Genomic DNA, 60,948 nt, shown 5'->3' with positions numbered 1-60,948 from the left:
GACCCGGCTGGTGTGGGCTCCTCGGGAGAAGCTCCGGCGCCTGGCGGGGAACTGACGGGCGCGCTCCCTACGCGGCGGCGGCGGCGGCGGCGGGGAAGCGATGCGCCGCGGTTGATCTGGCCATCCGGGCATTTGCCGCCGCCTTCCCCGCTCCCCTCAGAGAGCGAGCCCCCCGCTTCCCGCTGCCGGCCGCCCTTCCTCCCCCTCCCCCGCCGAGCCCTCTCCATCCGGGTAACCCTGTTTCTTCGCCCTCCTCATCCGGGTAACCTGCGGGGCCCCCTTGGCCCTCGCCGTCCCCGGCGCGCGGCCCTCCGCCTCCCCTCACGCGCTCCTCTCTCCCGGGCGCCGCTTTCTCCTCCCCGCCCGGACCCTTGACCTGTCCGAGCCCCCCGCCCGCCCCCTCGCACCTTCCTCCCCGCCGGTCTCCGGGCCCTTCCCGCCCTCGCCATGACTATCCTGCCCAAGAAGAAGGCCTGCCCGGCCGCGGGGGACGGCGATAGGGACCAGCCTGGCTCCCGAGGGGGCGGCCCGGGGGGTCCCGGCGGCCCCGGCGGCGTGGGAGGCCCGGACCCGCGAGGCTGCTCGGGCTCCGACTCGCACCCGCGAGGCCCCGGCGGAGGCGTCGGGGGAGGCGTGGGCCCCGGCGACCCGCACTCGGGGCGCGGCGGCGCGCGTCCCCGGGCCTCGCCGCCGCCTCCGCCGCCCCGCTGGGGGCTGCCCCCCGCCGGGTCCCCCCCGCCGCCCAACCCGGGCGTCGGAGCCGGCGGCGACGGGCCCGGCCTCGGGCTGCTGGACCCCGGAGTGGCCGAGGCGCGGGGCGGGGTCGGGGGCGGCTGCTGCTCCGGCCCCGGGTACAGCAAGAGGCGGCGGCGCGGAGGGTCCGGCGGCGGGCTGGGAGCCGCGGGGCCCGGGGGAGCGGGAGGCAACAGCCCCGAGCAGGATGAGGCCGGCGCCGGCTACAACAGTGAGGACGAGTACGAGACCGCGGCGGCCCGCATCGAGAGCATGGACCCGGCCACCGTGGAGCAGGTACCTCGTGGGGGTGGGGAGCGGACGGCGGGGTCCTTAACCCTGTCGGAGGCCTATGGAGCCCGCGCGCTTTTAGGGGGGGGGCGTGCTTGCTGCTTGACACCTTCGTTTCATGCTGGGCTGCACGCTTCCCTCTTGCCCCACAGCCGGAGGAGTCCGGCCACCGGGAGTGCATGGTTTAATTGTTTAATTTACCTCGCGTGATGCACGCGTTTTGCGCCCTCCCACTGAAATATGTCTTAGCTATATAATGGGTACACAGCAAAGCGTAGTACAACTGGCCATGCTGCTCCCAGGGTGGTTCGCAGTTGAGGGTTCCTGCAGGATCACTTGGGCTAGATTTGTTTGAAGTTATCCCTAGGAGCAGATGAAAGCAGAATCTGAAAGGCTCCCATTGAAAAGAGGGGAGCTGTCTCTCCAGTAATGTTTGGTTTCTGGTATCCTTTGTAAAAAAGAAGAAGTGTGCAGATTCACTGTGTTGGCAGGAATGTGACATATTAAATTGTGAGGCCTCCCGCAGAAGAAAGCAGAATCCCTTTTATGTGGCGTTATTGGTGCCTAGCTGTTTAATAGAGAAAAGATCGCCCTTTGGTTGAAAAAGGGGGGAGGCTTGCTCTGGCAATTGTAAGATTTTTAACTATTACTGAAGGGTGGGACAATGTCATGGAGCCAGGTGGGAGAAATAAAGGGAATGGGTGTGAGGGGAAATATTTTGCTTATCTGTACCGATTGATGCAGAAGGGTTTCGGCATCATTTGAAAAGAAAATGACATAGCACATCAGCCCCACATAGAATATGAAGTTACCTTAGGGGACAAGAGAGAGATGGGGATCTCTCTTTGAGGAAAGGTTACAGGAAATCTTTCAGTTCAATGCTGTGAGTTAAAACAGGAACCCTTGTTTTATAGTTGTAGGTAGAAACACTGGAATGAATACTGGGTCTGGATATGGTATGGAATACAAAAGGGAACCAAAGAATTATTCTCTGTTGGGTTACATTGCCTTTTAGCTTGTAGATGTGACACCTGAGGTCATCTTTGAGAAGGAAGGATTGATGAGGCCTTTGTGTGTATAGAAATGGCATCTTCCATCCTGTGACTCCAGACAACCTTTTGATACTAAAAATGGAAGTATTACATTCAGAAAGGGGTGGGATCTTTGCTCGAGAGAAACTTGTCTCTGTAAAGAAATTGGATTTGCTTAGCTCCAAAGTGATAGAGTAGGTGTGGAGAGGGTCCAATTTAGAAGACAACAAAAGTAGTGGCATGAGGGGTTGGTGGGTCTCTATGCTTGATTACAGTTTTGTTTGTAAAGACATTTGGGAGATGAATAGCTATGGGGAGAAGAGTCTGTTTTGAGAACTGGCAGGCTGAGGAAATATGTGTGCTGGAAGAAATAAGGTTTTCTGCAAGAGTGGCATGCAGATACATGAAACTGACTTGTATTAAGTCAGCCCATCCAGCCCAGTATTGTTTCCTTGGACTGGCAGTGGTTCTCTAGGGTCTTGAGCACAGGACTGACTTCTGGACTTCCTACAGAGAACCTTTATTTGGAAAGTTGGAGACTGGATTTGGTGCATGATCACAGAGGTTTGAGCACCCACCCACCCCCATGTAGGTCTGTGGCTATTTCATGCAGGTAGGTTCCTAGATCACTCCTAGTTTGGTCTCACTATTACGTATGGCTTAGGACATTGTTGTCTGCAGCAAACTGTCATTTATTGATGGCTAATATTGGGTGTTCTGATCCTGTTAGTAAACTATTATAGGAAAGGGAACCTCTTGGTCTACTCAGAAGCAGATTGTCCTTTATATTAAGCTACTGCTGTATCCCACAAGGACATGATCCCAAGCTTGCAGGGAGGGAGGGAAGAAGGAAAATATTTCAGATGACTTTAAGAGCAGCTGAAAACAAGTGAATTCTCTCTCAGGCCCCCTGCAGAAAAATGCTTTTGTAAGCTAGCTTGAGATAGTTACTGCTGGGGTGGCTAACCTGTGATCCTTCCAGATGCTGCTGAACTACAGCTCCCATCTTTCCTGACCTCTGACCTTGCTTATGGGATTTGGAATCCAACATCAGGAGGGCCACAGGCTCCCCCCCCCCCGGCAGTTCTTCAGCAAACCTCTTCAAGTTTTCTTATCTTCAGAAAACACTTTCTACATCTATATATTGGCCACAAAAACCATGTGTGCTGCAGAGGATTCTGGGACATACTCTAGATTGCCTTTTCAGTGTCTTCTAAACATTTTGACCTGGCAGTCCAGTCTAGAAGTGGACGTTGAGTCTGCAATTAACGTGGCAAATGATCGTAGGCAGACTTGGAATAGCTAGCTAGCTAGCACCACCATCCTGGTTTTGGGGGGTGGGGAGTGATGTAAAATCCAGATGTCAAATGGTTGAAACAGAATTCTTGATGGTTTGGAATTTAGCTTAAGATTCTGCCAGATGCAGCAATAAAGTGAGTGAAAAACCATTTCCCACTGCTATAGAGGAAAAAGGAATGCAGCTGTTTTAAATTGCAGCATGATGGATTTGGCCTGAATACTGGGCAGTGGGGAAAATCTTATATTTAAGAATAGGGCAGCTAAGCAAATTGCTTCGGAAAGCTACAGCATTTTGTGTTCTGAAAAAGAAGCCAGATTATGTTTGTTTTATTGGTAAATGTTTATGTTGCATACCCAAATGCTCAGAGCAAGTAATTTCTATAAAAAATGTCAAATCGAAAGCTATTACAAATATTTACAGAAAATCTATCTATATGATTCAGTTAAATAATGACAAGGGCCAGCTTGGCACCTCACACCAGCTGCTTTATGTTGACAACCCCAACCTAGTTATCATATTTCCTTATGATGCATGCCCATGACTAGGATGTCAGCAACAACTGTGAGTAGTGTAGAAATGTGCAGTGTTGGGTGGGGCAGGGGCAAAATGGTTTCAGGACAGACCTATCAAATAGCAAGTCTGAGGTGGAATCACATGGGGGTGTGTCTCTTAATGACCTCATGGTGTGCACTGCCTCATTTGAAGTGTTGTGTCTGAGGCTACTTCAGTGGGTTAGAAAGCTAAGTTTTGTGACAATTGATCTGTGGTGGTAGACCCACACATCAAATGATAAATGGGCATACGTGAGTAATTCACCCTTGCTCTGGAAAACACTTTCATTCTAACTCTCCAGGGAAAGGAGTTCTATGCTACAGAACAGCCGCTGTGAGTGCTTTTGGCAGTGCTTTTGCTGTATCGATTAGGCATTGCTCCTAACATTTCCCCCAGTGGGTCGGCTAGCAGTTGTGATGGGACACATGAGAGGAGATAATTTCAGAGGGAGGCCTGCATCACACATAGTTCTTGAGGCCATATACTGCAATTAGTTCCTAGATACAGTGGTGCCTCGCAAGACAAAATTAATCCGTTCCGTGAGGCTCTTCGTACAGCGGTTTTTTCGTCTTGCGAAGCAAGCCCATTGACAGCTTAGTGGATTAGCGCTATTAGCGGTTTAGCAGCTTTTAGCGATCAGCTGTTAAGCGGCTTATCAACGGATCAGCTGATAAGCGGCTTAGGAAAAGGGGGGGAAAGGGGGGAAAACCCGCAGGAACTCGCAAGACATTTTCGTCTTGCGAAGCAAGCCCATAGGGAAATTCGTTTTGCGAAGCGCCTCCAAAATGGAAAACCCTTTCGTCTAGCGGGTTTTCCGTCTTGCAAGGCGTTCATCTTGCGGGGCACCACTGTACACTGTTTTTGCAACCTGCCCAAGCTCAGCAGACAGCATCTTCCAGTCCCTCCTCCAACCTTGGGAATTGCAGTTGTCCTATCAGCTACCCCTCAAGTCTGTGGCTGCTGTTGCTGAATACCAAGTTGGCTCTGAATATGACCTCTCATGATCTGCTTATGGATGAGGAGGCCAATCTGCTCTGTATCACTGAGAGCCTGGGTGGGTGAGTTGGTCTCACCCAGCTGTGCCCATCTGGATACTCTGTGCAGTATCAGGGCAAACTTAAGGGTCAGGGAGTTGCTGTAGAAATTCATTCTCTCTGTTTCTGTCCAGTTGGGGGAGGGATCTAGAGTGTGTGTTCCCAGCATTGAGCAATTGTGACAGATGAGGGATTCTGCTAGTTTACTGCCTGCCTTGCTGCACTCCAGTCTCCCTGACAGAGCTAGTGGCAGTGGCAGTGTTGAGAACTCCCAGACTATTGGTTCTGGGGGACATCAACATCCATGCCAAGGCAACTCTGGGGTGACTTAGGACTTCATGGCTGCCATGAGAACCATGGGGCTGTCTAAAAATGCCATCGGCCCAACGCATGTGGCCTGCCACACTCTGGACCTTGTTTTCTCAACTAGGAAGGAAGATGGTGATCTGAAAGTAGGAGATATTGACATCAGTCCCTTGTCATGGTCAAATCACTTCCTGTTGAGATTTAGGCTTTGATCATCTTTTCTGCTCTACAGAGATGTGGTACTTACTAGGATGGTTTGCTCTTAGAGACTGATGGATAGAATGGGTTTCCAAACAGCTGTGGGAGATTTTCCAGCTGATATGACTGGTGGTCCCATTGAAGTCCTGGCCGACCTCTGGAACAGCCAAATGGCTGGCCATTGACATGATCACCTCTGAGTGCCTTGCCTGTTTGGCTCCCTGGTATACTCTAGCTTAGGGCAAGGAAACAATCTCGGAGGCTGCTCAAATACAAATGGAGGAAATGAATGCAGTCCAACACTGTTGAGGGCTCACCATCAAGCCTACCTAGTAGCACTGAAGGCAACCTTCCTTGAAGGCATACATCTGAATCCATTGCTGTTGCTTGAGTCTCAGGTGGCCTCAGTGGTGTGTAATGTCTTCTATCAGCTTCGGTTGATGGCCCAGCTGTGCCCCTATCTGGACAGGAGTAGCCTAACTTCTGTTGTCTATGCTCTGGTAACCTCTAGGTTAAATTACTGCATTGTGTTATATGTGTAGCTGCAGCCAAATGGCCCACCGGGGCAAGGTCTGATCCTGGCCTGACTAATGGACTGCCAATTAGTTTCTGGGCCCAATTGAAAGTGTTGGTTTTGACCAGGCATAGGCAAACTCCGGCCCTCCAGATGTTTTGAGACTACAATTCCCATAATCCCTGACCACTGGTACTGTTAGCTAGGGAAGATGGGTATCGTAGTTCCAAAACATCTGGAGGACCGGAGTTTGCCTATGCCTGGTTTTGACCTATAGAGCCTTAAACATCTCAGGACACTTAATTGCTGCAGTACTTAGTCAGATTCCATCTTAACATGGTGCACCACTTTGTAGAAAGAAGTGTTTGCCCTCACCTAGTTGTCCCAACTATCTTGCTCTTGCATGTCCAGCAAAGATGTTCACACCTACAGGTTCAGGGAGTTTCTTTTTCTCTACAGTGTGACTTGTGTGCAAGGTTCTGAAGGTCAGCTTGTGCATGTGCACTAACACACCAAGCTGTCATAGTACGTGACTGTCGTGTGGTGAGCGCACAATAGCTGTGGATAAAGAGTTATTTGAATGCTATGTTGTTGAGGAGGAGGGTGCGAAAGATGGTTAAAGAGTGGGGTTTGGTCTGTGTGTCATAGTCACTTGAAAATAATTCCCTGCTTGGTGAATCCTAGCCTCCAAATGCAAGCCTATATGAGAAGTTTGCATGATTGGGGGACAGCCAGAGCTCAGTGGTAGAGCTTCTTCTTTGCATGCAGAAGGTTCCAGGTTCAATCCACAGATAACTTGTCTTCTAGATATAAAGTCCTTGAGTATAGTAGATAATTAAGTGCGGTAGCTGAACGCATTTGTTTTATGAGCCAGTTGGTGCTTTCTAGCATGTACATTTATTTAGTTATGAGATGTGAATTAACCTACCTCCTCCCAGATTTGCACTTTGCCTCTCCCAATCTCTCCCCCCCCCCCCCGCACCTAGGAGAAAGAGTTCAGCTTGACAATACCTCCTCCAGGCTACACAGAAGGGAAGGGAAGGGAGTATGAGCTTGGGAGGAGGTTAGGCTCATTCATACCATACAAAACCATGGTTTGGCACAATGTGTGAATGTAGTCTCTCTCTCTCTCTCTCTCTCTCTCTCTGTGTGTGTGTGTGTGTGTGTTATGTGTTTACTATCACCATGCAATATATGTTAGTGGGTTTTATAATTGTTTCTTCCTACATGAAAATACTTTCTGTGTGGGGAATATGTGACATGAAGATGGTCAGATTCTGTCACGTCTCCAAGACAAATAAAGTTCCATGGTAATCACTGAATTCCTCTCATTGCTCCAATGTTCTGAATTCAGGGCCAAAGTAGGCATAAGGCTCGTGATTTTGCCTTGGGTGTTTTTTGTTTCGTTGGTGTTTTTTTTTCAAATAACTGGTGTAGAAGCTTGCTTCTTTTTTTGACAAATAGCAGAAAGGTGTAGCCCAGTTCTTCTGACTGGAACTGTGGCAGCCAGAAAAACTTAAAGCCTTCCCTTCCCTATGCCATTCCTGATCTGGGTTGGCCCCCTCGGCCAGCTATGTTTTTTAAAAAGAAATATATAGGTCAAACAACATGGCAAAACATTGTCCCTAGTCCATTAATGTAATAGGATGCACTTTAAAGTGCTGTATAGAAGAGTGCACATAGGAAATTTGAACTTGCTTGGGCGGTATCTGGACAGAAATGGCAACAATTGAAATGAATGGGAGACTGGCAAGGTGTTAGCTTTGTTCTGAGAATTCATTCTGAGACTGTGGTTGCTGAGTTTTGCCAGTGTTCCACATAATTGTGAAAGGCAGTTGTATATCCTTAAAACATGGAGTAGGCACATGCCTGGGAACTATAACTGGATATGCAAAGACTCTGAAGTTGAGGACTTGTTGGTCAGGTTTATTAGTGTGTTGAAGCGATGTGGGACTGTTGTTCATCAGAGGAAGTGGGTGATTAATAGACACACTTCCAAAACACGGCAGGTAGCTGAAGTGAATCATCCATAGGTGAGGGCTGAGAGCTCAGGAGTCTGAAATACTCTAGGCATTCATTCCTAAATAGTCTCAGCAGAAAATCAAATTCTCTACCCATTTTAACTGTGAACTCATGCAAAGGAAAAGGTGGGGTGAGGAGAGCTTTTTTAAAAGAATAGCAAACATAATTTAGCCAGAGTGAAAAACAACCACTGGAAGGAAGGACAGAAAATGAGAGTTTGTTTTGTTCAGAAAAGCTTTTATGGAAGAGCTTTTGGGGCCGCATATGATGTTCATATTATTTCTGTTAGTCAATGAAAGAAGTGTGTTCCACCTGCTTAGTAAGAAATAGGGAGCAGCTGTTGCCTGATTCTGTAAATATGCCTTACATAGATCGTGGGGGCGGGAGGAGTACACATGCACTGTGTGGTGTGAATGAGCAGGTGCTATTGTGAAATTCAGAATGGAGAAGTCTAAAATAGTCCCTGTACTGGAAAATTTGGGGTTGTGTCTCTTTTTCTGCATAGTTCAACATATTTATTATTACTGTGCTGCTAGATTTTGGTGGTAGAATGCTTTTCAGGTCTCTAAGATATATACTTGTCTAAATATTTCCAAGTTGCAAGAAGTTCATCATTCAGTTGTCTGTGTACACTAGCAGTTGTCTGCAAAAGTTTTGTGAAGGTCATTGTTGTCCTAAACTGGGGAAGAGGTTGTGGTCTGGATTACCAAGGTCAGAATATCTTCTACAATCCTAAGAATCTGAACTTTCACTGGAAGGAAAAAACAACTCATTCAGCCCTCATAGTTGTGAAGACAGAGATTTAGTTTCTGTTAAATGAAGTTTATTTTTCTTTTCTTTGTTTTTTTTAAAGTATGTCTTAGTTCCTGTAATTGAGGTAATTAAATTTGAAAATTTTCAGCGATTTTCATGCTCACATAATGAGCATGCTGTGTGCAACCTGTTGAGCTGCATCTTTCATTACCCTGTCTGAAAGTAGCAACATTTCTCTGTGCAGCTGTTGTGAAATAGCCTATACGTTTGTCAGAACTCTGAGATAGTTTATGTATTTATTCAATTTTTAAGCCCTCATAAATGATCTCAGGGTAGTTTGCATGTGTGTATTTTTAAAACCATTTAAAATAACATTAAAATGTTCTGCTTATGGCTCAACCCAGTTTTCTAGGCAGTAACATAGGTTGTAAACAGTGTTAGAAACTTAGATATATAATCTAGGCACCAAATGGCTCCTTAAACCAGGGTTACAGTCACCAGAACGTCTAGTTGCCATTTTGGGACCAGATGGTTTGAAAGTTGTATTTTTCAATGCAACTTTTTGGTTCCTGATATTTGTTCTGCTTGGCAGATAAAATATCACGAATAGAATTCTAAAGGATGTGCTGTTAGGGTGTGAAAACAGGCAAGAGCCAAGGATCCCCAGACATGCCCCTCCACATGGAGACATCAGGCGCCATCCTAGCGCCGACTTCTTCACTTGGTCACAAGTGACCGATAGCAAGGTACAAAATGCACCTGGCGCCTGACAAATTTGGAACACTTGGTTATAAAAGTGTCATTGTGAAAATTTCCAGCGTGGTGGTTGGTACGAAAAATGAGCTAAAGCAGTTGTAGCCCCACTCCCAAAGATACAAAAGTGTATTATGGGTACTGGGACAATCTAGGCAGCTTTCTATTTATGCAAGACAATGTTGCCCTGAAAGATATTTTATGAATCATTTAATAAATCTGCTCACTATGATTTGCACTGTATAGGTTGTTGGGGTGTGTGGAGTTGGGAGAGGGGGTTAGACCTGGACTGCTAGTGCAGCAGTTAATAGAATAAGCTATGAGCTTGGACATTTTAGTTCAAAATTAGTCTCATCCATAACGTCACAAGCAGTCTCAGTCAAAATACTGTCTCCAGACTCCATTGTAATAAGGAGGTGAAAATGCTTGCCTGCTTTACATTACCTGTCTGTGAAATTCATGGGGAGTTTGTTCCGTTTGATGCTCTTTTTGTTCCCTTGCTCTTTGATTTTCTGCATACCGTCAAGTTGATCCAGATGACCAAGTACCGGTATATTGTCTGCCCTGTACAAAATGTTTGGAAAGAGCATCACACAGCACATGTTCCTTGTCTTTTTCCAGAACCCCAGATACCACAGATCTAATGGTTCTCCTCACACCAGTTATTCAATTTATGTATAGAAAATGTGATAATAGGGACAAGGAAGGCTGAGCTTTGCTAAGAAGGGGAACTATGGAAGAACAACTTGGCAGCCTATGGGCATGCATGTCCACTTGTTGCCAGAAGATGGCAGCACAATCATTTGAGCCAGAAAACACAAGTGTATTTTTCTTTGGAAGTTCTGACAAGTTCTGAGCTGCTCTTGTGTAAGTTGTTGAAGGAGATTAGTATTAAGCCTTCTAAGATTCAGTGGTCCTTCTCCTGAGCCAGCCCATTGAAATAAGTAGTTCTTGCCCAGCATTCTTGGGAGTATTGGTTGTAATGCGGAATTCTAGATTTACCCTCCTGGCTAAATGCAGCTGCTTGTCTGCTGTTTACATACATACAGTCAGATCCGACCTAATAGAATGCCAAAAAAGAGAGAAGCTAGTTCTGAAAAGAGTGTTTTTAATATTTATTACAGCTCAACACATCTTGGGGCATAGGTTCTTCCTTCATAAAACTTACAACTTTCATACTGTAAGGCCAAGTCTGTAAAGCTTTGTAGTGAGGAATTAAATATCTTTAATCTTGATTCAGTAATGAAGCAGTTTGCACAAATACTGCTTCCTGTCTGGCACTGTGAGGAAGACCCTCCTTGGGTTTTTACATGGATTTTTTATTAATTTTCAAAGCAAACAGTAACAAAACTGGGATGAGATATTAAAATAATGTATTTTCCTTACTCTTGTAGTCGATGCATTTTTGGTGAAGAGCACTGAGATTGGATCATAGGTGTGTGGGGCATCTTGAGTATGGAAATGTGGAAGGGGCATTTGTGTAACCAAACATGATATTGTAATGCTCATCTTAAAACACACAGCATTTGCACATGTTGTAGACATATTGCCAAATGTATATTTCTCAGGATGAGAGCTAGATGAGAGCCTTGTGCCAAATGAGCTTGCAGAAGTTGCTGAGACTTCTCCTATGACTGTGTTGTGGGCATGGAAGTCCAGTACCATCCCGCATTAAAACTGCCATGGTTGGATCACTGTTGGGATCCCATAAGCCCAGGGACTATAATAATGGCCACCTCTTTGCATGGATCAGCCTCTAGGGGGCACAGTGGAGCCATGCATGGGAGTAACCCTTTCTATTCCAGTTGTGTTTGGGTTGCCATATGGGGAACTGGAGAAAGAGTAGGTTATGTCACCCTTTCTGGTTTGGGGGATGGGGTTGCCGTCTAACTTGCTGACATCTGCCCCTCCTGTCACCAGCAGGAACACAGGTTCGAGAAGGCGCTGAGAGAGAAGAAAGGGTTCATCATAAAACAGATGAAGGAAGATGGGGCCTGCTTGTTCCGGGCTGTGGGTAAGTCCTGCCTGCTGACGGGTCTTCCTTTTAGAGATTGGACAGCAGGCGGCACTAGAGCTGAAACAAATCCCCGTCCTCAAAAGTTCTCCTCCTGCAAATGTTAAGATTGCATATTTGCAGAATATTGGGTATAGTATTTTACATCTGACACCAGATACCAGTATTTAGATTTGATCGTTGACTTTGGTGTAATATTTAGTACTTGCTGACTAATATTGGGTTGCCTGCGGTGGGAGGACAAATCCTGGCGCCCAGTAGGCATAAGATGATCAGGCATGGGGACCCACTGGCACCTTCATTGCTGAAGATGGCAGGAAGCAGACGTCTCCGCCTCCCAAGGATGCTTCCATTTCTTTGACCTGGTTGCTGCTTCCCTTTACACTCCTTTTCCCTGCTTCATTTCCCCCCCCCCCATCTCAGTTTACAGTGTTTTCAGGCTGAGCAGGCAGTAGTCTACTAGCCAGAGGCAGGAAGTGGAACTGGGACCCAAGAATGCACCAGTGAGGGCAGAGTTAATGGTGTCTTTATAATATTTTTTCCTTGCCTGCTCCTTTTTGTGCTGTCTCATGAGTACTGGGCAAAGAGGAGAAAGGAGCTCTCTTATCACTGCATGCATAGCACATCATAGGGCGTTGCCCATTAGTGAAAATAAAAAGTAGGGTTGTAGCAAGCTAAGTTACAGTCAGAGTTGACCCATTGGGGCATCCACCATTACGCAAGCAGACTTCCACTTGCACAGTGGGGCATTTCCCCTGATGTGCTTGCAGAATCTGTCCCAACCCCTTAGAGCTGATTTTGTGGGTGAGCATAGGACCCGGGGCAGGGGGAGTTTGCTGGAAGCTCTTAGCCCTAGTGGTTCTGCTTGTGCATCAACAGCATTCAATTCACTCCATTAAAATTTATGGTCTTGATTAATTTTACATCCACTGATTTCAGTGGGTTTACTCTTGAGTATGACTTAGTTGGATGCAACCTGTTGTAATGGTTATAAGGTACAAAACTGAATATATTACAGAAGCAGTAGTCCCAGTGCCTTTTGAGTTGAAGCTCGCTCTTTATCAGCAAAATAATAATAATAATAATTTTGGAAGCAAGTAAGCTGAAATAGAGTATCAAAAATTCACCTGTTAAAGCAACCTTTCCCAAGTTGGTGCCCTCCAGATGTTTGGATTGCACCTCCCACCATCCTTGGGAGTAGGGCTGGGTGATACCTGGTTTTCAACACTGTGGTATATCACCCGCTAAAAATTGTAATATATCAATATATCACAATGTTTGAATTAAGGATGGAGCTATGTAGAGGCATTAGCTGGCTTCATTGTTTGTCCCACATTGTGATTTTCCCACGATTTGTAATATATTGCCAGGTCAAAAATTATGAAACTGATACCATGATAGAGACTTCAAACTGGTTTTGGACAATATATCGATATATAACCCAGCCCTACTTGACAGTTAGCCACAGCATCTAGAAGGAACCTGGTTGGGGAAGGCTCATTTAAAACATGACCCCTCGGTCTACGTCTCCACTTGAGAGCTTTCCCGTTCCCTCTGATCCTGCCTATCTGATTGTTCTACCTCTCTCTCAAACTCAGTATGTTCAAAACTAAGCTTCTCAACTTTCTTCCCAGGCTATCCTCTCATTGATTGTTCTTTATCCCTTGATCCTGTTGATTTGGCAAGAAGCATTAGCTTACTCCATGTACATTTGCTACCCCATATTCAATCTGTCATCCAACCTTATCAGTTTTGCCGGGGCTGCATTGTGAAAATTATACTTCTCAATCTCCATCCTCTTGACTAAAGCTCTAGTTCATTCTCCGGTCATCTTCCTTATTGGCGCTTGCAACTTTCCTCTCTCTAGCCTTCCTGTGTCTTAGCTTATTCCTCTTGCCTCTGTCCAGATTTCTGCTGCCAAAATAATTCACCACTCTTGTTGGACAATATGCTCTTTTCCATAACCTCTTGTCTCCCACAATTGCCTGAAGGCCTCCTTTCAGCAAAGCTACTCCTTTCCCTTTTGTTGGTCCTTGTGTCTGGAACACCATCACAAAATACCTTCCTCTTGCACGTCTCTCCTGAAAGTCCACCTTTTCTGTAAAGCAATTCATTCAAACCTTTAGAGTGGGGTTCACCTAATGAGCCCCATCAGCAAAGCCCTGAACAAAGACTTCTGTTTGTGCAATGGGGCTTTCCTCCCTCTTCTCCCTCCTCACCCCCTAAAATTGGCTTGTGGGGGGTGTCAGGAGTACCCCCAGAACAGTGTGAGTTCAGAGGAGAGGGGAAGTGTCCCATTTGGCAAGCTGCAATCCTTACACAGATGGAATGTTTGCAAGAGAGCATTGAATTCTACCCTTAATCCTCACCCCCTTCAGAAACTAACCCTAAGTACATGCAACTGCATTATAGGCCATATTTTTTTGAACCCAAAATTAAGAAATCAATATTTTAAACGTCAAACAGAACAACTTTGGTATTTTCTTAAATATTCAAAGCACTGGTTTATTTAGTACAGTGGAACCTCAGGTTGCGAATGTGATACGTGCGGGAGGCATGTTTGCAACCCGCAGCATTCGCAACCCGCAGTGCTGCGTCTTAGTGCTTCTGCGTGAGCGCCGAAACCCAGAAGTAACCCGTTCCGCTACTTCCAGATTCGTCGCGGTGCACAACCCGAAATTGCATAACCTGAAGCATCTGTAACCCAAGGTACCACTGTACCGTATATTTAAACATCAGTGGCAGTCAGGGAAGTTGGGCAAAGTTGTTGAGGTGGTTTTTTTTCAGTGATCGCAAGCTCCCCCCCCCCCCCCCGATCCGCCACCACCAAGCCCAGGCCGTCTGGGCCACTCGCGCCAGAACCCATCCCGAGCCATCCATGTCAGAACCTGAGCCCAGGATGCCCTAACCCCTGTGCATTAATCATCCCTGTATAAGACGAGCCCCAATTTTCGACTAAAAAATAGCATAAACATTGTCTTATACATGGAAAAATATGGTACATTCTCCTGCTAACAGCTTTGTTCTTGTCATCTTTCTTTTTGGTCTCTCCATCCCTCCACTAGAAATGTAAACAATAAGTTCATCCAGGCAGCAGTGTGTGTTCTGTGTTACTCTATAAATGGTCATATACCCAGATAGTGTGTTGTTTACAAAAAGAGGATTATTGAATCTCCTATTCTTAAGACAAATCCGAAATGGTTTCTGAAGCAACCCTCTTGGAATTCATAGCACAGCTCTTGTAGAAATTTGAAATTTCTATTCTGGGGACTCCTCTTTGGTGGAGAGGAAACACTTCAGTGTCTTCCCCGCAGCTGACATGCACTTTCGAGAAATGACGCTGACCCAGCCTCTCTTACAAGAAGTAGACTCCAGAAGACATTTCCTGCTAGATAGCAGTGGTGAGGGCTCTGACCACTTTGCAGCTCATGGATCTGAGTTTTCTCAGTAAAACCTCATCTGTACCTAGAAGAGATGGTGCCTGTCACCATGAATAGCAAGGAGAAATATGTCAAGTAATTGGAGCCCTGCTCCTTACATTTTTTCCAAAAATATATAGCATCATTAGTGTATTTATGGTTTATGGAACATAATAATAATAACAATAAGATGTTCATAACCTCTGGAGGGCATCATGTTGGGGAAGAAGACGGCTTTATAGGGAGTGCGATCCCAAAGCTGGGGAGCAATTAGCAAGAATATTTCACTCCATGCCACCCTCCTAATTGTATTGTGTACGAAGTGGCTCTCCGGCCCAACCAGCATAGCCTGTGTGCAGTGATTGTGGGAGTTGTAGTCCAAAAACATCTGGAGGGCTGCAGGTTAGCCACCCCCAGGCTAGAAAATTCAGATTTAACAGATGCTGCTGCAACAGGTGCTCAGGAGCACTTGTCAGTTGTCATGTCCCACACCAGTTGCACCCTTCAGGCAGCTGACATACGTTTGTATATTATAGCCGTAGTGTTGGAAGGGGGTCAGCTGGCCATTAATTCAGTGCTGTGCCGCAAAACAGGACCAGGGCACCCATTCACCCACTTACTCTCTACTATCAAGCCATTGGTTTGGTTAGCATTGGCAGTGTTGCCTACTCTTGTCAGTCAGCTCCCAGAGTCTCAAGCTGAGGTCTTCCTGCTACCTGACTTCCTTTATAATTGGAGATGCCACAGGTTGAACCTGGAACTTTTTCATTCAGAACATGCACTCTGCCCTAGTGTTATGGATTATCCCCCAAAAGAGACAGGCTGCAAAACAAAAACCCCAAACAACTCCAGGTGATTTGTGCAAGTAAGACAAGCTGGGTATTGCAAAAGAAGGGTCAACATCCCCCCCCCCCAGCTATTACCAGTGTGACAGGGAGGGGAAGCTAATTCCTACTTGGTCTTAAGGGAAGTCATACTTCAAACATTAATAATACCCATTTACTGGGTGCGCTGTGGATACTATAGCACTACTTCATTCCCCATAAGTTTGTCCTACTGTGCTAGGGGATGTGGGTGGCACTGTGGTCTAAACCACTGAGCTCTTGAGCTTGCCGATCGTAAGGGTGGCAGCTAAAATCTGTGCAACGGGGTGAGCTCCTGTTGCTCTATTCCAGCACCTGCTAACCTAGCAGTCTGAAAGCATACCAGTGCGAGTAGATAAGTAGGTACTGCTGTGTCGGGAAGGTAAACAGTGTTTATGTGCACTCTGGCTCACAGTGCTCCAGAAGTGGTTTAGTCATGCTGGCCACAAGACCCGGAAAAGCCGCCTGCGGACAAACGCCGACTCCCTTGGCCAGAAAGTGGAGATGAGCGCCACACCCAGTATTTGAATTTGACTGGACTTAACCATCCAGGGGTCCTTTCCCTTTTTACGCACTATGCTGCCGTAATGTGTAAAACAGGAATGAAAAGCCTATGGCCCTCCAGAACATTCCCACACAGATCTTGTGGGACTCCCAACTCCCATTGTCACCAACTGACAAGGCCAGTGATTAGGAATGATGGGAGGAGGGTGCACTGTCCGAACCTCCATCTTCCCTACAATTCCAGACCCAAACAGAAAACATCCAGGACTGGTTGTACAGGTCATGACCACATATTCATTACCCAGCCAGCACTGGAGAACACAGTGGGAACATTAAGGTCCTATGTAATGGACCCCTCCCACATTGACTACAGCACTGCAGATCAACTTGTGAAACCTCCTCTGCTACTCACATGAGGTCTAAAGGGAGCTTGTCTCATCTTGAAACTGATACATTATTTTTTAAAAAAATGTATTCTGTTGATTTTCAAATTGAAAACGAGGCATTCTTAACATTTGTGAAGGTCAAAACAAAATAAAAAAATTCCTTCCAGTAGCACCTTAAAGACCAACTAAGTTAGTTCTTGGTATGAGCTTTCGTGTGCATGCACACTTCTTCAGATACGTATCTGAAGAAGTGTGCATGCACACGAAAGCTCATACCAAGAACTAACTTAGTTGGTCTTTAAGGTGCTACTGGAAGGAATTTTTTTATTTTGTTTTGACTATGGCAGACCAACACGGCTACCTATCTGTATTTGTGAAGGTGGAAGCAAAGACATTTCAAGAAACAAAAAGGGTCATAGCTGCCCATCTCACAATGAAGTAGGGAGTCCAGATGGGAAAGATTTGCATCCAAAAAGGATTCCTAGGGAGCTTGCTGAATAGGGGCTGGATTGAATTTTGAGAGAACCCCCAGAACTGCATGAAGGTGGAGGAGAGGGGATATCCTTTCATCAGGCAAGCATAAATGCTTGTACTGACAGAGTGGTCTCCTTAGCACTACTTTGAATTCTTCCCTTACAAGTCTTCCTGTTAGAGATGAAATAGTTTACATTTGTGCATTCAGGTTTTCAGTTGCTGCTGCTGTTTTGTAAATTAAAACTTACAGATGTTTGCAGTTCTTCCTTTCACAATGTCTTCCTGCACCTTAAGTGGGATGTGGTGTCTCAGCACAGCCGTTCTGGTGGAAATATAAAGCATCTTTTCCTCCAGAAACAGCTAAACTTGCAGTAAATTATTATCTTTGGACCAAAAGTTCGGGAGTCCAGAAAACCATCCGAGTTTGGTCACTGAAGTAAATCATGCTATTGTGGGTATTGTTGCTGAATGTGCTTGTATTGTTCTGGTATCTCTTGTGCTGCCTGTATAGCCTTTAGGGGGGGTGAAGGTTTGGACGGCACATCCCTTCCATACCCCACCACACTTGTGCTTTCATGGCAAGTAGCTTTTGAAAAAGGCAGGAGTTTTAAAAGAAGCTTGTGAATGGAACATGAGGGATTAGGGAATTGTCAGGAATAGCACAGACCATTTTGTGTGAGCCTAAGGAGCTCTAACTTTTAAACTCCTGACCAGTTTGTTTCTACTTCAGACTTTCTTCTAATTTTCTTTCTAAGTAGGTAGTTATGCTCAGCTATGCCCTGCAGGGGTCAGCATAAGTTTTGCGGTTTACCTTCCACCTCCAGCTGCTGATAGAGATAAGACACCCCATTTCTTTGGCACAGAAACCTTGTGTTAACACACCCAGCTTTACTGACTCAGCAGGCCACAGCTCTTGGAGAAAACATGACTCTGCAAATTGTCCTGTGACACAGCATTTTTAAGAGAAGTAGAGCTGTGTGATAAATGGCCTGGAGCTGGCTTGAAGTCCACTGACTTTTGACAGTATTGTATGTGTGCATTGAGTGAGTGTTGGTGGTGGGAGAGCTGTGCAAAATAATGCGGTATAATGACAAAAAGAATGTATAGACACCCATAAATCCCATTTAGCATCCACTTTAAAGGTGTAAATGAGCTTGGTGTTTGCCATGATTCATCACACTAAGTTTGTAGTGAAGCTAGTGGGGTTTTGCTACAGTTGATTTAACAATATCCATAGAATCACAGCGCTGGAATAGATCTGAAAGTAATCAAGTCCGATGTCTTCACCAAAGCAGATTAATCCATGTGTGCCGATACTGCTGCATATTACTTCCCATCCCATCTGCCACATGTTTTAAATTGTTTTTAATGCTGTATTTTAGATTTTTGTATCCTGCCCTAGGGCCTTCTGGTAAAGGACAGGTAATAAATATGATGGTGATTATTATTTACACACAACCCCATCACATCTGGATGAAGCAGAGCCCATGCCAGAACATAGAACATCATAAAAACCTTGGTACATCATACTGAAGAAGGCCCTCTAATCCAGCATGCTGTTAACACAGTGACCAACAAGATGCCACTGGGAAGTCCACAAACCAGACATGAGCACAATAAGACCCTTTTGGCTTGTGCTGTTCAGCAACCTTCAAGTGCCTTCCCAATAAGGACATAGGAATGTTGATATATCAAGAAAGTAATTTATTTTTCTTCCTTCTTCACACAATTCATAATTTTACAAAGCCTTTGGTCATTCATTGACTTTTGTACTGTAAACTTAAATAGCTCTTAAGCCTTTTTTCAAAAGGAAAGTTTTGCCACTGCCTTTCACTCAATGATTTTAGTTGTCATTTTCTGTAACCTCTTTGGCCTAGTGATGTCTTCCTGTAAGTGGTGTAACCAGAGGATTGCAGTGTGTCAAATGAGAGCATATAATAGGATTAATTTTTTTATAATAACTTGGCACTTGTTGTTTAACCTTCCCATCTTTTTTGTAATAATTTTCAATAGTAATCTTCCTTTTTCATTGATCTTACATACAGTGCTAATGTTAAGCAAGTTTTCCACCATGACCCAAATTTTTTCCTGGATAGTTACAGCATCATAATGATAAATCGTTCAGATCCCAAACATGGGGAGTTGTTGTGCTCTGGCCATAAACCAATTTAGGATGGGGGGCAGGGTGTGTGAGGGACCTGCCATCTACTTTTCTTACTAAAAGATCAGGCTTTCTTCCACCTGGTCATGTGCGAGTAGTTCTCTCTTTCTTCAGCCATTCTTGCTGTCCTTCCTTCTACTTGGTTTGATTTGAATGAATGAATGAATTTGTGAGTCAAAGTGACCAATACTGGATGCTATTGCAAATCCCAGTGTGCTGCATAAACTATAATTAAATATTACTTTATATTTACCAAGGAAACTTTGCCTAGTGTACCTGAGAATTGTGTTTGCTGCTATATGCAGCTATCCCACTGCTTCAGCTCTTCCTTGTCTTATGAATTACAAAGGTCCTGTAATATCTGTCTTCCTCCTTTTTTGGTCCCCAGATAAAATACTTGCCCTTAGTCCCTTGAGTCTGGCGCCTTGCACTTGCTCCTACTGAACTTTGTTTCCTTATTTGTAGTGCTTGAGGTCATCCTGTTCATTCTACATAATTTCCAAATCTGTATTTGCATCAGTAATGCTTCCTTGTTTACCTCTTCTTGTTTCTGAAGGTTACTACGAAAGACTGAATAAAGAATGGTCTGCTTTGCATGCAATTCTGAGCTTAAATTATGACTTAGTGTAAATAAGCAAATATGATGGTGCACAGTGAGAAAAGCATTGCCACTTCACTTCTCCACTGCTCCTTCTGTGCTACTGTGAACTAAGCCATGGCTTCGATTTAGTATTGCCTCTGAACCTGGGCTCATGGGTTGCCTCATTCCAAACAAGCTGTGGGTGGGATTCATGAAAGTTGTTGCATGCACAGAACAAGATCTGCCTGAGCAATGGGACTTCTCCCCCATACAGTGGTACCTCTGGATGCGAACAGGATCTGTTCCAGAGCCCCGTTCTCATCCTGAAGCGAATGCAACCCGCGTCTGCGCGGGTCGCGATTCGCCGCTTCCACGCATGCGCCTGACATCATTTTGACCGTCTGCGCATGCGTGATCAGTGAAACCCGGAAGTAACGCACTCTGTTACTTCTGGGTCACCGCAGCGCGCAACCGGAAATACTCATCCCGAAGCTACTTCAACCCGAGGTATGACTGTACCCCCTAAAACTATTCAGTGTGTTTGGTAGACCCCCTAGAACAGGTTTAGGGGGCATGGAGGAGGATAGGAGGGAAATCTAATAGTGCAAGTGGACCTCATTCTCTCCAAACATACCCCATGAGCTGAAGCCCAGGTTTGTTCTTATTATCCTAGTCTTATTATCCTAGTGGTTTGTTTGGGAAAGATAAGCCATACACCCATATTGGACTGTGGCTTGGCTCCTGGTAACTCAGTAGCAGCAGAGAAAGAGCCAGGTGGTTGTGAATGTACCAGTACATTCACACAGTCACTCGTTCACATTAAGCTTAGCACTAGGCAGCTATTCCTCACTGTACAAGTTTCACCTTGGGGATGAAAATCCATGCTGACTTGTTGGACTTGACTGTTTCGCGCCAATACAGTTTGCACAAAGATGGCACCCTGTACCCTGTTAACTGTATGGGGATAGCTGTATTCTTGGTCCTGCAGTTCTGTCAATGGATCATGCAAGGATGGAATGTAATATATTGGATGAGACTTCAGCCTGCAAAGAACCTGCAATTTTCATTTATTTATTTGTAAGGAAGCTTTTTGTATCTTGTGTAGTACCTCAGCCCACAAAATTAGTATTGTAAACTCCACAAAAAATAGTATTGTATTGGACTCCACATAATTAGTATTGTAAAACAACAGCCTTTCATGGTCCCCTGTCCCACCTTAGTATGGTGTGTGGTTGGATATTCACAGTGCTAAGGACAGGAGGGTTCAGAATTCTCGGAAGCCTCTGAGTCCATTGTGTTTTCTGCCCCCACCAGATAAGTGTTATCTGTTTTGTGTTGCTAGCCACTATATCTTGGAGTCTGTACTCTTGCCAATGCCCATACTCTCCGATCTGGTTCCCCTCAACTTTGCTTTTCCCCTCACACTTGGCCTCCCCACTATGTCCCATGTGTTATGAATTAACCTGGATGTGGAGTTTAGGACTTTGTTCTGAGAAAACCCCGGTGGATAGCTTAGGTCAGTGTGTTTGCTACTTCTCCCCTTTCTTATCTGTCCACTCTGCTCATCTGGGCAGAGCCTGTTTACTCCTCATGTGCTCTGTACTGTTCATGTGCAACGTATCATCAGCATACACTAACAAAGATTCTGGATTCTGACGCAGTAGTTGGCTTTCTGAGAATCTTGGGACTCAGCTACATTCGTAAAGATAAAGCGCTTGATATGCATTATAACACTGACACCAGATGGCACTGTGGAGTCCCATTTATCACCAATGGGATTTCCCTGTATGAAGTTGACAACACATTTAACTGAGTTGCTTCTTTGATCTGTCTAGATTGGGCCTTGGTTTTATTTTCTGGCATGCTTCGTCTTTAGGCATTCAGCAAAATCTTGGAATATGTACTTACCAGTGTCTGCTTGAAAACCCAAATGGGTTTTTGACACTGCTTCAGAACTGGGGACTTCTGTGCTCCTATAACCATTTTGCACATCACATTTTTTTGAGGTGTATATCTGTATGTCTTGTGAAACTTCTGATTTATAAGCAGAATCAAAATATAAGGATAGATGAAATGCAAATCTGTACATGTCTACCTGAGCACAATGAGACTCTTCTCATGTAAGAGTGCAGAGGATTGCGCCCTAAGTTGTTTTAAGTGTACTCTTTAGAGTATGACGATCACAGTGGCATGGCTGAAAACAATTTATCATACCAGCACTATAATTGGGGAGTCATGATGCGCTGCAGTTCATTGTTATTGCACACACACATAGATACAGTGCTTTTTAAGGAAAATAAGGTGCCAGTACTCACCATGCATAGAGTTGTTACAGTAAGTACCATACTTTTAATATTTGTGGGACAAAAGGTGCCAATAATGAGTACCCCTGAGTTCCCCCAGAAAAAAAAAATGAGTGGTTTATAAATACTGAGTGGAATACACAAAATACTGAGTGGTTTATAAATGTTCTTTTTTTAAAAAAAATAGTTTTGGCTCCATGCAATGTGTGGAATGGTCCCAAGATGGATCCCTGAGCCCCATACTTCCTACAATCTCTTCTCATTCTTATTTATTTTATTAAGCAAATAATATCCTGCTTAAAGAGTCCTCAGAGCATCTCACAATATAACAAGAGAGGCTTCTACATTTGGCATTCAGGTCTCCTTTAGGATGGACAATTGGAAAGCCAGCACCACCAATGTTATGCTAGAGGTATTCTTGATGCTCCAACTGGAAACAAGTAACAGGATGGGACATGCCGTCATATTCTTGCATCCATCCATTGCTGCGGTACAAAGTGTTCTCATTTAACTTGACTGTTTCCATTGACAGTTTTGCCATCACTTCCACCCTTCTCTTGCGCTCGTCTTTTTTTCCTGTCAAAAAGGAACATCCAACCAGAGGCAAAGTCTTCACAACAGGCTCTGTGGTTTCTCTTGTCCTTTCTTTGGAAATGAGATTAAATGAAAAGAGGAAGTTGATGTGCTGGCACAGAACCGAGAGCTAGGGAGATCTAGGTTCTAGTGTGATTTAAGAGAGTGATCTCTGAAGCCTCACCCCTGTTGTGGATTCACTATGGCCATTTATTTAGGGTATTTATATGCCACTTTTCAAGCAGACCCCCCCCCAGCAGTTTTCATAAGATTACGCCAGTAAGCTTTGGGTGGTATGCCATGCTTGCCCTATTCATTGAAGTTAATGGACATAAGTTTATTTATTTCAGTGGGTCTACTCTAAGTAGGACTTGGCTGACTACAACTTACTGTATTGGTTTTTTGGTTATTTTAAGTTGCAGTAAAATGGGGGGGGGGACATAATGTTTCTTTAGACAAAGCTGTAATCATAAGATGGTTCTATAGAAGCCCTGGGGTGAGATAGGAGGGAGGTGAGTCCCACTGGGAGGTGAACAGCAGGCCATTTCCTTCCCTTCTACAGTGGTACCTTGGGTTACATACGCTTCAGGTTACAGACGCTTCAGGTTACAGACTCTGCTAACCCAGAAATAGTTTCTCGGGTTAAGAACTTTGCTTCAGGATGAGAACAGAAATTGTGCAGCGGCGGCGCAGCAGCAGCAGGAGGCCCCATTAGCTAAAGTGGTGCTTCTGGTTAAGAACAGTTTCAGGTTAAGAACGGACCTCTGGAACGAATTAAGTACAGTGGTACCTTGGGTTAAGTACTTAATTCGTTCCGGAGGTCTGTTCTTAGCAGATGAGATATGTATTAGTTACATATTCCTCATGGGGGGGTGTTTTCCAAACAAAAATGCAAGCCAACATTGCCAATGTACCCAAAACCATAACTCAGCTGCTTAGTCAATTCAACGGTCTGCACAACTTTAAAAGGTTGATTCCAGAGCATCTATGTGTGCTTTGGAGTTGGTTATTTGTTGTTGTTACTTATTACATTTGCTATTTGCTTTATCTTGTCCAAGCCAAAGTGACTTGCACTGCTGAGCTCAGTGTAAGCAAGCAGAGGATCAAGCTACACAGCACTAGCTGTAAATAATGATAGTCAAAGTAGCACCAACACCTCACTGTTAGTAAAAGCCCACCTGTATCTTTACCCAAATTCTTGTAGTGGGGCGAAAGACCACCTGTTCACATTACGCTGTGCCCATTGGGGAGTGTGATTGCCCCCCAGTCTTAGTTGCAACTTAGCCCATTGCCTACCAGAATGTTCTGCCCCACCCTTCCAGAGTTGCTCAGGGTGACTAACAGCAGGTTCAGTTAAACAGGTAGAATTACTTAGAGATAGTTTTTTTTTTAATATTAAGAAGTTTATAAATGCTTTTATAAATGCCCTTTATAAGAGGCTAATGCCACTTTGCACTTGAGCGTGGGAAATACCACTGGGAATTCCACTTTCAAAGAACTGGGTTTTTTAAAAAGTTACCTAGAGTTTCAGTTTCTATCAAAATATGTGCAGATTTCTCCCTTTCCTTCAGTGTGGCGCCATGCTAACGTTTCATGACTGGGTCTGAGGACCTCCGTACTCGGTTGGGTGACTCACTTTGTTTTTCAAAAGGAGAGAGTCTCAAGAAGGTGTTAGTTTCTAAATGCTGGGGGAAACCAGTTGTAAGGTGAAAGCTGGTAGGGAAATGAGGGGGAAGGAGGATACCTGTAGCTACTCAGCCCAACTCATGCATGACACTGCTCTACTGAAGATCTCAACAGAGCCCTTGTCACTTTAAAACTTGCTGTCTGGGGCTGGTAGTCAACTACATTTTTACTCAGAGTAGACCGAATAAATTAATAAACATGGCTGAGTTAGGTCCATTAATTTCAGTAGGTTTAAAAAGGTAAAGGGACCCCTGACCATTAGGTCCAGTCGTGACCGACTCTGGGGTTGCAGCGCTCATCTCGCTTTATTGGCCAAGGGAGCCAGCGTACAGCTTCCAGGTCATGTGGCCAGCATAACTAAGCCACTTCTAGCGAACCAGAGCAGCGCACAGAAACGCCGTTTACCTTCCCACCGGAGTGGTACCTATTTATCTACTTGCACTTTGATGTGCTTTCGAACTGCCAAGTTGGCAGGAGTTCAGTAGGTTTACTCTGAGTAAAAATATTGGCTATAACTCAACATGCCCACCCCATTTCCCACCCCATCTTCTGTGGTGGATAGGAGTCTCCCAGAGCATGGAACTACTTTTCTCTTACACACATACGACCTCTGGCCTCTTGTCCTGGAAATGGGCCTGAAGCCATTACAGTAGCAGAAGAGATCATGGGCACAATCTATGATTTTCCTTTGATTTCTTTTTTCAAAGGCCGCTCTTCAGTTTCCTTGTCATGATTCGGTTTCGTTTACTCTCTCTGGAATGGGCCTTTCTCCTCAGCTGTAGGAGGAACAGAAACATGGCTGTGTTTAAGAATACACACGAACAAAGGAAAACATGCAACAGGAGCTGCCAGAACTGGTGGGTGGAGCAGGGGTGCAAGTGGAAAGCATGATGGATTTTTTTTTAATCAATGACTTTTTGACAAAAACAGGAAATCCTTACTGCTGAGTATTAACTTCTGACAAACTCCTTGCAAACTCAGGTTTTCAGTGTAAGATACGTGTAGAACTCTCAGACTTCTGCATTTGTCCAACTTGGTGGGTTTTTAGCACAGAATTCAAGAGCCAGGATGCAAAGAAGTGTTCAGTGAGTTCTGTGTGTCCAAGGCAGTTTAAATTTGTGTTTTTCGAAACAAAGTGAAACCGCCCCCTCTCCAATAAGGCAAACCACTTTTGAAATGTGTTGGGTCTCTGAGAAGCAGATTGTGGTATATAGCATGGGAGTTAGCTGACGAGGGGGGAAAAAAGGTGTAACAAAAAAATCCCAATGGGCATTACCAAGGTCTTTGAGTCTTAGGCCATGTATAATGCAAGGGGTTAGGAGAAGGAAGATTCCTGTGGGTCATGGGCTCATAACTGTTAAGTTTTAAAGGCATTTCTTTTGTACCAGGCTCCATCTGGGGGACCTAGTAAAAAAAACCAAGGTAGAACCTGCAAGTCTGAAGTCTGCTTACCTTGGAGTAGCATCCAGGAACCAAGAAGCTCCGTGTTTTGGTGCTAAAACTTTGAAAGAGGGGTGATTGGATTTGAAATGGTGGTGAAGCTGTTTTGTAGAGCATGTCCACCCTTACTATCTTCTCACTGAGGAACTGCTTATATGCTTCCAAGGAATCCAGGGTTCCTTGGAACAAGTTTTGAAAACCACTACGCTAGGCAAACTGGCAGAAATCTGCTGGAAGGGGACGTCATTCTTAGCTGGGTGTTGCAAAATTTGTAACCTTGAAATCAGACAAAAAAACAAGGGGGGGGGATAGGTCTGTAAAGGTTGTGGGAGGAGGAAAGGCAATTGCGAAATTCTGTGTGAAAAAGATACAAAATGTGGTTAACGCTTAAGTTGTCTTTCTATACACTTTCACGGAAATGGTCAGCGTATTTTCTATAAATTTGCTATAAATTCTGCCACTAGCTGTCCTCATTCTATCATAACATTGCTATATCAAATCGCAGAAGCTCAGAGCTAAAGAAAAAGGGGATGCCTACATAGAATTGCAGAAATGGAAGAGACCGTGAGGCCTGTCTAGTTCAGCCCCTGACAATATACTACCTTAGGGAGACTTATTAAAAAGTGTTGTTGCTGTTTTGAGGTTTTGGAGGTGGTGGCTGCTTCCCCCAGCCATGGATGCAGACTGCCACAGGGGTTGCCATTGGCAACCTTTTTGGGCCTCCTTGCTCACATAAAGAAGTTCTTTGCACTTCTCTTCTTGCTCAGAACAGAATGGAGGGGCGGGTATCCAGTCCTGGCATCCAGCGAAATGTGGTCATGTTAAAGGGGACTTGTTCAGTATAAGAGAAGCCGAACCAGTCCAAACATGAAATCGAGCAGGAAGGGCAAACAGTCACATGTTCATTGTAGATTTTTGAGGATGCATTTACTGAGTCCTTTTGCAGGTGTCCTATTGATGGGCAGGGCACACTGGCACTGCATTGACAACCACCACACCAGAGGATATGTTATGAAAAGGCATGAGTTGGACTTGTGCGGGTGGTATCATCTTATTTTTACATTTTACATATTACGTCCATTTATATCTTAGCTTAGTTTTATATAGACTTCCCGGCTTATCTTCTACTGGCATCCTATTTCATATTCTTAGTTTTCTAATGTTTCCTTTCCCCTTTATTATTTCCCTTTTCCATTCCTTTGTCTTGTGTACTGCTGCTCATAGGCTTATCCCACTTGCCAGCTAACCTTAATACCACTCTTTTTAAAAGTATTCTTCAAAATGCTCCCACTCGCCTCTTGTTTTCTTTTCATCATAATTTCTTACTTTGTGGGGGTGGTATCTTCTGGCTCTTGTAGATGTCAGTAGTGGTTTGCTCCCAACATTTTTGCAGGTATGCCCAAAGCATTTGCCAGGCTACTGTAAGACTGTTGAGTCTGATAAAGGGGTTTAGTGTTGTTTTTGGTAGAGGGAAGGATTAATGATAAATGGGGTAGTGGATTGGGGGAAATGAAGAACTAATTAAGATTATGATAGGTAGGTAAGGTAAAGGACCCCTGGATGGTTAAGTCCAGTCAAAGGCAACTATGGGATGTGGTGCTCATCTCACTTTCAGGCCGAGAGAGCCAGTGTTTGTCCACAGACAGCTTTTCCAGGTCATGTGGCCAGCATGACTAAACCGCTTCTGGTGCAACGGGACACTGTGACGGAAGTCAGAGTGCATGGAAATGCTGTTTACCTTCCCACCACAGTGGTAACTATTTATCTACTTGCACTGGTGTGCTTTCGATCTGCTAGGTTGGCAGGAGCTGGGACAGAGCAACAGGAGCTCACCCTGTAGTGTGGATTTGAACCACCATCCTTCCAATTGGCAAGCCCAAGAGGCTCAGTGGTTTAGATGCAGGTGGCGCTGTGGTGTGATAGGTATGGAAGCATGACTGGACAGTTCAGTCAAAGCCTATAGCACTTTTGCCATTGCAAGTCTCCTTCCCTCATTACACAGTTTGCACCAGGGTTTGTGTGTGTGCAACAAAGATGCTTTATATGGAGTCAGACTGTGAGCCCCCTATCTAGCCTAGAACTGTGTCTTTGTTGCCAGGGGTGAAGGTCTGTGCTAACTCTGCTTCCTGAATCCCTTTGACTGGAGATACATGAATGCGTGAAGAACTTTTTTAAAAAAAATAATATTTATTACTTTTAAAACTTACAAAAAAGAAAAAAAGACAAGAGAGAGAAAAAGAACAAGAAATAAAAAAACAAAAAAAGAAAATACAATACAATATATAAACAATACAAAACACAACCTTAACACATTAAGCTAACACAACTAAACAAAACAAAACAAAAGCAATTTAAAAACATACATCATACCTTTTCCATATTCTGTCTTTCATTCCCTTGTATCATTGACCTCCTCTCACCTCCCTCTTTGTATTCCACTTCCATTAATTGTTTCAGCAATTCCTTTCCATCTTTCTCTTATTTTCTATCATATAAATGTCTTAACGTATTTTTAATCTTATTTCCATTAAAATTAGTATACTTATTTAAACTTAACCATCTGACTTGGGGGTTTGACAAGGGCTTGGATAAACAGAAGATTCTGGAAAACATTTTCACAGAGTGCAACTTTGTCCTTGAAATGGTTTTTGAAAATCATTCAGAGAGGGCTGGATTTTCAGGAAAGGAATGATTGCAGCCAGTGCTGCAGTGATCTGTCCTGGGTTTGTCCACCAGCCCATCAATGTGCCAAACTGCAGACACACAGCCTTTACCTACTGCTTTCCCTTTTTTCTTCTTTTTCTTTTTCTTTTTTGGTTTGGTTTGGTTTTTGGCCATCTCCTTCTTGTTAACAATCCAGTAGCAACCTTGGCTTGGAGTGCCTCATTCCTTTATTGTGACTATTCCAGACCAGTTCCTCTCTTTTCTAATTCTGATAGGCATCCCCTACTCCATTGCAATGCACATTGTTTTGAAATGTTTTATAGTTACAGGTTATTCCTAACCTGTAGTGGCGTCCTTTTTGTCCAGGCATATATTTATTCATTAAGTGTTTATCTATTAAATACACCTTTCACCAGGAAGGTCCCAGGAAGGAATATATATAGTAACAACGCTGTATTAAGAAGAATATCACATAGACAATATAATTCATCATTTAAAAAATCTCAAACAGTAAAGCTACCAAGTAGCAGCAGCAAAAATACACCCATAGTGCTTCGCTTTTTCTTCAGATAATGAGATTTAACCCCACCCCCCGTTCACGGGACCTTAGATGGGATTTACCCCACCTACGTACATTTAAAAGATGCACTATCACACTTAAAATACTGGAAATATTTTAAAATTATGTGGGGAAATATTGTGGGGAAATATTACAACTTCTTTCCATCTTCAAATGTTATTCAAGTCCTGCAGTAAAATCATTCTGTTTTGCCTTTGGGGTTTCCCCAGACCGGCTGATACCTGCGCCTTGTGCCCCGGTGGTGCTTTTTTGGCTACAAGAGCACTGAAACTCACCTCTGAACAGCAGATACAGAGGAAGTGATTGTAGTAATGTCTCCAAAACGGAAGCTGACTGTTTTTAGAGACCATTCCGCTGATGTGAGCCAGCTTTCAAAATCTTTTGGCATAAATATATTTAACTTGGGCCAATGGTTGAAGCAAAATTGCCCAGACTTGCAGTTGCTCATTATCACTGGCTGTGACATCAGGTTACTCAGGCCAATGGCAGAGGGCTTACCTATGAGACAGCTGATTTTGCATGAGAGCAAAGACTCACCATGCAAAACCCATTGCTGGTGCCAGGTGTCCTGAATAAGCTGTTCAAGATTCACTGGCTTACAGGCTTGCCAAAGGTGAAAAGCATGAAGAGGGTCATTTGCAGCAGAACCACCTCCCATCCTATAAAAAGGCAGCAGAAAAGAAGCACCATGTTTTGAACTTTTCACAGAAACGCTTTGAGGTTATTGTTGACACTTTTATGTGAGTTATTAACCAGCAGCAATACCTCGGAAATTTTGTGAATTTGAACTGCTTTGAGATTGAAACTGTATGAGGCATAATCACCCAGGAGTTTCAGCGATGCTCATGTCTTGCTTTCCTGGCAAGTCCCTGGGTCAGAGAGACATTTTAGATACATACAGCGAGCCTTGTTTGCCTGTCTTTGTAGTTGTGCTTGGTGTTGTGTTCCACTTGTGCCTCACATAGTATGTGAACTCAGAAAGTTTGCCCTCAAACACCCAATCTTATGTCAGCTTTTGAATAATTTCAGTAGGTGTTCTTAGAAGTCATGTAAAAGCTGAAAAATGAAATGAAATGAACCGGGGCTGCTTTTGTCTCTGTGTTTCTGCTCTTTAGCATTTTTGCTATTAGCTACTTTTTAAGATGTAACCATCAGGCCCTGAAATGTTACACTAAAAAGAAAAAAAGTTTCCTGGCACCCTTACCCTCCCTCCAGATCTTGAGGAAGGAGGCTGTGGAAAGCCATCGTATGTTTTATAGCTTTGTTCTAAGAATAACAATTGATCAGCCTGAAATACAGCCTGGGAGTCAGGTATTCTCAAGGTGTCTCACAAAAAAAAAAAAACAGAGTACAGTGGCACCTCTGGTTACGAACTTAATTCATTCTGGAGGTCCGTTTGTAACCCAAAACTGTTCTTAACAAGAGGCACGCTTTCACTAATGGTGCCTCCTGTTCCTAAGGCGCACGACTTCCGCTCGCATCCGGGGCAAAGTTCGCAACAAGGGGCATATACTTCCAGGTTAGCGGAGCTCGTAACTCGAAGCATTCTTTTTTAAAAAATATTTTATTAAGGGTTTTCTTGTTTTACAGTGTAAGTGTAATGCCTCGTATTTTTCCCCCCCCATGTAACACTTTTACAAATCCGTTTCATTTGTTGAGGCATTAGGGGGAGAAGAAAAAAGAAAAAAGAAAAAAAAGAAAGGGGTGGAGGGAGGGGAGATGCATGGGGGTGGGGTCAAGTAGCGGTGTTTCTATTATGGTTAATGTATGTAGAGTTTGGTGTCAGCGTGCTTGTGTTGTTCACTTGAACTCGAAGCATTCTTAAGGAGGGCAGTACGTAAGGTGAGGTTCCACTTTATAGTACTAAAAACTGAAAATGCAATAGTTAAAACAAAACAAACACAATAAGCATGCAACACAAAGCTTCCTTAACGGAGAAAAAAACTGTATGCAACTGTAGCCTCCCATTTCCTACCAAAGTTTTATCATGGCCCTAATTCTTCCTGGGGTATGTTTTGGAGCATGGACTAGGGCTTTTGTTTCTGTTTGTGTCTTTACTGAGTGGGCCTCTGTGCACGTGCACAGATCATCAACAAAAATGGGGCTTGGGGTGGTGACCACAACAGAAGTTTCGTAGAAAAGCCGATGCCCATGTGACTTGCTGGAACTGCCAGCTCTACTTCCCCACACCAGAAACCACATCCTTGTTTACATAGAGGTTAGAGATGAGTCACATACTCCCTTGATGCATTGCACAGCCCGCCAAAAAGCTGTTGACCCGTCCTCATCTATCTGTCTTGCTTTCCTTCTGCTACCTTGAGGGGCCTAGAAAATTAGCCTCGGAAGGTCCTGGTGTCCTATTGCTGTCACGTACAGATAGGGAACTGCCTCTTCAGCCCCTTGCACTATTGTAGGAAATGCCATGAAATTACTAGCACACTGTTCAGAAGGTGATCTGTTTGTGTTTGATGAATGATGCTGGGGTCCCCACCCTTACACCGTCCCATGTGCCATTTTCAACATCCTGCTGTTCATGGGCACATACAAGGGCTGCCATACAAGGCAAACCACCTTCTTCTTACCTGCTAATTCCATGGTGCCTTGAGGCAGGCATGGATCTTCTCTTCATGCAGTAGAGGCTTTCAGTATTACAAATCTGCTACTTAACTGAGAAGGTTAAGGGCCCCAGCCATTCCTTTTTTTCATTCTAAATAATTTTTATTAACCGGCCAATCAAATCAAATCAAATCACATCACATCACATAAATTCCGAATTACAAAGCCAAATTTTAAATTTTGTTGAGGGGACCCATATTTCAAGATCCGAAGGGGCCACTGCCATTCCATCATATGGATGTCTCGCAAGGCAAGGTGAAGTGGGTGCATTGGGATGCCATTAAAGGCAGCTGGGCATAAGTCAAATGGATTTGACTGTTGGAGCACAACGTACTCTGTGCACAATCCCCAGAAGGAATAGGAGTGGCACAAGAGGATTTGAATGGGGCTTGTGCTGTTGTCTTATTATAGTTTTGGAGGGTGCTGCTGGAGTTTGTCACCTCTGGCACCAAGATATGGTGATGCAAAAACAGCCACCATTTTACTCCCCACACTGGAGCTCTTATGGCTACAGTTCTTACGGACCCCAGTTTGGCTTGGGGGTATTGTTGCTGTTTGTTTTATGGGTGGCCTGTGGAGTCTTTGTGGCTCCTGTTTGGCCCAGAAAAGAGCAGCCCTAGTGTTTGATGCACCGAGGGTGCAAGAACGTCTTTCCAATTCCTGAAGCGTAGGTGGTAGCAGTGGTTGCGAACAAGCTGTGGAGGCAGGAGGGAAGGTTCAGAGGGCAGAATATGAGAGAAGAAGTAGGAAAAAAGCAGGCATGGGAAGGGAAGCAAGGGGAAGAGGGAGGGGGAATGATTGCAGGAAAGTGGAAAAGAAGAGAAGAGAAGCAGAAGAAAGTTGCTGTGTTTGGAGAAGCAGCAGAGGCATCATCCTAAGACGCTTCGCTATGTACAAAGCACTTGCTCCTCTTGGGCTTAGAAACTTTTTTCCATATGCTATCTCTTGACCTTGTGGTCCTGTGTGGTTGTCACAGGTCTCTTTTCTTCCTGGCATTTCTCTTCTACTCTTACCTTTGAGTGTGGTGATGATCTGAGCCTCATTCTCCTGTCTCTGCCACCACTGGCTCCACATCAGGAATGTGCCTCCCCAAAATACTATTCCCAGGTAAGGGCTGCTGACAAGCATCCCAGGGTAGCTTCTTCTCTCCGCCTCCCTCAGTGTAAGTTGATTGGGCTGGGTGGGAGATTCAGGACATGGCATGTAGCTCAGTAGAGTCATTTGGATTTCTGTGTTGCTGAGCTGAGTCCCCTGATTATAACTGGAATTCTCTATACTTGCTACAAATGCTGTTGAAACTGCTTTTTCACTAAATTTTCTCATTTCTTGCACATTCACCCCTCTCCCAGCTGCTTCCTGAACCGTGACCCATCCCAGTCCTTTCCAAACTCAGGAGGCTGTTCTCTCCTCTTCTTCCTGCCCCTTACGTTATTTTCTTTTGATCTGACTGCCCCAGAGCCATGGATAAGTTTGGACCACGTGAAGCCAACTTACTGATTTCAGTTTGTTATGCCTTAATAAGAATTGAGACTTGAATCTGAATATGGTATTGCTTCGGGATCCCTGTGGGTCCTAACTTCTTTTCAGTTAACAGAGTAGAGACCATATAGGCAACTCAAAATAGCAAGGAATTTTGACACTTTTCAGTAATTGGTTGCAGATATCTGTGACCACCCCTCAGCTACTTTGCCTTCCAAGGTAATCCACTTTGCTGCAACATTTGCTTCTCTGGTGCTCCCAGAGCTGGCATCTGGTTGTTTTTCGACACTTGCCCCTGGAAATGGTTGCACACCTGCAAAGAGTTTTTGTGATGTTGAAAAATCTGTAAGATCTTACTTTTCAGCGCATCTGTCAGTTTCAGTACTGGCTCTGATCAGTTTCATTAGCTGCCTTGTTGTGGATTAGCTGACAAATAATGGAACTGTGGCTCCCAGTTTCAATCGGTTTTAATTGTTAGATTACTCAACTAAAGCTTTTGGTGACCCAGCCTGTGCAGAAACAAGCTGTGTGTGTGTGTTGCAGAAATAGCACCAAACAAAAAATCAGGGGAGAGAGAAAAAGTAGAAATAATAGACCCACTACGTTTCCAGCTGTAAACTAGATAAACTAGCATTAAAATGTTTTTCTAATGGAATCAATGACTCTGGGAGGAATTTAAGGTAGCACTATGTCAAATGTTCCGTCAACAAAAGCATTTCAGCTTCCCACATGGAACAATCCCCATACACCTCCCCCCATGTGCTGTTCTGGGGGTTCTCCCAAGCCCCCAGAGCCAATTTGGGGGTGTGGGTGTGTGGGTGCAAGAGCAGGCAAGGGTGTGAATAGCCCTGTTGACCCAGCAGAAGTCCTTGTTTTGGCTTCTGCTGGAGAACTCATCTGACCTCTCAGTGTCAAGAGAGTCCTCATAGTTCAGGTAACAGTGTAGTTGCAGGCTGAGTAGGTGTGTTGCAGCCACAAGCCTTAGCCTCAGCTACTAACCAAAATCTGTCCTGTGGGGAGGTTTTTCTTTCCTGACCCTAAATATGTGATCAGTCAGGTCCCTCTGGGTGACACGTGATATCAGTGTTACATGCTTCCAAATTATAATTAATTATATGGTGCTTTTTAGCCAAAAGGCCCCAAACAGTAGTAAACGGCAGTATGAAAAGAACAAAATATTCAGTAGAGTGCAATAAACCGCCATAGATCAACAGCAAGCAAAATGGTACAAGGCTACAAAAAAGGAAGACCAAAAGAAAGCCTTTCAAAGCAAGAGGATTAAAGGGTGCTCTCGCCAACTCTACATCTGGCACATTTGGTGGCTAGAAATCAGAATAGGCAATGAGAAATACTAAAGAAGCTAACCCCAGCTAGAAGATTTAAGGGTGCCCAAGAAGTGTCTGCAGCTTGGGAGCCAAATGTTGATTGCTGTCTTTTGGTTTGGAGCTGGGGGTCGGGGTAAAGGCCACCTTCAGCACTTATATCTGCTGGGTTTGTTGTACTATGGGGGAAGAGAACCATGATGCACAGCTTGCAGACGAGAGGAAAGCCACACACGCCCCCCTTGGAATGCTGAAGACAGCACTCAGTGGGACCATCCCAGAGTTTTTGAGTACTGGAGGAATAAGAAACTGATCTGGGGTTCACTTGGTGCAAATCGGCAACTTCAGTTATGAAGCTGTGCTACATGCAAGGAAAACTGGGTGCTTCCAACCCTGTCTCTCTTTTCTGCTTATAAGGTAAGCGTTTGTTGGGTTGGGTCAGTGATGATCTCTCATTTCTTTTTGCAGCTGACCAGGTATATGGTGACCAAGACATGCATGAAGTGGTCAGGAAGCACTGTATGGACTACTTGGTGAGTGACGGCAGGAATCTAGAGGAGGGTGGGCTTCTGCCTCCACCTCTAAGCCTGACCTTCAGGACTGTGTGTAGCAGGCATTCTGTATTCTGTGAACACAGGCAGCCAATAAAGAACAGAGTCTTGCCGGTCTAAATCCCTGGCTTTAGCTTCTTCTCCAGCTGTTACTTCTGGGCACTAAGGACATTCTTCCTACGAAAATATTATACCTTCCCTCCTTTGAAATGGTACAACTGATGCTACAGCCACTGTTCTTTCTCCTCCTCTCCCAACCACCTCTAAATTATTCAGATAAATACACACACATCTTTATATGTATATCTCCACAGTGTCTCTTAAAATTGCAGCTCAGGGCTATCCATAAACTGCTTAAAAGGTGTTTGGCAGGCCCTTCCCTTGTGGAATCCTGTTGGCACTGAGGGGACTCTTAAGCATTACCCCAACTATACTGAAGCTGCTGCTGCTACATGTGTGTGTGTGGTATGTTTACAGCTTCCATGTGACTGGGGTAATAATGTTAAATGACCCAATTCCATGATTGGAGCCATTTTACACATCATCATCATCATCATCATCATTATTATTATTATTATTATTATTTATACCCCGCCCTCCCCAGCCAAGACCGGGCTCAGGGCAGCTAACAACCAATAATAAAAACAAGTTGATTAAAATACAATTTAAAAGATTAAGATACAACATTAAAACATTAGGGTGCAATCTCTTCATAGGAGGAGAAAGGAAAAAGAAAGAGGGGGAGGGAATACCAGGTGGAACAACTCTGTCTTATAGGCTCTGCGAAAAGAGATCAGATCCCGCAGGGCCCTGGTCTAAAGAGACAGAACGTTCTACCAGGCTGGGGCCAGTGTTGAAAAGGCCCTGGCTCTGGTTGAGGCTAATCTAACTTCCTTAGGGCCCGTGACCTCTAGGGTGTTGCTATATATGGACCTTAAGGTCTTTCATGGGGCAGACCGGGAGAGGCGGTCCCATAGGTACAAGGGTCCTAGGCCGTGAAGGGCTTTAAAGGTCAAAACCAGCACCTTAAATCTGACCCTGTACTCCACCGGGAGCCAATGGCCCAACATTATTAATTTGTTTAACCACTGCCCCATATATGTGGAACCTGCCTTGAGCAAAACCATTCTAATGCAGCATGGGCGCCCCTTGTTCTCTGCAGGTTCAGCTCTCCTAATGGGTTTGTGCCAAGAATCCTTTCCTGGAAAGGCTCTCTCACCTCCCCATGCTGTTTCTTGCCCCAAGTGGGAGCCTTTCTCCGTCCTTCTAACCTTGAGGCCCTTTCACATTGCAGATGAAGAATGCCGATTACTTTTCCAATTATGTAACAGAAGATTTCACCACTTACATCAACCGGAAACGGAAAAACAACTGTCACGGCAACCATATTGAGATGCAGGCCATGGCAGAGATGTACAATCGACCTGTGGAGGTTTACCAGTATGGCACAGGTATGCATTGGCTCCTACTTCCTGTCCCCTAACCCTTGCCCATGCCAGCCTTGGGCTGGGGATGCCAGCCTCTCAGCTGCCCCTATAAAGCGTGGTGATGGCATCTAGCATGTTTGGGCAAAGGGCAAGGATTATGCTACACCTCTCACTGAGCTGTCATCTTTCCCTTCCAGAGCCCATCAACACTTTCCATGGCATCCACCAGAACGAGGATGAGCCCATCCGAGTAAGCTATCACCGCAACATACATTACAACTCTGTGGTGAACCCCAACAAGGCTACCATTGGTGTGGGGCTGGGGCTGCCCTCCTTCAAGCCAGGGGTGAGTCTTTCCTGGATGGGTTCTGGGGAAGGGAGGTCTCTTTAGCCAAGGAGTTCAGTATCCCTCACTACCAGGGTGTCCTCTGGGGGTTGAAAGGTTGGGATGTGGCAAGGTAAGGCTTGATGGATAAGGAGAGAGCAGGGAGAAATCCAATTAACTAAGATGCGTGCCTGATCATGTAACCTTGCAGTATGATCTGTGTATTTTTATTTTTATAAAAGGTTTCTATCTCGTCTTGCTGTTATCAGCTACTCAACTTGGTGGTGTTGCATGAATTTGAAATAAATAAATAGAAATTCTTGCTTTCCAAATTTGCTTGCTTTTGTTAATTGGTTGCAGCCATTTCAGGAAGAAACCATGGAGGGAGATTGGACAAATCATGAATTTGAAATGTTCCCATAGGAAATATTTTAAATGCTCGCCTAATGAATGATTTCCTGGGAATGCATTGTGTTCAGAAAGCGGAACCAGCATGTATTTATTTTCTGCCTAATAACTGGGCTCCAACGCTACTGAGAACAAGCAAAACATAATACATAATAGAATAATATTATGTGTTGGGCATGGGGCTTTGCACAGGGCTGTTTTCAGGTACTGGCAACTGGCTGGTTGGTGCTGCCTGCAAGCCCTCTTTTGGCCCAGCTGCATCTTTACCAGCCACACCCCTGGTGTTATGTTTGGTGCCAGGTGTAGAGCAGGTAGGGCATGGCTTTAAAAATGCCCTTGCATGCCAAACCAGGCAGTGAGTCAGAAGTTCCCAGTTGTTGCTGCCGCTACTACAATGACTGTTTCAGCTGCTACCCTTTGAAAATTCCATGGTGCCTGGACTATGCAGAATTAGACAAGATGACAGGAAGGATTTGAAACTTGCGGGATCAGAGATTCTCAGAGGACTGGAGTAAATATGTGAACTATCTGAAAAGCAATTGTAATCAACAGATTACGCTAGTGGGATTGCAAGAAGTTTTGTAAGGAGGACTATGTGAAATATTGCAGAGAAAAGTTTGAAGAGAACTGTTAGTGGAGGACTATTAAAAGTAATAGTGAAATTAATGAAATGCCGATTGATAAAGATTGAAAAATCTTCAGATATGGTTGATGGAAGTCCAAAACCCTGAATAAGATGAGAAAATATGTTGTATGGTTTTTTTGGAAATTTCATGTAACAATCAATAAAAATATATTTTTTAAAAAAGAAAATTCCATGCTGCCAGGAGTGGCCCGGGACATTGTGCTGCTAGAGACAAAATCCCCAGTGCAGCCCCCCCCCACCTCCTGCCCCACACCAGCACCTAGTTCCCAGCACTCAGCACAGCTGGGTGTCCACCATTACCAGCTGCTTGCTGCCTCCTGCTCCTCAACCCCTCAGGTAGCACACCCCTCTACTCACCCCTGGAGTGTGCCACAGCAGCTGCTGCTGGGGTCAAGGAGCAGGAAATGACAAGCCTCCACCAGCAGTGAGTGCCCAAGTCATGGCTAGTGCTGGGTACTAGCCACAAGGGGCAGGAGATGGCAGCAGGGGTGCTGGCTTCACCTGTGGGGAGGGGGAAGGCATGATGGTGCAGGGAGGGAGTGGTGGCGCCACTGCTGGCAGGGAGGCAGCAGGAGGTACAGCCCCCCAGCCAACCACTCACTCGTCTCACAGCTTCTCCTCCTGCTCTCCTCTCCAGGTGGCTCTTTCTGTTGGCAAATGGGGCAGATGAAGGCACTAGAGGTCCTCTCCCTAGACCTCAGATATTGCTCAGCTTGATCTGGTGAATGAGGTGGGGCTGAATCAACCCACCCGTCCGAAGGATGGGGCATTTTGTCCAGAGTGCTGGACCTGCCAATCACCATCGCATTTCTGATGTGGCCGTGTGGCGATTCTGGCAGAGCAGGGTGAAGAAGCATGTAAAGAATAGTAGCTGTAGGATGCCTTCCCCAGCCACTTCCAAGCCAACCTCAAAGAGGCTGGAGAAGGATATCTGATGCCTGCTAGGAGACTATCACCTGTTTCCTCCCCCAGATCTTACAAAGCTTGTCCAGCCGCATTTAAGATGAATTAATCTCATCCTTTCCTTTATCTGCTAGGGGGAAATTGAATAGATATGTGCTCTTCCAAGACAACCTTTGGGCAAGTTCCTCCCACTCTCACCCAGATTTCTTTATTTCAGTTGTGGGCAGAATCCACATAGCACATCCTGTCAGCCCAAGGATTTCTCCCCTGCGTGTATCCCACACCTTTCCCATATCTGCTTGGCAGGCTTGGGGGTGCCTCCTAAAACAAATGGGGAAGGGTGGAAGGAGTCCTGCTGTGCAAGCGGAAATCCTTGCGCTGGCAGGAGGCTTTCTTGGCACTGTGCTAAAGTATAGTTGCCCCTGTGGTTGTTTTCCTGACGGAGAGGGCTTATCTCCTTTTGCTGTTTAAAACATGCAACCAAACTTGGGCAGCGGGTTTGAGCCTGGGACTCCAGTGGGCTTGCTGAACTCCCTCCACTCTCTGTAGTATGCGGAGCAGTCCTTGATGAAGAACGCAATCAAGACATCCGAGGAGTCATGGATCGAACAGCAAATGCTAGAAGATAAGAAGCGAGCAACTGATTGGGAAGCAACCAACGAGGCCATTGAGGAGCAGGTTGCCAGGGAGTCTTATCTGCAGTGGCTGCGTGACCAGGAAAAGCAGGCCAGACAGGTTTGGTTTATTTCCTCCACGTGTGAAGGGGAAGTGAGGGTTTGGGGGCATCTCGGGGATCACTAGAGGTGGGGAAGTGAGTCTTCCCTTCTGTTGAGACTGGCTGTAATACTGGCCTAGCTCAGGGAAACTGGTCAACAAGATGGTTGGCCCTGAATAGCACCTTTTCCCTTCTCTACAGCCCTGCAAAGCCAGCGCTACCTGCAGCTCCGCCACGGCGGCTGCAGCCAGCGGTTTGGAAGAATGGAGTGGCCGCTCTCCACGCCAGCGCAGTTCGGCGTCTTCCCCAGAGCACCCCGACTTGCACAATGAGCTGAATGCTGCCAAGCCACCTTCCCCTGGGAGCACCGCAGCTCTAGCACTTACAAAGCCCCCCTCGCCGTGTGCTCCTGGTAAGTGCCCCATGGCTCAGAGCAGGGAGCAGAATGACTCCTCCGGGTGGGGAGCAAGAGGGCTTAAGCTATGGCAGGGGCTGGGTAAGGTGGCCACTACGTCACAGGGAGACAAGCTTGGTTGTGACTTGGGACATGTGCGGATCAAACAAGTTTTCCCCCAGGTGTCAGGCACATTCTTCTTGCACACGAAACACCTGCAAGCCGCATAGGTCTCTCTGAGCTCCTTCTGGTTGTCCAGGTGACAGGACAAGGTCATGCAGTTTGCCACTTCCACCGCACCTGTAAACACCATAGTGCTGTTTTGTTTTGATCCAGTCTTCATAGTGCTGTTCTGCTTCAAATCACTGTGGTCCTGTAGAAGCTGCATCTCCTTTGTAAGTTTAGAAGGGGGAGCAGAAGGGCTGTGGTACAGCTGTCATAATGCACTACTGTGGTATATTTCTCCACAGCTGCTTCCTCACTGCCATTTTGAAGGGATAGGAGAGAGGGGAGATTAGCTATCCGGCAGCCAAAGTGGGGAATGAGGGAAAGGACAAGATATTTATCTTTCCTTACCTTAATTTTTTTTTTAAAAAAAGGGGCGCCTTTCCAATTGCATTGCTTGAGGAAGTTCACACTGATTGTGTTTAAAAACAACCTAGAATCTTAAAATAAATGAAGTAAGTAAAATAAAAATACATAACAGTCTTATACAGCAGAAGCCAGGCATAAAGTGTTTCTCCAACCGATAAGATCTAGCTGTAAATGGGTTGAAAGCCATAAATGAGCCTGCAGGGTTGGAAGTGAAAATCCTTAAAGTAAGCTAAACACAACAGAATTAAATATCCCAGATAATTGTAAGTCGCTGATATTTTTACTATACAGTTGTATACAAAAAAAGTTTGATAGAGAGATAAATGTTTTTTTTAAACACACACACACACACACACACACACACACACACACACACAAAATAAATAAATAAAATAAAAAACACTGAGATTTTGGCCATCCCACAATATATACTCTGGTTTCTATCAAGGGGCAACCTGAGAATAGGTAAATTATGCCAGAATGTGGTCAGACTAATATACATGTCAGAGTTCAGAATCTTTTATCCATCACAGGAAAACACCTGCAAACTTGTTAAGTTTAAATTGCCTTTAAAGGAATACTGGGGGCAGGGCATTGTTGGAGATTGTGTTGAGAATTGACCCTTAGGAGATGAACGTCCCCTTTGCATGCAAATAATTCTACCATCAATCTGCACACCTACCCAGGTACAAGCAGCCAGCTTTCTGCAGGCAGTGGCCGAGCAACCCCTCCCTTAGTATCGTTGTATCCAGCCCTGGAGTGTCGGGCAATAATGCAGCAGATGTCACCAACAGCATTTGGTAAGTGCCCTCCCTTGAGCCAAGCATTCAGGCGTTAAGGAAGGTGGCTCTTTAGCCATTCAGAACCTTATCTTCTTTTCAGGCATTCTGATGCTGTAGCTGAAGACTCCTTCAGTTTTCCAGTACAGAACCTGCATTCAGTGTCTGCTTTTCACAATATATATATAACTGTTTAGTGTGTATATGGAGAGGAGACAGGTCAAAATTTGTCATTCTGAGCTTGAGCAAATCTAAAAATGCCAGGCCTTGTGGGAAGATGACAGAAGAGGAGTCAGCTTGAGCAGTTATTTTAAGTGAGGATTTCTGGGCTGCTGGAAACACACCTCAGATCTCTTTTAATTTTGATGTTTTCAGCAGGGTTGCCATATTTCAAAAAGTAAAACCTTGGAAATTGCCTAAGATTCAGGGCAAAGCTACCAGGATTTTCACGAGATTCTGCAACTAGCTCTCACATTTTCCCTGGCCCTTGCACAATCACTTGGGAGTCAGCTGGTTTCTTTGGGAGGAGGAGATCACGCACCTCCGTTTGTGGTCTTCCCACCTAATTCATCCCTGACTTCACGCTATGGAAATGGTGGGCAGTAGGGTGGGTGGGAGGAGGAAAATAAGTGCTATAAAGAGAATCATGGATAATAGAGCCCTGTGAGAACAGCAAAAAAAAAAAGGGAATTCCAAAATTGTGTAAAATTCAGATTTTGATTTACAAAAATGAAAAGGGGTGAGAGCTTTCAGGTGAACTAGATTGAGTGCCAGAAACTGAAAACTGCTAACTCTGAAACGGGAATGCTTGGAGCATTGAAATGAAGTATTGCTTCACCACTCCTTGAGGAGTCTTATTGTGGCCATTAAGGTGAAAGCATCCAGTCTGGACCATCAGCGGCTGTGGTGGCAAAGGATGGGGTGGACATGGAACTATGATGCAGTCGACTGCGCATGGTCGGCTGTGTGTGAGAGGTGGTGGGAGAATGGCTAGAGGCAGGAGCCGAGTGATCCATGACTCCACCTGTTACCGCTTCAACCCCTTTGTCTTCTGCCAGGCTTGAGCGACTGGGATGACGACGAGATCTTGGCTTCAGTGCTGGCGGTGTCACAACAGGAGTACTTGGAAAGCATGAAGAAGAGTGCCCTGCACAGAGACAGTGGTTCAGACAAAAGTTGATAACTCGTTTGCATCTCCTGTGTTCGCCTGACACCCCTTAGGTGCATGTTTTGGCAGGAAGGATGATAATACCTGGGACCCCTCCCCTCCTCTGCTGCTGCTGCTGATCAAAGCTCCTTCGGCTGCCCTTTTGCCCCATCATTTTTTGGCTCTTTGCATCCAACCTCCAATGTGCTTGGGGGAGAAGGACTGGACCTCCTCTGCAAGGAGCTGGAACACGCACAAACTGGGGCATGCTGGGCTTCCCCCTTCATCAGCCGTTCCTTCATTATTGAATATATCTATATATATGATCCAATCCTAAGTGAGACCTCCCCACTTTTGAATGGGAGGGTTGCAGTTTGCTTATAGGGTGGTGGGAAGGTGGACTCTTCAGGTTGGGTTTTGGGGAGTGGAGAGAAGCTCAGCTGCTTCTGCCCACCAGGTTCCCTCACCCTTGGGAGCTGGGGATATAATAATGTTCAAGCATAAAGGGGGTTGGGGGGCTAAGCAGTGTGTTAACGGTTCTTTCACCTGCCCCCTTTTAACACTAGTATCCTGGCTTCTAACGGAAGGGTCTTCAGTGGAGTGGGTCCCTAAACCTGCAACCATTTGAAATCACTCCGCCTTCATCTCTGAGGAACAGCGCTGGTCATCTGCAGGAGGACCACCTCCGTGGCTGTTTTTTCTTGCTCCACGTGGCAGCCTCTCTTCTCTTTCCCACTTGGGTGTCAGTCCCTGTTTGTTCACGTGTGGCCCCTGACATCTGGGAGTGCACCAAAGGCTCTTGACTTTTTGCTCAGCCATGTGGTCTCCCTGACGCTCTGCTTGTTGGCTTTCTTGGCCTCTCCCGCTGCTGACTCTTCTATTCTCCCTGTGCCTAGCAGCGGGGGAGGAGGGATGGGGGGGGGTGGAGAACACACCACTTGTCATTCCATGTCAGCACTTCCTAGGAATGGGCCAGGCCTTTAGCTGCATCGTGGAAAGAAGGTGTTGGTAACAAAACGGACTCTGGCACAAGGTCAGAAGCTGTAGGTGACAACTCTACAATGTTGGGAAGGTCCCAGGTTGTCCTGTGATGGAAGTAGACCTTGAACCCCACAGTTGGGACCCATGCAAATGGCGGGGGAACCTGTCCCACGAGGACCCTAGACTGTTGGCAGGCTGGCCTGAAGGTCAATTAACTCCTAGAAAAGAAAGATCTCGCCTCTTCCGAGTGTGGTGTCTTCCTAATTACTGCTGTGGTTATACAATCCACCTAATGTGGCCATTTATTTTTTATTCTTGAGTCCTGGGTGTGAACAAATGTTTCTGCCTTCCCCATTCATGCAAGGGGCACAGCACCAGTGCACTCAACTACTCCTGCAGCTTCGTGTTGTGTCCAAAATTCATGAAGGGCTGGGATTTGCTAAAGGTCCTGTCCCCGTGGCATTGCTTTCTGAGGCTGCAGAGTGGCAGCTTTGAAAAGGGGTGGGAGGGAAGTGGGTAGGTAGTCTACTGCTTTAGGAAGACAGGTTTCAAAGTGGTATTTGGTGCCTGAAATAAAGTATTGATCTATGCTCTACTTCTCTCTCCCCCCCCCCCAAAAAAACCCCCTTTGTGTTTCACCTGTGAGAGAGGTGATTAACTTCCCTGTGCAGAATGAGAAAATGATACAGGAACAGGTGAGGTTGTACTTGAAGTAAGAAAACAAAGCAAAATATCCAAGCCTCTTCCTCTGATGTGCTTTCTTGTTCCTACAAAACCCTTTCATGGGTCGCCTTTCCTTGCCCCTCCAGGGATCCCTTTATGCTCAGCTCCCATGATTCCCCCACAAGAGTTTGTAGATGGAGCCACTGGTTATCAGCTTCTTTGAACTGAGCGGTGCACATGGGCCACACTTGGATGTGCCCTTGGTCCCACTCCATGTGCTGGTTTACTGCCAATTAGATATTAAAATTCCTTGACCAGAAATGCCAAATTCTGCAAGATCGTTATAAGCAGAATAAATCATGTAAATATTGCCTTGTTTGATCGAGTAAAGTAATCACATAGATTTGCAATACACTGCAATGCGCGGAGGATACACACAAACAAGCTACGTAACTGGTAACCGTTCCTTTAGCCAGGCCTCGTAAGGGACAGGCAAGGCCTGTAATAGACTTACTGGAAAACGTAGAGCGCTGTGAAGGAGATCGAAGGAGGAGTTCCTTTATCTCCCCGCCCCCATGTTATATTCACCCATTTTACCTTTCAGGATCTCCATTTAATTTTAAAAAAGGTATCTGAGATTCTCAGGAGCCTGGTGGGTTCCATGACTGAAGGCAACAGTCATCCAGTGAAGCTATGTCTCGTATGTTAGAGTTGAGCTTTTGTATTGGATGGGGGAAACAAATAAGCACAATATCTCTGGTTGATCTGTTCTTTTGAGCTGGACTTCATTCCTCACTTGCCCTCTCATCCCTGATGCACCATCTACTGCTGTTCTCCTGGAAAGACTCCGAAAGGGTCAGTGACCCATCATTACAGTTGGTGCCCTACAACCAGTAGGGAAGAACAGGTTTTTAAGTGCCACGTGGCAGCCAGGAATGGGCATTTGATTGCATTTCCAATCCAAAGAGATGTATATGTGTCTCTGTACAACTGTGGCTGGCTAACAGGTAGCAGGGACTATTCAGAGAAAAACCTTTATTTTATACTAATTGTTTCATTGCTTACACATCACAGACCAGCTTTCATATCTTACACATCTCAGACCAGCTTTCTAGGAAGCGGAAGAGTAGCCAGGCACCTTGCCTTAAGTAATTGCCAGTGCCAGCTTATCTATTGTTGCTACATTGGCACCATATAACATCAACCCTGAAGGAGCAGTCACCAACCCGCTGATAACCAGCCCTCATATTTGCTGCCATTTGGGCAGAGGGAAATAGTTGGTAAGCAATTGCAGCCTGCTTCCCTGAACTGAAATAGCTACTCAAACCATGGCTAAATGAGCTTTTGCAAGTGCTTCGTGCAGCCATCAGAATAGGGGAAGTGCTATTGGCTAAGCCTAAGGGAGCAGACCCAAGTTTGGTCATGAGAAGAGTCAAGGCTTATCCTGTTTCAGGTAAGTGAGCAGGCAGAAAGAAGCTACAAATGTTTTTTTCCTGCCGTAAGATATGAGCTGGAACAAGCTGAGGATATGTACTAGACCTGATCCACACATGGAGTAGAATAAGGTGACGTGACCTTCAGTTATCAATTACTGGAATGCTTTCCTGTGATTTTAGGGGGGGGCTTTGTAAACTAGTATAGTGGGAATATACTGGGGAATACTGGGATAGAACCTTTCTCCCAGTGTGTTACTTGCAGGAAACAATCAAAAATGGCAATCCCCCTTCCCTTGAAGTGGTGGTACAGTCTATTAAGATTTTACCACTTCATTCTGCTGCATGTGTAAATCGGGCTTCCACAATGGTACAGCTATGATAAAGAAGGATTATCAGCTGGCAGGGTCTTGGCCAATCAGCTGCAAATCGGCCATAGTTAAAACCATGCTCAAGGTGGCTTAGAACATGAAATACAAATGTGGTCAAAGAGAATAATTAAAACCTCAAAAAAGCACACAACCAAATTGAGCAATTTCCATGTAAATCATCATAAAACTAATATAAAATAATATAAATAACAGCAACAAAAAACCCCCTAAACAATAACCCAGCCCAAGACTCTATTCAATGGCCTCAGCTTTTGTAGCTGGAGAGTCGGGGCTCCAGGCCAGGTTGGAAGGCAAGAAGCAGGTCTTTGGAGATCGGATAGCTCCGTCTGTAGAGCATGAGACTCTTAATCTTAGGGTTGTAGGTTCAATTCCCATGCTGGAGATTCCTGCATATCAGGGGGTTAGATTCAATGACCCTTGTGGTCTCATTAAGATTCCAGGACTCACAGCCAAGATGGTGCTGAACACATTTATTTTAACTTTAAATTTGTTGCCCTTGAATACACCATTAATCTGCTCCCTGAGGCAGGCTTCCTCCCTTGGGCTGGTGCTCTGCTCACTGCAGGGATCAGAAATTTGAAGCCCCCCCCCCCAATATATTGTTGAACTACAGTTCCCAAAATCCTTCACTGCTGCTTGGAACTGCTGGGTATTGTAGTCCAACCACTTCCAAAGCGCCACAGGTTTCCCACTCCTGGTTTAATGCAACCTATTGCAGTTGCTCTGTCCCAGATAATGTTGTATTGTTAATGCCCTACTCTTTACAGCTCCTTATCCCTCTGCTATTCATAATTTCTATAATATATACAGATTGCAGAATCATCTGTGTGTGTGTGCAGAATTAGAATTAACCTTGATGTGGAATTTCATATTTTTAGTTCTTAAAAAAGCAAAGGAATTCAACGTAGTGCTAAGCAGATTATTCCATCAGTGCAAGCGTTTCCGCTTGCCTGGTGGAATGATCAGCCCTCCTTTGACCACAAACTTGACATGAGCCAACAGTGTGACGCGGCAGCTAAAAAAGCCAATGCAATTCTGGGCTGCATCAATAGGAGTATAGCATCTAGATCAAGGGAAGTAATAGTGCCACTGTATTCTGCTCTGGTCAGACCTCACCTGGAGTACTGTGTCCAGTTCTGGGCACCACAGTTCAAGAAGGACACTGACAAACTGGAACATGTCCAGAGGAGGGCAACCAAAATGGTCAAAGGCCTGGAAACAATGCCTTATGAGGAACAGCTAAGGGAGCTGGGCATGTTTAGCCTGGAGAAGAGGAGGTTAAGGGGTGATATGATAGCCATGTTCAAATATATAAAATGATGTCACATAGAGGAGGGAGAAAGGTTGTTTTCTGCTGCTCCAGAGAAGCGGACATGGAGCAATGGTTCCAAACTACAAGAAAAAAGATTCCACCTAAACATTGGGAAGAACTTCCTGACAGTAAGAGCTGTTCGACAGTGGAATTTGCTGCCAAGGAGTGTGGTGGAGTCTCCTTCTTTGGAGGTCTTTAAGCAGAGGCTTGACAACCATATGTCAGGAGTGCTCTGATGGTGTTTCCTGCTTGGCAGGGGGTTGGACTCGATGGCCCTTGTGGTCTCTTCCAACTCTACCATTCTATGATTCTATGATTCCCATAGATGCTGTCATGGGGGTTCAGCAGAACCAGTGGGGAGGAAGGGGAAGCCCTATTGTACTAGTGGTAGCCTTAGCACAGGTTTCTGCTGATGGGACTAGTTCATTGAATCAAGACCTGACAGCCTGGGAATGTTGAACCAAAGCCTAGGGTCCATATCTGTAATGCAGAACTGGGGAACTGCAGGCCCATGGCCAAATGTGCACCTCCAAGCCTCCCTCTCTTTCTGGCCTGGGCCACATGCCTCAGCAGCTCAACTTTGCACCTTCCTCACCTGGCTGAAACGTGTCTTACAAATGTGTCTGATCATGCCTTTCACTTGTTGGAATGGAGGACAGAGGGGCTCATGAGTGTGAATAGAATTCAGCAGACCGTGCAAGGATAAAGTTACATTTCTTGCTCTGCATCTGGACCCCAGAAAGGAGTTTGACCCCAGGGATGAAAAGGGTTATGCGCCCTTGCTGTAATGTGTGAGCTCTGTCTTCCCACTGTCTGCACAAAAACTGCAGCCATAGGCCAATTCCGTTCCTTATTCATGAAAACATGGTAGCTTTGGGATAACATCTAGATTCAGGTTATGTTGATAAACTGGGCGGAAGACTAAAGACTTGGTCTACTATATGAACAGGCAAAAAGAATAATAGACAGTTAAATGGTTGGAAGGGAAGCTGGAGCATGTCTACAGGCTCATGGTGAAGATTGGAAGTGTTAGGAAGAAATGGGAGGAAATCTCTCATTGTGAAACAACAAGAACAGGAGTCTGGGTCAGGCCTGTGAAATCTCAGCTCAGAGGTATACGTTGCCTACATTTCCTTTCAACAGAAGCAGAAGGGGAGAGATTTGCCATTCTAGCCTCCTGCTCTTTGACATTTGCTGGACAAACGGTTCCCATGGCATTGAGTCCCAAAGGTTAACATTGACCTCAGCTTCTTGGGGTGGAGACAGAAGGCATGAGGAAAAGGCATGGAAAGGAATCCACCAGCACTTTGCGTTGGTCCCGTCCCGATTCAAAGCCAGTCTGACTGGATCCTTTGGAATGGGATGACATTCCTGTGCAGCCAGGGCATGCAAGCGGTCAAACCAGATGCACAAGTTTCCAGCCCTTAGTGAACACATGCACTGAGTACACTTTAGCATTTGCTTTTGAAATGTGTCTTGCTCAGATTAGCAGATTAGCTCCTCTGGTGACTAATGTCTCATGCATCAAATTCCTCACAAGTCCTAACTGAATCCCAGTACAGTGGTACCTCAGGTTACATACACTTTAGGTTACAGACTCCTCTAACCCAGAAATAGTACCTCGGGTTAAGAACTTTGCTTCAGGATGAGAACAGAAATCGTGCTCTGGCAGCGCAGCAGCAGCGGGAGGCCCCATTAGCTAAAGTGGTGCTTCAGGTTAAGAACAGTTTCAGGTTAAGTACGGACCTCCGGAACAAATTAAGTACTTAACCCGAGGTACCACTGTATCTCCTTCATATAGCAACCACCCCTTCAACTATCGCTCCTGCTCCCATTATGAATGGGCTCTTCCAGATATATAGTCCATGAGATCTTATGCTGTAATACAGCTGGTGCCTCAATATGATTTATAAGTTTTGTCCTCCAACACCACACAGGTGAGAACAGGGACACTCCTTTTTGTCCACAAGGCCCTCATTTTCACGTCCAAGATCCCTGAAATTGTCACCCTCCCTGCACTAAAACAATTGCCTAAGAAAGGTCTGTAATGCAGTGATAGGGCAGCTGCTTTGCATGTAGAAGGTCCCAGTTCAACCCCTGACATCTCCAGGTAGGCATGGCAATGCCCTGTGCCTGGAACCCTGGAGAGTCACAGCCAGCCAGTGGAGACAATGCTGAGCTAGATGGACTTGGTATAAGGTAGGGTCCCATGAAAATAGGTTCCTACCAAAAGTTACTCTATGGTTACCAGATTTTTTTCAATGAATCCAGGGACAATTTTTTATTTTTGAAGCTGAGTAGCAACAGGGAGTTAGTAGTGGGGATGATGAGGCAAAAGACCCTGGGCTCAAACAAACATGCATATTGTATAAATGTGCAAAGCCCTTCTTTTGCACCCTGTGAAACATAAATGTGCAGAGTTTTTAAAAACTGGGCAACAGCGTACTGCCCACCCAGGACTTCCCCGATCTCCTGCCCCCTTCCCCCTTTGTTTTGATAGATTGGGGGAGTCATGGGTGGGTGGCCGTTGCCCAGGAGGGGCGCAAGACGTGTGATTTCTCTGCCAGGCAAGGTGCAAAGCCCTTTCCCACCCTGTGAAACATATATGTGCAGTTTTTAAAAAACTGGGCAACACCTGCCTGCAACTCCTGAGCCTCCCCCGATCAGTCAAAACAAGGGGGGGCAGGAGATTGGTACCGCCAGACGTCCCCAGTTCCGCTTCGGCAGTGGCGACGGCAGCGGCAGTCAGCAGCCCCAAGCCAGCCTGGTAGTGCAGTTGGCTCTGGCCGGCTTCAGGAGCGGCTCGCTGCCGTGGTGCCCATTTTTCCTCTCTGGAAGTCCCCATGTGACGGGTTGCGCACAAGACACATCATATGGGGACTTCCGGAGACGAAATATGGTGGGTGCCATGGCAGCGAGCAGCTCCTGAAGCCAGCCAGAGCCAACTGCGTTTCCGGGCTGCTGAGGCTGCCGCTGCCATGTTTCCCAGGGATAGAGTTGCAAATCTGGGGACTGTCCCTGGAAACCGGGGACGTCTGGTTAGTCTCAATGCACTTGGTTGGATCCAGGCTAACAGCATGACCCTTCTGTGCATATCTATGGGACTTACTTCCAGAAAATGGGGTATACGATTGTCTGGAAAATTACAGGCTGGGTTAGCTTAACATCTGTCCTGGGAAAACTGGTGGAAAATGTTTTTAGAGATAGAATGAGCATATAGAAGCAGAAGCCTTGCTAAACAACCTGCATGGCTTCTGCAAGGATAAGTTCTGTCTCACTAACTTATTAGTTACTTGAGAATGTCAGAGGTAATCCAGTTAACACAGTGTACCTGGAGTTTCAATAAGCTTTCAATGAAGTACCTCACCCAAATCTTCAGAGTAAGCTCAGCTGTCAAGGAATCCTCTTGTGGCGAGATCCTCTTGTGGGTCAGAAAATGGTTAAGTAACAGGAAGCAGAGTAGACATAAAGGGACCGCTCTCCTCGAGGAGGGGTGTAGAAAGTGGAGCCCCATAAGGGTCAGTATATGGGGACCTGTGCTTTTCAATCTGTTCATAAACAAACCAGGTTTAGGGGTGAGCAGTGAGGTGGCCAAGTTTTCTGCTGATACTAAACCGTTCGGGATAAATGACCGTATTTTTCGCTCTATAGGACGCACTTTTTCCCCTCCAAAAATGAAGGGGAAATGTGTGTGCGTCCTATGGAGCGAATACAGGCTTTCACTGAAGCCTGGAGAGCGAGAGGGGTCGGTGTGCACTGACCCCTCTCGCGCCCCGGGCTTCGGGCAGATATCCGCAAGCCTGGGGAGCCTGGCAGGAGTTCCCGCCGGGCTCCCAAGGCTTGTGGATAGCAGCCTTCAAACCCGACCTGGTTTGGAGGATGGCGGTGGGGAGAAGCGCTGCTTTCCCCACCGCCAGCCCCAAAGAGCAGGTTGAAAGGAACCCAAAGCCTCCAGAGGCCAGCGGGAACTCCCGCTGGGCTCTGAAGGCTTCAGGTGAATGCACCTTGAATGCACAGAACGCACCTTGACTTAGAGGGGGAGAACAAGAAAAAAATTTTTTTTCCTGTTCTCCCCCTCCTATGGTCCGGTGCATCCAATAAAGCGAAAAATACGGTAAACAAAAAGAGATTGTGACAAGCTGCAAAGGAACCTTTCCAAACTGAGCGAACGAGCCATAAAATGACAAATGCAATTCAGTGCAAAGGGTGGGTGTTGGGGCAAAAATTATTAATTTCATGTATACGCTCATGGGATTTGAACTTGGTGACTGACCAGAAACGAGACCTTGAGCTCGATGAAGATGTCACCCTAGTGTGCAGCAGCTCTTAAAAAGACAAATTCATGCTAGGAAGAATTAGGAAGTGAATTGAAAATAAAGCTGCTGATGTCAGAGGGCTGTTATACAACTCTTCATTTAGAACTATGTGTACAGTTCTAGTTGCCTCACATCAAACAGGATATTGTGGAGTTGGAAAAGGTCCAGAAAATGGCAACCAAAAGGGGTTTGTGTGACATTTCTATGAGGAAATGTTGCAGCATTTGGGACTTGTTAGTTTAAAGAAAAGGTGAGTAGGAGGGGACATGCTAGAAGTGTGTAAAATTATTTATAGCATACAGAAAGTGGATAAAGTTTTTCTCCCTCATTGCCCTAGGACTTGCGGACATCAATTGAAGCTAAATGTTGGAAGATTCAGGACAGAGAAAACAAAGTCCTTCACACAGTGCATAGTGAAAACTGAAAACAGGATGTTGAACTAGGTGGGCTTATGGTCTGATCCTACAGGCCTCTTCTTATGTTTTTAATGAACATGACTTGGGTTCATTGATCTCAGTGGGTCTACTCTAAGTGGAATTAGCATTGGGTACAACCCTGCAAACCTAGCAGTTCGAAAGCACGTCCAAGTGCAAGTAGATAAATAGGTACCGCTCCAGCGGGAAGGTAAACGGCATTTCCGTGCGCTGCTCTGGTTCGCCAGAAGCGGCTTAGTCATGCTGGCCTCATGACCCGGAAGCTGTACTCCGGCTCCCTCGGCCTATAGAGCGAGATGAGCGCCGCAACCCCCGAGTTGGTCACAACTGGACCTAATGGTCAGGGGTCCCTTTACATTTTTTACAACCCTGAAACTGTAGGAATATGAACAACATTATTAAAAGACGCTCCTCAAATTTCCTTCAAAAGTTCAAACAAGCAGAAAACTGACAGAAAGACAGGCAGTGTCCTTGGTCAATGGGGACATTGGGAGAATACAAATACTTCAGAAATGTTTGCACTGATTGAATGATCAGAAGAGGGAGATGAGCTCCTCAAATTCTCTTCTAGCATCCCTTTGTTTGCTTGGATTTCAGTGAGTAGGACTAGCATTAGATACAGCCCTAAGTCTCCCACACCCTTTTCTTTAGATATTAAGGCTGTAATCCTTACTCAGTTTACCTGGTAGTACAGCCCAGTGAATTCAGTGGGACTTACTTCTGAGTAGATAGCATTGGGATTGCACTTTTACACACTTACATACCCTTTAGAAAGCCCCATTGAACACAGTGAGACTGGTTTGGGTAAACATGTAGGCTTGCATTGCATGTTTTGAACTGTTAAAGCTGGTCTACTGTAGGACAGCTAGCGGGGACGTTCAAATTCAAACCCCATCCATCCAGGCTAGCTTAACCTGGAACCAGTGATGATGGGACTTGTAGCCCAACAACATCAGACAGGCAACAGATTCTCCTTTACTAGAACCATTTTGGTTTTCTTATGTTTTTAACCAAAAGCATCAGCAGCCCTTTTGCTCCTGAATCATCTTGACAACCCCAGGCAGCTGTGAATTTGGTTATTCATTTGTCCTCTAAACACCAAACATGACTCTGCTGCTTCTGTCCCATCCTGTTCTCTTTGTCCGAGTATTACATATTTCTGGATGTGTCAAGCTGAAAGGCTTCAATAATAATAATAATAATAATAATAATAATAATAATAATAATAATAATAAACCATCAGATCTAACTTGAGATTAAACACACTATTAAATGTTGGCGTTTTAACAGAGAAACTGTTGTCCAGTTTTCCAGCACACCTTTCTTAAGAAATCAGCAGACACCAAACTTTTGCAGACAAAATTCTCATCTCCTACTGGACTGTGATGGATTTTGTCTTCTGTTGTATTTGATGTGGTGCAAAACACCTGCAATTTGCCTTTGCTCTTTAAGAGCTCAGTGGGAACAGACCAAAATCCTGTCTAATCCTCTTTCCAGTGTGCCCAATCAAATGCCCCAAGAAGCCCACAAGCAGCATATGAGGACAACAGTCCTCGCCCAGAGGGAAGAAGTTCCGCTGATGTCCATGGAAGTCACTCCCCAGGTAAACATGCTTCAAGCTGTAGTGCAAAATGCAGAGTTTTAAAATGACAAAAGAGACGGGGGCAGTGTGGAGTATTTATGTATCCTAATTCAGGGGTAGCAAATATGGTGCACCCCAGATGTTGCTGGACTCCAACTCTGATCAGCCCCAGCCAGCCTGACCAATGGTGAGGTATGATGGGAGTTGTAGTCTAGCAACATTTGGAGGCACCGCACTGGCAACCATTGCCCCCTAATTCATTCATACTTTTTTAAGGAGAGGGGAGAAAAAGATTATTTGTTTAAAATGGTTTAGGGTTGTATCCAGGGTTAGTCCTATTTGGAGGACACCTATAGATTAATTGTAGGGACACAGGTGGCGCTGTGGTCTAAACCACAGAACCTAGGACTTGCTGATCAGAAGGTTGGCAGTTCGAATCCCCGCGACAGGGTGAGCTCCCGTTGCTCAGTCCCAGCTCCTGCCAACCTAGCAGTTCGAAAGCACGTCAAAGTGCAAGTAGATAAATAGATACCGCTCCAGCGGGAAGGTAAACGGTGTTTCCGTACGCTGCTCTGGTTCGCCAGAAGCGGCTTAGTCATACTGGTCACATGACCCAGAAGCTGTACGCCAGCTCCCTTGGCCAGTAAAGTGAGATGAGCATCACAACCCCAGAGTCATCCGTGACTGGACCTAATGGTCAGGGGTCCCTTTAGCTTTATAGATTCATTAATTTCAGTAGATCTACTCTAACTTGGTTATATATAGTCCTTTGCAGCCATTGACCTCAGACCCACTAAAGCTCAGACCTTGTGATCAACAATTGACAAGTCAGCTATGCGGAAATTGTTCCCAAATCATCAGTGCATGATTCTATGCAAGTTTACTTAGAAGCAAACCCCGCTATGTTCAATGTGGGGTTCAGTGTATTTAAATTTGCAGTCAACTCTTAGGTATATTTCTTTTGAATTAAGTCCCAGTGGGGTTTACTTCCAAGTAGGAGGGGGTGGCACAGTGGTCTGAACTGCCAGGCCTCTTGGGCTTGCTGATCAGAAGGTCGGCAGTTCAAATCCTCACTACGGGGTGAGCTCCTGTTTCTCTGTCCCAGCTCCTGCCAACCTAGCAGTTCGAAAGCACACCAGTGTAAGTAGATAAATAGATACCACTGCGGTGGGAAGGTAAATGGCGTTTCTGTGCGCTCTGGTTTCTGTCATGGTGTTCCGTTGCTCCAGAAGCAGTTTAGTCATGCTGGCCACATGACCCAGAAAGCTGTCTGTGGACAAACGCCGGCTCCCTCGGCCTGAAAGCAAGATGAACGTCGCACCCCATAGCCGCCTTTGCCTGGACTTAACTGTCCAGGGGTCCTTTACCTTTACCTTACTTCCAAGTAAATGTTTAGTGCATTTCACATAGAATCACAGTTGGAAGGGACCCTGGGGGTCATCTAGTCCAACCCCCTGCAATGCAGGAATAGGCAGCTGTCCCTTATGGGGATCAAACCTGCAACTTTAGTGTTGTCAGCACCACGCTATAGCCAAGGACACAAAGTGTTATATCTGCAGAGCAGGAAATGAAAGAAAGGAGACGGATCTACTTGAGGACCTCTGGGTAACCAACAGTGGATCAGGAAGGATTTCTGACTCCCAGTTGTTTAACATTAGGAAGAACAAAATAACTCCCCCACCCCACCCCCCCAAAATGAGCCAACCTGTTGTGGCCCTTTTGGTCCGCGAAAGGAAAGGAAACCCAATTCCTAGACTCAGCATATGCTCAGAGGCACCTTGCTTTTTAATCCCAGCTGTGTGCCTTCGCATCTGCTCTGAGTGGAAATCTGGGGGTTCCTAGAAGAAAGCAAAGCAGATTTTCCCCCAAGGCAGCACAATGTAATCTGCTTTGAGGGGTTTTTGGGAGTTTTTTTAAGCAATCAAGCAGGCTATAAATTTTATGCAACAACTGAAAAAGCCTGAAGCCCTCCCGGGCTCCCATTCCGTGCGCCCATAGGTGCTTTGGGTGGGAGCCAACCCACTTCAAGGCCAAGAGGGGGGGTCAAGGCTGCCGGGCACACGCGCCTTATTGGATCCTCGCCACGTCCAAGCGGCTCAAGTTGATCTTTCCCGGTCGCGCGTGGAAAGGAAAAGCCCGGCCCGGCCCCGCCCTCCGATTCCCGCCCCTCCAGTTGCGTAGGCTCATTTGCATAGAGGGCCAAACGGAGACCTTTCATTGGCCGCCGCGGCGAGAGATGCAAATAAGCCGAGCCGCCTGAAAGACCGGGTGCGTAAAAGCGCAGAAAGGAGTTCTCGGCTGATCGGCTTAGGAGCGTAACTGGCGAAGCACTTGGAGCAGCTATGCAGCGCGCTTGAGCCGCCTGCGCTTCTGCGGGCATCGGTCCGGGCTCGAGATCGCGGACGAGGCAGCCCTGCTGGGGACGATGGTCCCGGAGCGGAGCGAAGTCGCTTGGAGTTCCGCAGGTAAGGCGTGCGCGCCCGTCTCCCCCGCTGGTGAAGGTTTCCTCCAAGGCTCGCGCGCCTCTTCGAGTGGGGTCGGGTCTGGAGGCGCGGATTTGCTCAGTGAGGACTAGCTGCTTGCCCCCCAGACCCGGCTCCCCTAGGGCGCCCATACGAGGCACCGGCTTTTCGCGTTCAGATGCATACTATAAGAATAATAATTTATTATTTATATCCCGCCCAACTGGCTGGGTTTCCCCACACATGCTGTGTGTGTGTGTGTGTGTACACACACACATATATAATGTTGCCAAACCTATTGTAAATGGAGTACCCAGTACCTCTGCAAAAGAGTTGCCATAAATAAAGTAGAGTAACTTTTATTTCAGTCCTGGGCTGTTGAAATGTAAATGTATCTGAACGCGGCAAGCGTGTGCCTCGCATAGTTGTATATGTGTGTGTGTTTATTCATTCATTACATTTATGTCCCGCCTTTCCTGCAAGCTGCTCAAAGCGGGGTACATAACTTCTCCCCTCCCTTGCTACCATAAGTGTCAACTCCCTGGGTGCCCGAGCATCCCCAAAATTCCCCATGAAGGAGCTGGGCACCCACAGATTTCGGCGCCACGGTCGCGGGGCCAAGTTGGCGCTCCCGCTTGCTATCCCCGCAACAACTCTGCGAAGTACCGTACGTACGTTACGCTGAGGCAGTGACCCAAGGTCACCCAGCGAGTTTGGTGTCTGGGGGTTTGAACCCCGGTCTCCCAGGGCCTAGTGCAGCACTCTAACCGCTACACCACATTGTCTCTCATCTCCCTGTCCGTGTGCTCCCCAAAACTTGATGCGTGAAGTGTTCATGCGCTTTTTCAACGGACGGGATCCTATCCAACTTTTCTTTCTTGCACCCTCACCCTGCTAAAGTTTTGGGTGCTGGGGCGCTTCCAAAGACGCAGGAACAGAGCCAGCGCAGTGGTTGGTCGTAATTAATAATAATCTCCCTGACCTCTCCATTCCCATCCTAAACTGGGTCGCCCGCAGTGGGTGTAAGGCGGGGAAAAAGGGGAAACTCTGCAAGATGCGCCTTCTCGCTCGTGGCTGCAGGATAGGGCGCATCTCTGTGCATTTTTCTCTTCTGTTCCTCTGCCCTGTTGGGTTCCTTTGCAGAAAGCTTCGGTAGTAGCGGAGACCTGCTTTCTCTGCTGCAGATCGCCCTGGTTCTTCGTCCGTCTCCCTCTCACTTCCTCGCCAGTCGCCCCTCCTTCCTTCATTCCTCTCGACGCCCTTTTCGGACAGGGCTGCCGGTTCCTTGGAAAGGTGGGCGCCACCTCGGAAGCCCTTTCCCCCAGTTGCTGCCCACTGGACCTTGGGGTTAGGGGTGCGCCTAAGGCAACTCTAGGGTTTGGGCCCTGGAGAAACAGGGGTGTGCAATGCCTTAAAACCTGGAATAGCTCGGTTGGGAGAGCATGAGACTCTTAATGTTGTGAGTTCGAGCCCCGTGTTGGGCAAAATATTCCTGCACTTGCAGGGAGTTGGACTAGATGACCCCGCGAGGCCCCTTCCAATTTATAACCTAATGATCGCTAAAATAAATGGGAGTTCTGGGAGGGGAGAAATGAAGTGATGTTCCACAGATGCGCCCCTTTTCTGCCTCCATTACTCCTTGGAAAAAGCCACCTTTTGCGCGATCCTTCTTTTGCACACTGGTTTTAGGCAGCGGGGTCCCCTATTTCCGTGGCGTCTGGTTACCTTGCGTGCCCCCTAACCTGGTGCACACAACACAAGGAAAGCGGACAGGCGACGCAGAGGGAAGGTCGGAGAAGTAGCCTAGGTGGCGAAATGCCTGGAAGCGGCGAGGGCGACTCTCTGCTGCCCCCCACCGAAGAAAGTGCGCGCGAGAAAGGGCGAGTCAGTTCACCAACTCGTTAAGCATCTCTGCTCTCCCACTCCAGAGAGAAACTCCGCGGTATGCAGCCGTGGCTGGTTTGGATTCCTGTTAGATGAGATGTGCGGCATCTTTGTCATGCTTGCTTTATTTACAAACACATGCGAGCGGAGCGTGAGTTCAGCAAAGAGGCTGCGTTACCTCCAGCTAGATGGAAACTCTCTTTTTCCAAATTGCCTTCTGCTCTTTTCCCCTGGTTCAGACACGCCTCCCCCCCCCTTCCATCCCCTGGAGGGATATCTCCTCCCCTGATAACTCATTCAAAAACAGAGGATTTCCCAGAAACAACCTCCTAACCTTTACCTCCCATTGGTGAATCATCAGGCAAACATCCTGGATTCTCACCTTGCCCCATCTGCCTAACAAACGAACTCCTTTCTCATGCTGTCTGTGGGATGGGCTTTTGCCTCAAGCGAAAGAAGCGCAGCTGAATGTGACCTAGTTTGAGTTGCTAATTCTTTGCTTCCTGAAGGGACTCTTGTGCCTTTTAAGCCCTTTGTAATGGGAAGCTTCCTCCATCTCCTCTTGAATTCCAAGCGCTGCAAAATGCAGGCGGAGCGGTGTTGTGCTCAGCTCGTCCTGCTTGCAGCCTTCTGGCAAACATCTGGCTGGCCAGCCACCTTGAGAGCAAGATGCTGGAGTTAATTTGCCATTGGCCTCATCCATCAGGCTCTTCTGGCAATCTGTTCCTATCATAGTTTTGCAGCAAGCAAAATATGTCAGGGACAGCCTTCCTCCATTGCTGCATGCCTCTCCTTCCTGGATAAAACTTTGCTCATTGACTTCAGCTGCTCAAGGCAAGGAACCTCCATTCATAAAAAAGGAGTTTGCCACAACACACCCAAGGATCTTAGTCTGCAGCTCTTGCTCTCTCTTTCCTCCCACTTATTGTTTGTATTAAAGTTGGGCTGAGAGGCAGTCAACCAGGAAGTCCAGTTTCACCAGCTGCCAGGCTGGGGAAGCCGGTCTCTGATGGGCAGGAGAGCAGCTGTACGTCCTGTGAGTCACATGCAAGGTTCTGGGCGGCTTTGTCATTTACTGAGTTGTCCTGTGTTTAAAGCATGAGAAGTGAGGATCTAAAGCAGGCATCCCCAACCTTTGGCCGTCCAGATGTTTTGGACTACAATTCCCATCATCCCTGACCACTGGTCCTGTTAGCTAGGGATCATGGGAGTTGTAGGCCAAAACATCTGGAGGGCCGCAGGTTGGGGATGCCTGATCTAAAGCCTCAGAAAATTTGGCTACCGCCTGCCCATCTTCTTTGCTTCCTCCCTAACCCCTTCACTCCAGTGCCTTTAGGACCAAACAATCTGATGTTGGGGATGCCAAAATCCTTTCATGCAGCTAAATAAATGGCAGAGCTCTTCTTTAATTTCTGGAAACTGCAAGTGGAGAGAGTGTTTAGGTTTCCCAGAGGCATTGGACTTGATGGACCACTGACCAGATACAGCAATCTTCTCTTATGTTTTCTTCATAGCAGCTGTATAGCGGGCAGGAGATAGACAGGCAAGCCTTTCTCAGGCCCGGAGATGCAGAAATTAGGAAAGCTTCACGTCTTGCAAGACGGTGGCACCTGTGGCCCTGCAGGTGTTGCTGGACTACAGCTCTCATCAACGCCAACCAGTATAGCCAATAGCTGAGGATGATGGGAGTTGGAGCCCAGCAACACCTGCAGGGCCACAGGTGCCCCATCCCTGGTGGGGGTGCATCTTTCTCCTCTGCTTGGGAGGTTTGGAGGAGTCGCTCTGAATTTGGGAGCCATTTGCGCTGTTCTTGAACTCAAATTCTTCTTGGAGGCAGTGATGCAGTTTTAGCCCCTGGCCTCAGTGGATTGACAGGAGAGAGTCCTTCTCTAGATGCTCATGTGGGCATTACTTTCCTCCCTCCAATACGGTGGAGTGCTAAGCAGACCCTGTTTCATTTGAGGGTCCTGCTTAGTGGGGGCCCCAGAGTCTTGCCCTGGCAGTGCCACTGTAGGAGCCATCAGAACTGTTGCTGGATCTTGAACACCGGTTGGAACAAGAATGAACAGAAGTCTAGCATGGTGCTGTCATGGTGAAACAGCTACAGCAACGTCCCAGTGTGAATCCAGCCCCAGTAACTTTCTCGTCTACTCTTTTCTCTCTAGGTAAAGACAAAGAATCCTTTGAAGCTCTGTATAAGCAAGGCAGCTTGCTGGGCAAAGGCGGCTTTGGGATGGTCTACGCTGGACACAGGATTGCTGATGGAGTGCAGGTGAGACTTTGTGATGGGAATGGCTGCTGGAGGGGCACTTCACACGTGATGCAGCAGCAAGTGTGAGCTTGCAACAGCGCATGGCAGGGGTCAGCAACCTAAGGCCCATGGGGGTCATTTAACCGGCCCCCGAACCGAGCCGCCCACTTGCCTGGCTAAACCAGCGCAGCATGGCACAGGGACTCGCTTCCGCATCGCCAGAAATCGCAGGTGCTCATGCTCAGGCCCACAGGGTGATCTCCACTGGAGTGAACCGGTCCAGGCAAGGTAAACCTTGCCAACCCCTGGTGTATGGGGTATTCCCAAAACATGGAGTGGGGAGGAGGAAAGGGAATATCATTCTGTTGGGCCACCAGAAATGCCTGTGAAATGACAATCTCCTTAGTGTTATGTTGAATTCCACCCAGAGAGTTGGCCAGGTGCGGGGAATGTTGCCAAAAGAGAGATTCTGCACTCCTGATCTAGGGAAAGTCTGGCTCCGAACCTGCTTCAGTCTCTGTGGGTGGAGGGGGCTTAAAAGTGGTGTGATTTAGGCTCTTATCTCTCTTGTGTTTTCTCCCATAGGTTGCAATCAAGCATGTTGCCAGGAATAAAGTTTCACACTGGGCAGAGCTGGTGAGTTTGTTCGAAAAGCGTTCACCTTCCGTACTGAAGCAACATTCTGTCGACTCCTTAGTTACCCCTGAACTCCTTGTTCTAAGTTTATTCTTTGTCTTCCTTTTGCAGCCTAACGGGGCGCTGGTGCCTCTGGAAGTGGCGCTGATGAAGCTTGTGTGCT

At 46.1% G+C, this 60,948-nt stretch overlaps 2 protein-coding genes across 3 annotated transcripts in view; both read left to right on the top strand.

Moving 5' to 3' along the window:
* Window positions 1–432: 432 nt before the first annotated feature.
* On the top strand, window positions 433–42,770 carry OTUD5 (OTU deubiquitinase 5). Of its 2 annotated transcripts, none has more exons than XM_081845224.1 (9): window positions 433–1,029; window positions 11,410–11,500; window positions 35,019–35,083; window positions 36,396–36,552; window positions 36,726–36,874; window positions 39,360–39,545; window positions 39,727–39,937; window positions 41,200–41,313; window positions 42,351–42,770. In XM_081845224.1, exons 1-9 carry the CDS (start codon window positions 448–450, stop codon window positions 42,470–42,472), a joined length of 1,677 nt encoding a protein of 558 aa, XP_081701350.1. In that variant the 5' UTR covers window positions 433–447; the 3' UTR covers window positions 42,473–42,770. The 2 variants fall into 2 exon arrangements, with proteins under 2 accessions (XP_081701350.1, XP_081701349.1); XM_081845223.1 differs by having other exon boundaries at window positions 11,407–11,500.
* A 13,136-nt stretch (window positions 42,771–55,906) lies between these two features.
* PIM2 (Pim-2 proto-oncogene, serine/threonine kinase) overlaps window positions 55,907–60,948 on the top strand; it is a 7,760-nt gene continuing 2,718 nt past the window's right edge. The window contains exons 1-4 of the mRNA XM_081845790.1: window positions 55,907–56,017; window positions 60,064–60,170; window positions 60,735–60,785; window positions 60,897–60,948. The exon at window positions 60,897–60,948 is cut by the window's right edge and continues 321 nt beyond it. Of these exons, the coding sequence (XP_081701916.1) occupies window positions 55,978–56,017; window positions 60,064–60,170; window positions 60,735–60,785; window positions 60,897–60,948 (250 nt within the window). The 5' untranslated portion in view covers window positions 55,907–55,977. The remainder of the gene's footprint in view (window positions 56,018–60,063; window positions 60,171–60,734; window positions 60,786–60,896) is intronic.

Source organism: Podarcis erhardii, assembly GCF_964252035.2.
Source record: "Podarcis erhardii genome assembly, chromosome: 17".
Taxonomy (NCBI): Eukaryota; Metazoa; Chordata; class Lepidosauria; order Squamata; family Lacertidae; genus Podarcis; species Podarcis erhardii.
The sequence above is the reverse complement of the archived record's forward strand: the minus strand, read 5'-3'. Positions and strand labels throughout refer to the sequence as shown.

What these genes read in the sequence shown, in the direction of transcription:
- OTUD5 (XM_081845223.1), top strand. Translation starts at nt 448, where the DNA reads ATGACTATCCTGCCCAAGAAGAAGGCCTGCCCGGCCGCGGGGGACGGC. An exon ending in GGTTTACCAGTATGGCACAG is followed by an intron (nt 36,553 to 36,725) that starts GTATGCATTGGC and finishes TTTCCCTTCCAG; the next exon opens with AGCCCATCAACACTTTCCAT. An exon ending in GATGTCACCAACAGCATTTG is followed by an intron (nt 41,314 to 42,350) that starts GTAAGTGCCCTC and finishes GTCTTCTGCCAG; the next exon opens with GCTTGAGCGACTGGGATGAC.